General features: G+C 37.9%; 1 protein-coding gene across 1 annotated transcript; it reads right to left on the bottom strand.

Annotated features, from left to right (window-relative positions):
- Positions 1–21,416: 21,416 nt before the first annotated feature.
- On the bottom strand, positions 21,417–54,203 carry LOC149802284 (uncharacterized). Its single transcript, XM_089956713.1, has 5 exons — positions 54,137–54,203; positions 30,998–31,294; positions 29,570–29,974; positions 27,674–28,774; positions 21,417–27,455 (listed from the first exon to the last, which is right to left on the bottom strand). The coding sequence occupies exons 2-5, from the start codon at positions 31,266–31,268 to the stop codon at positions 26,941–26,943; spliced, it is 2,292 nt and encodes a 763-aa protein (XP_089812839.1). The 5' UTR covers positions 31,269–31,294; positions 54,137–54,203; the 3' UTR covers positions 21,417–26,940.
- Between the last annotated feature and the right edge of the window lie 17,886 nt (positions 54,204–72,089).

Below are 72,089 nucleotides of genomic sequence, written 5' to 3'. Positions count from 1 at the left end.
AACTTAAGTTCTTACATAACCCAATAATCTATTATCCACACAAACGTACGTGAGCGCTTACAAACAAACACACACACACACACACACACACACAAATAAAAAGAGTCAGTGTTTATATTCACACTACTCTTCATACACACATTGGCAAATCGATTACTATTTCTTTTCTAGAGTATTGGGTAGCCCTGAAAAGGGCTGTTTGTTTTTTGAACTCCAGTGACACCTGGTTAATGATGGCACCTTCCAGGCCTGGCACCACACACACATCTTCTTCCCCAGTCTCCTTTCACTCTTTTTGGGGGGAGAGCAGAGGCGGGATAAGTGGCTTCAGAACCCCAATCTTCTGTCTCTGGGATTCTGAAATTTCCTCTCTCCTTTTCTTCCTCTTCTTTGTTTCTTCTCTCCTCCTCTTCTTTGTTTCTTCCCTCCTCTTTCATCCTTCCCTCTTATATTATGTCCTCTGCAGCCAGCTCATTCACTATACGCCTGGCATATTCCAGGTGTACATGAAGTTCAAGCAGTTTAGCTAGTCTGGTGTTCATTCTGGTGGTGTTGATCAATCAACAAGGGTAGCTAGACTGCCGAACGATTTTTAATTTATACTAAAAGCGTGGACGTGAAGGAAAACATCCCCCTGAAACAAAATTGATATTACCTAGATCATGACTAAACAACGCGCGGACTTAAAAGAAACACTCACTGACTTTTTTATACTACCCATCACTATTCTAAAAAACTTCATTAAATCAATAATATACTATCCACAAGCGCAAAGCAGTCAAATCAAACCCAAATATCTACTATCCACCCACGTCAAACAGCAAAAAAAATCATCATAATCTACTATTCACACAAACGTACTTGAGCCCTTACAATCACTCACACATATAAACCAATACAATCACACCAGAAATGAGTGAGTGTTTATATTCACACTACTCTACATACACACATTGGCAAATCTATTGTTATTTCTTTTCTAGAGATTGGGGTAGCCCTGAAAAGGGCTGTTTTTTTTGCTTGCGTCAAGTTGAAGCTAGGCCATCTTTTAGTTTCTAAGAATGCGACGTCCTCTGATGACAGACTTTCTGACAATAGGTCTGCTTCTTCGGAAAGAGATGAACTCTTTGGTGTCGATACGACAATCGACAAAGCCTCTGTCAGGTTCAGGTTGCTGCTGCTGCTGCTGCTGTTGTTGCTGTTGCTGCTGTCTCTGAAGTCTGTACTTTTCTGTCCATTCTTCTTTCTCCCTGTTCACTTCTTCTCTGAAGAGCTCTTCTATCAGGTCTTCAGTGACTTTTAACATTCTCACATTCTCTATCTCTTCAGGTTTCGGTATCAGACTGTGTCTGACCCTATGCAAATTCACGTAGGCTTCGTTTAGCTTAGCTAGTTTGGAGCACATCTTCGTAGGAGGATGAGTCGACAATGGATGGTTAGACTGGAAACTACCCCGGTTCTTAAAGTCAAAGCGCGGACGTGAAGGAAAACATCCCTACACGTTTTCGAGCCGGAACGTTTAATGAGTGTCATGAGAGAGATAGAGAGAAGTCAAAGCGCATGAATCAAAATTCTTATAGCCAAACAAAAGACAAAGGCATTTTTTTTTTCAAAAACACAACTTTTTATTCCAAATCACTTAACACTAGCAAACAACTCTAACATTTTTAACACGAATCCAACAATAAAACATCAAACATTTTTTTTAAATACCAAACATTTTTTTCAATTTTCACATTATTTTGGACAGGGCTGACAACGTTGTGAATTAAATTGTGATTTCCACTGTTGGAAGTCATTAGGCCATTGATGGACACTACGTTTCCTAGCTTGAGACAAAAGATAAGCATAATGGTCACAGAACCATTGATCTACTTTCACATCGTTTCTAGATGAAGAACGAGGATCAAAATGAGTCACTAAATGTTCTAAGGAATAGCCCAGGCTGCGATGATACAGAAAATACACACAATATTGTCCACACACCAAGGAATCTGTGCCTTGTAATTTCACATTATTGAATTGGGTGGTCTGACATTTCTTCTCATAAAGTCAATGATATCGTCTTCCAGAGGAGGCAATCCATACGAATCGAAATATTCCACACATCCTTCTTGAGGAAAGTAGACGGCTACCCAGTGGGTTCCTGGGAGATGACTGTTGTCCGTGTTGATCACATAAGCTTGATGACCTTGAGGTTTACGATGAGGGAGTTCATCTTTAGCACAGGAGACAGGATTCCAAGAAGCAGTGTACGAACTGTGGTTCAAAAGGTAATGAAGTTCCCAGGTATCCATGTTTTGTGTGGGTTTGTTTTCTTCTTCTTCTTCACAGGTAATAATAAGTCATCAATTCGATCCTGACTTTTTGCTTGAAAATGTCTGACAAATAACCGTTTCTTCGCTTTGTCTCCCCACTCTGATTCAGGAGAGCTTCGATACGATGGATCTCTTGAGTGGTTAATGGTGGACAAGAATGTTCACGCAAGTCTTTATACCACTGGTGCAACACGACTTCGTCCGAGATGAGACTCCAAGCTTCGTCCAGATACTCGTCCAATTGTTCTTCTTGACTCAGCATTAGTCATTTATCGTGTTGCATTTGACTGGGATGATGGTTTTGACATCCATAGCAATTTGTCTTGATCAATTCCGTAATTTTTCGACCAAGTGTTTTGCAAAACAGGAAACTGAATGGGCTTCTTGTTCTGGCCATCTCGACTTCATCATGACAACTTCTTCGTCTTTGTCCTGGGATTCCTCTTCCACGGTCCCCTCACATTTCATGTCCAAAGTTTCTTCACTAGGTAAAGAGGGATAACAGTCTTCCATGGCTTATAATAATCTAGAATGACTTCTCTCAAACTGTTGATTTCTATGGTATTACCGAATTCGGCATACAAGAGGACGTTCACTGTCTCAGTTAGAGCTTCTGCAAACTGAAGTTCCACACGAATCTGGCCTGATTTTATAGGGTGGAAATGGCCCTCGTCGCTGCCTTGGTCTGGAGTGAAATCAAATGCCCACAAAGCATAGCCTCCTGCATAATCTTCGTACGTAATACCGTGACTGGTGTTGGTCCCTAACTGTCCAGTGGCTTCGAACAGGGACAAGTACGACCTCAAGTAATTCTTCTTGTCAAAGTCAGGTTCAAAATTTCAGGTACACAAGGTCTTGCCATCGCGACTGACTTCAATCTTGGACACTTTGTAATGTTTAAACTCAAAAGGATTTTGATCGTGGACTCCGTTGAAGGCTCTATTCTCGACCATACCAAGGATTAAACGTTTGGGTAATTGCCCTTGGAATAGATGATCTTCGATCATGGATCGATGCCCAGCAGGAATGGTGAAGGTTTTCACTTCTACGCGTCGTATGGAATCGGAATGCATCAAAGAGGAGACAGGGTGAAATTCCACCCACTGGGATTCTTGCATGGTCATCATGGTGGGTGGCATGGCAAATAGATCCAGTTCCGACTTGGAACAAGCGCAAGACTCTCGGTGCATCATTTTTTGTTCTTTCTCAATAATCGAAAACGTCTAGGTCTCTAACAGTTCTTCTTTTCTTTGCCTTTCTAGCTTTAGAAGTGTGAAGTCTGGTGAACGGGTGTTTTCTTCGTTGTCTCTTTCTGCCTTGTCCTTGTTGAATGACTCAGTAGCGTGCAGGGCATTTATAGGTGTTTCTCGTCGACCGAAAAGGTCTTTACCCGTTTGCAGTAAGACATTTATGCCTGCCCTCAAGAAGGCTTCTTCGGGGTTTTGTTTGTCGATGATGACATTTTGGAGAAATTCTTTGCCGTGTGTCAGTGCCGCATCTTTCAAGGCGTGCAATCCGCGTGTCACCATCGGTTTCAACACGGGGCCACCGAACGAAAGGCTGATTTTAACATATCTCCTAAACCGTGCCCTCGCTGTCGAGCAACCCCTCGGTACACTGGATACATCACTTACGAATCGTGAGAGAACCGTTTTGGAAAATGGAGTTTCATCGTGACTTTTCCTTTGGTGAATGGAATATTTTGTCCCAGATCTCCTTTTATAGCAATGTTGACCGTGTCCAAATACGACTTGCTGACCGGCAAATAGTGAGGATGTACAAATTCGCGAATGTGGCAGAATCCACTTTGAAAGGAATGACACGCAGTAACGGTACGGAGGTGTGTCCCACCACGTTATACTCCACCACATCGGAGTACACAAAAATCAAATTCAGTCACTGTGTAAGACAGACGAAAAGTTTCTAAGGTTGTTATAGATTTTTTGGAGTGAAGTTAAGTCGAGGACGGAGACGTGTACAGGAAAGGCCCTCCGTCTTGGCACCAGTGGTGAAACAATTGGGTACGAAATCGCAAATCATCGGGAGTCGTAGGTTTCAAATCGACGAGTAAATAGGCGTGTTGAGTGTGAGTGGCATCGTCGTACGCCTGTGTCAGCCAAGGCGTTCCTAACTGTTTGGCTAAGACTTGCACTTGCGATTTATCTCGAGGGCTTTTAAACAAGACCACGTAATGCGCATTGAGACTGATGGTGCGATGGGCTTTACTTTGTTGAAACAAATTTTGAGTGATGTAAACGACACTGGCATTACGATGATGCCTTTTGCGCGTGAACCAGTTTAATTTCTTCTTCGTCTTCTCCTAACATGTCGTCAAAAATGACCAAATGGGTTTGACCGGAGTCAGAGACGATGCCATCGTCTTCTTTAGGAATGCCTTCCACAAACACGATGGAATCGCCTTGACTTTCTCGTAAGAGGCTGTACGCCGATTTCCACTCTTTGTAACACCACACGATGCGTTGGGGTGGACGATCGATCAAATGGTGTTTATGTTCGATCAAACGTTTGACAAATTCGGTTTTGCCTGAGCCGCTAGGTCCAGCAATGAGCATGTTAAAGGGATGGCGAAGATACAAAGCCTCCCAACTGGCACGATCTAAGTGTTCGTCGATGACTTTGACAGTAGAGGAAGAGGGAGCAGAAGTAGCCATAGTGTGAGGAATGTCAACTGTGACACGAAAACGGACAAGACAAGAGTTTATATACTTTTTTTCAGGACACGTTTATTGAATGTTTTAAACAGGAATACGAAAGACAAAAATACATAAAAGCCAAAGGCTTAAGTACAACGATAAAAGACACATCGAAATTATCAACGTGGAATAGAAACAATTGTCTGTACAACATGTTTTGGGTAAGGTTCTGACCAGTTCTATAGGGGGTAAGGTCACACAAGTGTCCTCCCGAAAGGGTCTTTCAGGCATGTTCACGACAGTCCTGTCCTGGGTGACGGGTTCTTCTGGCACCGTCACTAACACAGGTTGAAAAGTGACTATTTTCCTTGAACAACTCTCGTGCATACTGGGTCACTTCTTGGGTCCAAGCCTCAAAATCCCATTCTTTTCAGGCACGGACATCTGTCCAATGGGGGAGTAAGTCACAAGCTACACACACATCGTCATACATGTCTTGGGTAGCTAAGAGTTGACGAATCTTTTTTTCCCGTAGAGGTCGAGAAGTATCCAGATGAAAACGCAAGGCTTTGAGCAAAAGGAGTCTTTCGTGACCATTTAAGGCCATTGGGGTGGTAAGTACTGATCGTAAAGAGTCCACAAGGAATCGGCTGGTAAACGAAATCCTAGACAACAAGTCACTGGGACACACACCATTTGTCGACCCAAACTGAATGGATACAGTTCTTGTAATAATTGATGGTAATGATCCACGGTTTGAATATGTTCATTGAGTTCCTCCCACGGAATCTGTTCAATTACATGTGATAAAAGTCGTGGCATGGCAGCCTGTTTTTATAGTCTCTTTGTTTCGGAAACAATACACGTACTTTCTAGCCAGACATCTTCGTTCTCCAGTGGGAAATTTAAATGTTGCATACTGTAACCGAAACGTCAGAGTTCGTTTAGAAGTTTCCTCTTCCGCTAAGTAGATTCCACGTAAAATATGTTGGTAATCCTTTAACTTGTCTTCCTCAATGCGTTGTACTAGGTGAATCTCGAAGTAACCAAGATGATCAACACGTGGATCATCGGGGCTCTGGAAGTATTGAACAAGGTCTGGCCACTGAAACAATTTCTGACGAATCAGTTCTCTTATACCATTCAGGTACCAGTGGTTAAAGAGCTGGTGACGTAACGGATGCCATTGTTCTTTACGTTTGACTTGTATTTTGACCAGCTCTCGGTAAATGCGTTCTCTCAACTCCACAGGCAAAGCACGAATGTTCTCTTGTAAAGTATCCATAAACAGGTCATACTAAATCCTCTTTTGTCTGACAGAAAAAAGGTACCGTTTGCACAGACATGGTTTTACTTCAGTGCCAAATTTAAATCGTTTAGTCACTAATTTATACATTACAATTCGTTCAGAAGTTTCCTCTTTCACTAAGTTGACATTGTGTAAAAGATGTCGGTAATTCGTGAACTCTTCCTCTGGAATTCGATGCAGTAAGTTCACATTGTAGTAGATAGAATCATCAATAGCAAACCAATCCTTTTTAAAACCAGGGGGTTGTTGATCAATGTCTGTTCAATGGAACACTTTCAACTGAATCAGTCCTTTTATAGCATTCAGGTACCAGTGATTAAACATCTGGTGACTTAACGGATGCAATTGTTCTTTACGTTTCACTTGTATTTTGACCAGCTCTCGGTAAATCCTTTCTCTCAACTCCACAGGCAAAGCGCGAATGTTCTCTTGTAAAGTATCGATAAACAGATTATGGTAAGTTACTTCAATGTCTCGGTCCCACTAAGGGTAAGTAATCACAATTCGGTGACCATCGAGCATGTTCTACGTAGGCCCAATCTTGTGGTTCCCAGTGGTGAAGTGACACACCGCAACTGAAGCACTTGACTTTATCTCCTTCGCCCAAGTAGAACAATCCGGCTCTGGCTAATTCTTCGGGGGTCGGTCCTCCCAGATACTTAGGCCATTTTCCTTTGAACGATTGAAAAAGATTTTCAAAGTTGCAGTATTCCGACATACGCACAGGAGACGAATATTCGTCTTTTACAGGTTCGTTTCGATGAGGGTTGGGTGACATGGACAGGAGTTAGCTCAGGGCTGGATGACATCCGTAGGGAGGTAAACGTGAAGGTGAACATCCACCTTTAAAACGAAACCCAGTAAAGTGTCCAAGAGGACGAGTGGCATGCTTTCGCATCTCTCAGGTTTGGCACGCACAGCATCACTTTCCATGATAGAGGTAGTGAAAACAAAGTTCCCATGATGCTTTACGGCATCGCTTAGGTCACAGCGTACAGCATCGGTCCCATCGCGAGGCTCACAATCGCATTCTACTTCAGAAGCCCTACACTTAAAGTGTGCCTGTCTGAACTTGTTTTGTGTCTCTCTGAAAGTATTCATCTTGTTCGCTTGGTCTTGGTAGTCACAAGGAACTATCGATCTTGCCTAGGGTTCCTTTTTATATACAGACCAATATTGACGTGTCCATACGGTAAGGTGAAATGATTGGAAAGTCGCACTCGCTTCTAGTACACGATTTGATAGACTTTTTCCAATGGTCGACTGACAATGTGATGAGTGGGTAAACGTACAATCTTGTTCGGTTGATAGGTGGTCACTTTAAAGTGGTCATCTTTTCCAGAGTGTAAGGTTTCTTTCAATACGCCAAAGTTCACCGCTCGACTGGTACGATAATTCAGAGTCAATCCTTTCACTTTACACTTCGCGTGCACTTCTCCTTGTTTGTCCCGGTATTCGTAGCCGTAATTTTTAGGACCGCCACTGGCGAAACTTAGAATCTTGTCGTCGGGGTGCTCCTAAACGGTCTCCTTCGATGTCAGGGTGCTATTGACTCGGGTGATCGATGTAAATGCAACTATCCGTGTCAAAGTACAGGACGCGTTCCCCTAACAGCTCTAAAACTTCGTACAATTTTAAGCGAACATGAGCTGTCACGTAAGCCGCAATGATGACATTTCCAAAGGGGTCGTCTTGTACAAAGTCCAGATCTTCTTCGTAATTGACCAAGATCAAATCTTCGCGAACGACGTCCACGTGTTTCATGAATTTAGTTTTGTCGTGAACCATCTGGAAGTAGCGAGAAGGTTCTGTCAAATATTCCGTCTTGGGTAAACAAGGGCGTTGTGCCATTTTACCCCACAAGCAATTTAACATCACTTTGGCAAACGATCGCCTGCCTTCGTTTATCTCGATGTGGTCTAAAGTGATGCCTTCTTGTTCATAGTATTTCTCTTTGAATTGTATTTGGTCTTCGGGAGTGTGACACCAGGACGGATAGCCGCTGGCTTCTTGTTTCAGTTTCAAAAAGGCATCCACGTAGTCTGCGAAAATGCCTTTCTGCGTGGGGTCACCCTTGTGGTATTGTTGTGTCTTGGGAAAGTGACAAATTTTGTACACTTCTAACAGTTGGTATCCCATGTCCAGAGCTTTGAACAATTCTACGCTGACTCACGTCCCCGTCAAGTCGCGTTCTTCCTGGGTGTGCTGACAAGGCTGATCTTGGTTGCACGTTTCGGCACAAGTACGGCACAAAGGAAACATCAGTTTGCCTTGGCAATGGTGAGGTAAGACGGGATGGTACAAGTCCGTGGGAGGCAAAACTTTACACTTGATCAAGCCTTCGTATTGTCGAATGTTTTTCAGGTCGATGTGTTCCGTCAACATTTGTGGGTGCCATGCAGGAAAGCGACACTATTTGCACACGTAGGGATACAGCGAACACACGTCCAAATATTTCATTTCTTCTCCTTTCTCTTCGTCGGCTTGGTACAGCAAACAGGTGGCATTGGTCCTTCCTCCGTACAAACTATCCCTCGGGTTCAGCGGGTTCATGAACTGGTAACTTTCCACGAGACGTTTAAACCCGGATCGGTTTTCAAACGGTGATCGTACTCGTGTTCCCACATTTCCACCACTTGGTATCCTTCCTGTTCTAACTTCAAGCGTCGCTGACAAGTGGCCTGATACAAGTCTTCCATGGTTCGTTGTAAAAACTGATTTTTAGTGCCACGGTCAGGGTAACAGACGGCGCATCCGTGAAATAAGCAACCGTTAAACTCGTACACGATCTTGGGGTTTTCTAAGTCCCAGCCATCGACCGAATACGTTCCGATGGTCTTTTCGCCCCCTCCGTTGCGAGCATGCTGAATCCATTTGTCTTCCTTGTCGCACAAGTAATGTAACCAGCGTAGGGCTTTGACCGAGCATTGACGTTTGACATAGTGGGTCGTTTGAGGACTGATGACAGCCACGGTGTTTTCAGGCATGAATCGTTGCCGGTACACTAAGGAACACGCTTTGGCAATGGTGCAAGCTTCTTTCAAAGGATCGACCCCTCCGTGTTCCATGAACAGGTCTCGAAATTTTCCACAGCAACGCCGTAAAATGTCCACGTCGGAACGACAATACTTTAGCATTTCTTCCTGAAAGTCGAAAGGGTCTGAGGCGTGAATTTGGTACCAAGCGTAGAAAGCTTCTCGTTGTTCGGTACGCATGTTGTCGGGGTCGTTGTCTTTAGCCTCAGGCAAATGGGGTAGAACGGCATGTTGATGGGCTTCCGTATTGAAAAAGTGTGGAAAATACCCTTTAGCCATTTCTGTCATTCTAAATTTTTAGGCATTCGACTCAAAGGCTTGGCCAAGTAACTCATCGAATCTTTAAACTGTACTTGTCCCACTTGCATGAAAATGATTTTGGCTCCATTCAAAGTGACTTTAGGACGTTCGGTTCCATGTTCTGTATAGTATCTAAGAAGAAACTGTCCATCGTATCCTGAGAAATTGTGGGCCATCACCGTGGCATGACGATGACAATCTCGGTAACGTTCGATGTCCTCTTGGCTCCACGTCTTGTCGATGGGGTCTAAGACCCACTGGGCAAAATCGGATAGCGTGTTCGGTCCTCGAAAGATTTTTTCACGCCCGCCAGGAATCTTACTGCAGTGAGGGCAATGACTGAAAATATGTTCTTGAATGCACTTTTCGCACGCTCGATGAGCCACGCAGAAATTAGGAATGTGAATGCCGGTCTCTTGCATGCATTCGAAATCGAAAAAGATGAAATTGTCTTTCTTCTTGTGTCCATCCTCTTTCTCTGGTGGGGGTTGGTATTTTTGCACGTAGCATTGGTGTTCCAAGTCCACAATGTGGTGACAAATGTGACATTTTTTATTTCCTCGACATACGTGTGCCTTGGCATTATTGGTAAGTATGCCTTGTCCACACGCAGGGCACAATCTCATCAGTTGACAACACATTTCTTCTGTGAACCTTGTGTTTTCAAATGTTGTTGGCAACAGGCAGGGCTGACAAACGTGCGCAGACAAGTTGAACAATGCACTGGTTCTTGTCCTTCGCTCAGACAGGGTGGAGAGGCCAAACATCCTGAGCGTTTCGATCCACAATGCTTGTGTTGCTCTCGATTGTTATAGCCATAGTCACATTTCTCACAGCAATAACCGTATCCCAGGAATGCAGTGATACTGGTAATGATATCGAAATGATCATCGTGATGATAAAGGTGAATGTATTTTCCATCCTTAAAGTCTTTCCCTCGAAACAACAGAGGTCCGCGCACTTCTTGAAGGTGCACTTTCAAGGTGTAGCGTGGAGCTAGGACATCTTGTAAGTTTTGCAGCTCAGGAATGCCCCAGGGTGTGCCTGTGGATAGGCCAGCTTGTCGTAACATGAGTTCTGCTTCACTTCCTTGTTTGGCTCGGTCCGATTTTTGAATAGTTTTCCAGGCTCTTTTCCATTCTGCCGTGTCGTTCTTGTTGGCATAGGTTCGTCCCACCACGATAGCCCTGGCTAAACACATCTGGTCTTGAGGGTTGTGAATTTGGACGAGGCTCGTTTTGGTGATGCGAAGGTCGTTCACCAATAACACCTTATTGCGTTGTCCTGTCCCTTGAGGACGTGAAACGTGGGTCATGTCCAGTGTGGCTTTTCCATCGGTGATGTCAAACTGATCATTGGATTGTTGTACGTGTTGAATCTTGTCCATGATTTTGGAAGCGGTCAATTCTGCAGGGCTGCTAAAGTCGAACCAAGCAGGGGATTTCAAACCGTCGTGTTGTATAGAAAGTCTCAAGCGATCGTTTTCTTTGGGTTGACATTGTCGCTTGAGTGTGGTGAGTAAAGAATCCCACACCCTGATGATGATCCCTTCTGCTTTCTCTAAGGGTATGTCGGACTTGAAATCTTTAAATTTCACCGTGTATTTGTAAGCCGTCGTTCTAAATTTTCTAGAGGAGCGCTTTTCTGTCTCTCGAATGAAATAGTATTTGTCAGGGTTAACTAAGGGTGGTAAACTTTGTTTAGAGGGTTTGGATTCTGGTTCACTCATGTCCTCTTCATAATCACTGGCATGAATTTGTGCGAAGACTTCAGCTCTGGTACGAGGCGATAGATCACGTTTCTGCCTCTTACTTTTTTCTTCTTTCTTCTCATATGAATTGGATCGTTTCATCTTGAATGTAAAAAGTCAAATGACTAAAGTTTAAACACCATGGGTTACTTTATAGTCATGGCAGACCAGCGTATATAAAGGGTATGTGTCTTATCTTTTCACTATTCATTTCACTCTCAAACCGAGTAGCACGATGGAAGAGACTACTCATATCGAACGTTTCATCAAAGCTTTGCGATGGGTCATTAGAAAATTTTCTTCAGACCAGCCTTCGGACTACTCTCCTTCCTTGCGAGATAAAAGTGAAGATGCTTGCTATATCTGTCAGAAGAAAGGGCATTGGTCTTCAGAGTGTCCAGACCGTCAGAAAAGAAAAAAAGGGGTTAGAAAAGACAAAAGTCAAGATACCTGTTATCATTGTCAAGAAAAAGGACATTGGTCTCCAGATTGCCCAAAAAGAAAGAAGAGGAGTCAGAAGAAGAAAGGGATTGTTTAAAGAAAGAAGAGGAAGAAGAAAAAGAGGAGAAAGAAAGTAGAGAGGTAAAGAAGAAGAAAGAGCGGAAGAAAAGAAGAAGGGAAGAAAGCGAGGAGGAAGAAGAGGAAAAGACTGTGACTGTGAAGAAATTTAGAAAATAGAGAGAGTAAATAATGAGATAGAAGAAGTCTATGAACCTTTTTTAGAGTGTTTTGTTGTGAATTGTGAATTGAATTGTAAATATTAATAAAAGAATAAATTAATTATAAAAGGTAAGTGTCTTTGGGTTTTTTATATTAAAATAAGAACCTACACTCACGCACTCATACACCGACACGTACTATAGGGGTAAATGGGTTGGGTTTTTTTGTTGAGTTATTGGCAAATGAAATTGAATCTCTTTTCGAGAGACGTGGGTGGCCCTGAAAAGGGCCCTTTTTTGGTGTAGGGGTGAGCTTAAGAAATCAACTTTAACTGTCTTAATCCTTTGCCACGGCCGAGGCCTACTTCTGATGATGATTTGGTTGAAATCACTAAGGGCGGTACGGTAGGCTTAGTCACAGGGCTGGAGTGTTTAGCTCGGGAAGGTCATATTCTCTTCGGTCGTGATAAAGAAGTCAGATACATTTGTTTCAGACTTCTTAACTCCGCTAAAATGTCCAACAGTACCGCAACGGTTTGACTTTCACCCTCTTGTTTCTTTGCTGCTTCTTCTTCTTCTTGTTTTTTTCTTACCTCTTCTTCTTGCTGCTGTTACTGTAAAAGAAAAGCTTGTTCTGCTTCCTTTTGCTGCTGTATAAATTTCTCCATTTCCTCTTTCTGTCTCTGTCGAAAATTCTCCACGTGTGGTAATGAAGGAGAAGGTGACAAAGGTTCTGGAACAAATTCTTGCGAGGTAAGAAAATCTACATAATCCCAATTCACCTCTTCTGAAAGTAAGTCAGGGTTCCCTTGTGTGGTCTCCACGGCTGGTGCACCCCAATGGATCGTTTTCTGAGTTTCCGTCATGTTGAAAAACTGTCGCATGGATTGACTGCACACAGGCGATAGCTAATCTATATAGACTACGTGACGTCACAGACTGCTCTCTTTGGATTGGATGTGGGCTTACTGAATTTTGTAACGCGTGTTTGGATTGGTCAACGAACTCAATCCGTTTCAATCCTTTCTGTCCCTATAAATAAGCGCAGTTCACTGCATTGTATCACCTGTTCTCGAAGCCTCAAGATGTGGACCGACGTTCAATCTTCAACCCTTGTGTCAACAATGATGTTTGGGACGGACATACCCATGTATGTCCGATCCAAGTGGACCGTTGTCCATAGGACCACCACCAGCCTATGGATACGTAGGATTTACGTGGAGAGGCAAGGATGCCTCAAAAGAGTGCTAGAAGTTTAAGGCAAAGAAGATGTCGCAGATGCCCTTTATGTTAAGGGCATATTAACATAAACCCAAAGGCCCTTTTCAGGGCCACTCCAATTTCTCGAAAAGAGATCTACTTTCAATTGCCAACCCCATTTTTTATTTTTATTTTTATTTAATTTTTTATTTTTTAAAAAAAAATAAATCCCATGTTAATTTCCCCTTGTCCCTAGACAGGCCCACGATTTATTTTCATTGTCCTTATACAAGCCCACAATTTATTCCCATGCTAATTTCCCATTGTCGCTCAACAGTCCCACGATTTATTCCCATGCTAATTTCCCATTGTCGCTCAACAGTACCACGATTTATTCCCATGTTAATTTCCCCTTGTCGCTCAACAGTCCCAAACTCTATTCCCATGTTAATTTCCCTTGTTGCTAGACAGTCCCACGAGTTTTCTCCATGTTAATTTTCCATTGTCGCTAGACAGTCCCAAGGGGTCTTGTAATGCTAATTCCCATTGTCGCCAGATCGTCCCACTTTACTACTCACCATGTATAGCCTATCGTGTGCTGAAAAACGGCGTTAAACCCTTCAACAACAACAACTATGTAGTCCAAGTGATTAGTTATTTAACCTGTAAACCTTTAGAATAGGATTGAGGGGGGGTCCTTAATTACTGACTTTTAGACAGGATTTATGAGGTCCTTAATCACTAACTTGAAGAGGTAAAATTGGCGACATAGTCCTTGTTTTGATAAAATACGCACTTTGATGCCTTATTGTTACATATTGTACATTGTTAGTTGATTCAACACGTGTTATGTGCATATACGTGTTCTATTATTTTTTGGATATAAACGGTATCTATATTGCTTTAAGTTACATCAAACATCAGGCAAACAAACAAAAAAACAAAAAACAAATGGCGTACCTTCTGTCACGGATAGCTATAGTATATTATATTCATTGGTTTTGTTTTATATTGATTCTTACGTCGATAAAGAACTAATACTGTTGTACAAACCTTCTTTCAAAAGTTTTATACTCACCAAATTTTCTGAATTGTCAGTTTGTTATCACCCAAAAACTAATCGGAAAATCAATATTCTTCTGTTGCGCTGGTGATATCTGTCTGAATTTGAAAATAACAAGGCATTTAACTGATGGTTTCGAATATCATTTATACGCAAATGAAGGATATTACCATGCCAACAATTGTATAGATTTTAAACTTACAATGACAAATGAGTAATGCAATACGACACTCTGTGTCCAAAATGCACTACCCACGTAGGTCATCGAGTCGATTTAGTGCCGCACTGTTAGCCAGGAACAATGCACGAATATATCACCTCCTTGGGGGTCGAGCGATTTAAACAGCTATACCGCTTACAATATAACGCGTTGAATGGTAAACTAATATAATTAGCCCACACCCCTTGAGTGAAATGAAAAATGTCAAGCATAGTTAACGAACCCTGTAAATATCGTATTTAGGCCTTTTAAACACAGATACGTTATGAAGTAAAAAATTGATAACTCATTCTGCAAGATTTGTGTTTTATTGAATCATTTTGCATTCTAACTGATTTTAAATGCATGTCTTGAACCGCATGATTTTACGACATAATGATCAATTGCTCTATTTAATTAGTGTGTGTGTGTGTGTGTGTGTGTGTGTGTGTGTTTATGTGTGTGTGTGTGATTTGGATTTTTAGCGTAGCTTTTAACAATTTTTCAGTCATATCGCTGCGATGTCTGCAGTGTGGCAGTTTATAGTGATGTCTAGCACGGGAGCATCATGCCGCAGACATGTGGCTTGATGTCACATCCAGTCACATTATGCTGACACCAGGCCGACCAGTCCTAACACTAACCTCATAATGCTGAGCTTCAAGCGAGTCAGTTGTTAGTACCATTTTGTGTCAGTCTTTGGTATGACTTGGCCGGGGATCGACCCACGACCTTCCGCATCCGAGGCGGACGCTCTAACCATTAGCCACCGGAGCGGTTTCTATTTAATTAGGGAGAAATACTAAGTATAATTGAGTTTGTAATGAATAAATGCACATAACCAATCAACAATAACTTTCATTAAATATGTTAGTTAAGATACAAAAGTAAAAAATATTACTGGATGAAAATTCTTCTGATGCTCCGAAATATTAACTAATATAGTTTCAATATAAAACTGATCATGATTTTACAAAATTGAAACGGTTCTACTACGGTATGATTATATATTTTTATGTGCAAAGAATGCATTATTCTTTATCTTATAGAATTCTTTAGACTGAGATTTTATTTTGCATATATTCCTTTTTATGGAGCATCTACATCTATTATTATTCACATTGGTTGATAACCAGTCGTCTTCAAATTTAAGTCAAATTATGACTTGGAATTGAAATGCCTCGTAAATATGAAAATGTATAAACCGTATAAACATTGCGGGTTATATTACGCACTTAAACACTTAAGTAGTAATATGCACAGTAATTAATGGAAATCGTTCGGCAATCTTTTAGAACTGGAGGGAGATTGTATATTGACATTGAGCATGTGCATGATGCTTGGTGGCTCTTGAAGCCTTACTCACAGTAATAGGTAACTGACATCCCTAAACTCCGATCAAAATTCCTTTACCTTTCTCTAAATAAAATTATTTGTCTATGTACGTGCTTGTGTATATATTCAAAAGAATGTATAATATGCAAGGTTTTCTAACTATGTTTTCATTGAGTCATTACTTAAACAAAAATAGACATGAAGATGTAATCTCTTGAAATATAACGGATAAAAGTTTTAAACATCTTTTAAATTGGAAAAAAATATTTTAAACGTTTTTTTTCTTCTTCTCAATTCTAAGTAATGTCTAACATCATTTTATTACTCTGACACTTGATTTTGCCGAGCAAATGGCAAATATATCTGAAATCTCAACTAAGACAAATAGACTTGTACTTTTCGTGTCCATTTTCTTGCGATATACTTATATTCGCTCCTTTCTTACATGCGAGTTAGATGTTGACCAGAATCACCTATCGGTTTAACCTGTCGGTGGAATATTCTTAGTGTGTGTGTAGTATGCTTGATAAATAGGTACTACAGTGCAACAACCATGCGTGCAAAGTATGATACATTTATATCGTTCAAGTACACCCTGCGTAGTGCATACAGATCGCCGTAGCTGTGTGTGTGAGTGTGAGTTTCATTTTGAACGTAGCTTTAACAATTCTCCAGTCCTATCGCTATGATGGCTGCTGTATGACAGATTATAGTGATGTGGCATGATACTTTAATACTTTAATTTTGTACACATTTTGCTATGATAATGCAGTGCACAATTTTGATGTCAGATCCAGGCTGTGGACACCATTTAACAAGTCGCTTGGTCTCCTCTAAATTATCTAAATATATTTCTCCACCGGTATTATGCATTTTCGTCAGATGATTAAGTACTGGCTTTCTTCTGGTACATATATCTACACAAATACATACACGAGTCACAATTCACAGCGGGATATACAAAATAATAAAAGTCTGTTTCACTTGAGTCGTTTAAAACAAATCTCATGTTCTACGCTAAATTGCTATTTTTATTTAAATTAACATGGCATATATCATGATTCGAACTTCCACTTGGAATACATCTTGTTTCCATTTTCTGTTTTTTCTTCTTTCTCCAGTATGTATGTGCATCCGGAAGAAAATCATAGATGCATAGACAAACTGGTACAGGTATTCAAGCTCAAATATTTGTAATATTGCTAAAGAAAATATACTGAAAACAGAGATAAAACAAAATAAAGACTTACGTACTGAGCGGAAAAAATATACATTTAAATTTACAATATTAGTAATATGGTTAAAATTTAGTCTCTTTAAAATTTAGAAAATTTCTTCAAACATTTCATCTTTATTATAACAGTGCCGTAAAGCTGTCGTTAACGTTTTGTTAATTTGTTAATTTTACAAGGCTTGTGTGTTGAAATGCCTCTTGTCCTTATTTTGCGATATACAAAGACTCTTTTATTAAATGTTTTGGATAGTGTAGTGATCTACCTATCTATCTATCTATCAGTCTATCTATCTATCTATCTATCTATCTATCTATCAAGGATGTCGTGTACTTTGTCATAAGACATCAGACTGTGATTAATATTGTTTCATATCTAGTATTACTTTTAAAGACCAATACGTTTAACAGAGTAAGTGCGACACAAACATTTCAGCGATCAGTTGGCAAGCTGTACTGTGTTTGCACTGAAATGAACATGTAGTAGGGATATCATTGTCAGTTTGTTGTAAAACGTAGGCATAAAAGGAACAGAGTGATAAACAAACTTTGAGACTATGCAAAAACGAATAATACACTATGGTGCCGAGTAGTTCTCGTTTCACCGTTTCAAACATAAGTTTACAAATATATCACTTGAATCTGGTACGTAGAACTTCCACGGATATATAGAAGTTTCACAGGATAAGTGTTTGTAGTTGATAGTTGTTTTGACGTAAAAAGTTTTAAATGTTAGAATTCTATTTTCCCCACCTTTCTTTGCATTTCTTGCTTTCTGAAAGGTTGGGTTACATACGAAGAACAACACTTGTAGTTGCAAACTCTGGCAATGATTAACTGAGTAAGCATTTATTTTCATGTTTCTTGAACCGGGTGTCAGCAAATTACATCCATTCAACGATAGATGTTCGTTTCTACATTTGTTTCTTCAGTACACATTAAGTTTTCGAATTGTTGATTACTGTTCTATTTGCTTACATATATAATTAAAGGTATATTTCCGTTAATTGTCTTAGAATCACTTGTGATACTTGTCGAAAGAGTTTATGTCCCAACTCTTCCAACTTTAATGAGTGGGGACAGAGCGGTAAATCTTGGTACCGAAGCATTGCTTAGATAATGAATGTCTTGTGCATTAAAGGATAATAAAAATAGTTTGGAAAGCAGATCGACTTTGGCACTAATTTTTAAATAATGTATATTTTTACATGATATGCGATTACTTAAGAAGTTGTATTTTTGATGTTAAGCGGATGACCGATCGACTTCTGGAATCAGGTCTGGATAAACCGTGCTAGTTTTGAGAGTTTTGGTGCTCAGATACAACGAGAGGATTAGAATGGAGTGAAAAGAGTATAAAAGATTGTGCATAATCAGTTACCAATAAGCCATGAGTATGCAATGACCCCGTATAATAGAGCTTGTTCCGAAGGGAGACTGTATTTAACAAGAGTGTATTACCTATTTAAAGACCACCTAGCTGATTATGCCACAAGACCATTGTCCTACATTGAACATATTTTAAAAAAAATGAACTCCATTCATTTCCATAGAACTTAACACAGTTTTAAATGAAGAAAAAATGTCTGACGGAACGTGGTGGTGGTGGTATTGATTAATGTTAGTGGCTAACTTTTTTTGTGTCAGTCTCAGACTGAACTCATAAAATGTAGTTTCAGAATATGATTTAAAGTGTTTCTTTCTCTCTCGCTCCCGAGAGTAGTTTGAAACAACATCTGCATAACTTTGTCATATGACATTCATCGCATGCCAATATTTGCATGTCACAAAACATTTTAAATGACCTTTGTTGACATTGTTGGAGCAAAACGTACATATCCAATATTTAACATATCAGGTCTATTAAATTAGTTATAAAAGAAAATGATCACGTTTCGAATGAAGATTGAACTAGAAAAAATAGTTTCAAAAACCCCATCATAGAATAATTTTGGAACAATGTCTGCATACCTTTGTCTTTTATTATGTATCGCGAGAAGTTTTGTTTTAAATTTGAAAACATTTTAAATGCCCTGTGTTGAAATTGTAACAGCAACAAAGTACATATCCCGTATTTTATGCCGTGCTTTACTTTTTGTATTAAAACTGTTTCAGACAAAAGAAATCACTTCGAACAGGAATACCTTTATTGTACCGATGGCATATTTCACTGAAGTAGATAGTCTCATATACAGAGAGCACTTTCGAACAATGCGCCTCTATACCGAATGCAATTATTCTTTTTTCTCAAAATAATTTGGGTGATGTTTGTTCAAAAGGTCAGGGACCAAAGAGCATTCATAAAGTATAGTCTTTAATTTTTCTTTACTACATCAATATCTCACATTTAAATGGGCTTTTGTGTGGAGGTGATTCTGCTCAGAAGAGTTGACTTACTGTCTTCAATTAGGGGATTACTATATAAAGCTTTACATTTCAACAAATGTCTGCCCATACAATTATTGTATGACCCCTAATATACCGAACATGATTCTAAGTCATTATCTCTCCGATACGGATTATTTCATTTCGGCTGAGGACAGTTTCCTACTGCCATAGGCGGCGGGAAGAAACTATCTCCTCGTGTTTCTGCAGAAACACTGCTCAAAGACACGTATCACATGCGTCGGTGCATAACACAAATTCTTTGCACAAATATCGTTGACGTACAACAGAGTCGGATGTCAGTCTATCTTTCAAAGCTTGGAAGTCATGCTCACATGCATCCATCCAGATAACTTTGTTCGAGGCCAGTTTCCTGGTAAGATCGGACAACGGTCCCACAATCGTGCTGAAATTGGGCACACAACCTCCTGCCAATCGCACAAATGACCTTACCTCGGTCTTTGTAGTAGTGCGTGCCGCGCTTCGCAGCTGCTCTTTCTCTTCCTCGTCTTACTCTAGTGAGAATGATTATGGTGCCTCAGGAACCGGCAGTCCTTCTCCGTGGGATACTGGTAGTATATCTGACGGAATGTTTAGACAATTCACGGTCCACGTTTTCTTCTTCTCACACACCTTTCCCAACTCGAGGCATCATGCAGAAGTAACAATTGCTGATATGATATGTTGGCTCTCTCCTAATCATTGGCACTACAAAAGCATAGACTTCCATCACCTGTTCAACCACTGGCCAAGATTTGTTGCACAGGTGTTGCAGCTTATGTGCTGGGCACACCTATTCTCCTGATCACCAATTTTGCAGTCAAAATGAAAGTAATAGGTCTTTTTAACCTCAGAAATTTTACTGCGCTTTTGTGATGCAAAAATCACTTCACCACAAACGTATCAAATGTTATCTGCATAGTTCACAGACTGACAAATTAGAGAACATGTCACTGTATTCTTTCTAGAGCTGATATAGGGCAATTTGTTCAGCAAAGTGATGTAAGCTTAGTTATAATTGCATCATCCACGACTTTTAGAAATTACATGAAGCAATTCATATCATGCATGACGTAATACCGGCTTCAGAATGCATTATTCATTGTTTTGCCTAAAAAAATCTAGTACTGTCCAAACCCAGTCAAAGATGTATTCATAGATCCAGTCAAGGATGTCACTGAGCCATTTCTGGTTTAAATTGAGATCCCTTTCCTTTATAGCTAACTTATCGTCAGCCGTTCCGAAGTCAAGAGTCGTATATACTGACCCAGTATCATATCTTAAAAACTAGAACCAATCAACATATTTAAGCATCACTTTCATTCTCAGTGATCCAGAATGAGTAAATTTGCATACATTTATTTCGGAAGCATTTTGGCTGTAGACCAGTCTAATATATTCGCGCACAAAGAAATATTCTCCTTGAAATATATTCATCAATAGAAAATAGAGAGACCAGTCTTCACATAATATATTTTAGCAAGCATAGACGATCATGAAATACAGTGGTAGACAGATAGAGCCACGGGGAGAGCACTTCACAGGTTCGCGTACACTTGTTAAATTGATAAGCACGCGTGTGATGTAGAGAAAAGTAATGGGGTATATAAGAGTTGCACCTTTATCATCTAGCAAAATACAAAACGCCTATTCAAATACTACTCAGGCAATCTAATTTGTCGGATCTAGAATGATCCATGTTTCATGCAGTTGTTGTATTATAATACAAATAGCTCACGAATGCCTTATTTTTTTTATTCCTCTAAAGTTATTAGTTTTGATGTCCCAACATAGAATCGACATATCATTGAAATTTGATGAGATGGTTTTTAAACATTCTTCGTGATGGAAACATATTCAATCCCCGCTGTGGGAATTAATTATTGATCAGAAATAGATGATAGTTTAATTAGTAGGGAAATAGTCTCATAGTAGAAAAGCTATCTGAATTAGCTAGAATATAACATACTACAATTCATTAATTTTTCAAAAGGTTTAATAAAGAGTGTGAATAGAAAGCAATAAATAAGCAGACGACCAAACATCATGAGCAAAAGGGGTGTTTATGTATTTCACCATCTTGTGCATTACAGTTTCTGAGCTTCATAGATAAACTTTGTCGGATTTGGCATGGGCTTCAATGAACTTGTCTGCGATCTTGTTTAGAAAAGTACTGTCAATAGAAGAATACCAATTTTCGGATTCATGATGCGCACTGTAATTAAATAACACGTAATTTCTTTATAAAATCGTGTTTCCTGTAATTTATGGTTAAAAGCAATCATGCTCAGCTTGTTCCAGGGCGCCGGCCGAACGGCAAGTTTTAACCGGATGTGATTGATGTAAATGTCAGAGATAAAACCAGGTAGCAGGCAAGAAGTGGCCCACTGGACTGTATATTGCACATACCAGGTTTCCCTAGATATATAGCTGGACATTAAAAAAACAGGCAGTAAAGGGGTACGTTTTATAGATAATCATAATGTTGATTTGAATAATTATTGAACTTTTAGGTTTGAGGAAAACCAGGGAAAATGTAGTAGGCAGGTGTTCAGGCCTCTACAGTGCACACTTGACATTCAAGAATATTTCGCTAGTGTTAAATGGGGTGTATATTTGCAACGGTTGTCACTCTATCCACAGTGATAGAAACTTTCCCTGAATAATGTATAAGGATTCGAACATATTGGAGAACTAACAGGAAATGAACTCTGTGGTCAATATTCAGAGGACAATTAAGCGGCGGCAAAATGACCAACAGCCAAACCCTAACCTGATCATTAGATATCGTAGACCTCAAAGTTATTGGCAATATATCGCAAACAATTAAATCCAAATTTTGAAAAAAACTACGCGTAGTAAACTCCATTACCCAGAACATATTCCTATATAGCTGCATAATGTTCGATTTTTAACTTCGATTGGCATTCTTAATGTATTGTTCTGAATGTATTATGTTTTTATTTGTCTTCAAAGGGCTGACTATATGTGTTCCTATTTGGAAATATGCCTGAATATTATTGAGTTTAATTCTTGAAGTACATTTGTATGCGTGGCCGTCACCGCCCAAATTTACACGAATGAAATGACATATACAATGCAATAATCTAAACTACAATGTGAACTAATATATTTGTATTTGAAATGACATAGTATGAAACAAAATGATTCGGAGAAACAAAACGAAACGAAGAATTCTAGCTCAAATGTTAGTGATATCATAATAAAATATGTACACCTTATACGTTGATACGATCTTGTTCTAAAAACGCACTCAGTCGTGTAATTCTCGATTGTAAACACTCTTGGCATATTGTATAAACACAATAGCTAGTCTAATATGGACAGGGGTTAATTGAAATAAGTAAACGTAATCCGGCTTGTAATAAACTATGCTGATCTAGGCCCTGACCAGAGCAGGTTATTATTCAAAAGAAGAATTCGTATTATAAAATTTGAACTCAAATTTGAATTCAAAGTAAGGTAAACATTGCTACGCTACGTCCAATTGCAACATCTTTCCGCCATTTATGTCAGGTCGAGAAATAACCTTGGAAGTATTGTATCACAAAACATAAATTACATAAATATGACGATACGTCCCGGGTGGTGATGCTTCAAATATAATGCGACGGCTTCGTATCTTGTCGCAAAATTGGGTCATGTACTCAATACTAGTTTAGAATATAGTTCTCAATGGCGGCGAAATACATTCGACGTTTTTTTCTCGAACCATCATAAAATGCTGCAGTTGTTCTGATTGCCTACACCCCTGGTTAGAGTTTCCATGGCACACTATATACAGAACAATTATGAAAGTAACAAGCCTTACCACAACCCATATTAAGTCAGGGGACAATGGAATAACTGTAAGTTGTGTAAAGAATTTACTTCTATCATAAAATCATTTAGAACATGTTCAGAGAGTAGACCAGCTTTATTTGTATGAGCTTGAAAGGTCATGCTGTTAAGACGCTTTCTGTCCAGTTTGATCTAAATTCTATTTTGAAAAGGCAGGTAGACACAGATTAGCCTGGGTCAAGTGACTGATATCTTAGCAAGGCACAGTCGATGCCCAGGGGTCTAGATCTGTGCAACCCACGAGACCTGAAAGAGAAAGTAACACACACGGCAGAATGGCGACCTTAGAAAAAGTCATTCAAGTGTTACAACGCCGAGACCATTTTGCCTAACCTTAAGTATTTCTTAAATGCATCTGATCTCCAGCGGCCTAATTCCCGTATTTGATTGTCACTGAAACCTTGTCTGCAACTATGGGACTTGATATGATTGGAGTTAAAGCCACAAAAGCAAAAGGCTGTTCTAAGTTATGTACTAACTTCTACTCTGGTTGCCCATACTCGTTCATAAAAACTGTCCTGGAATATTACCACTGAGGGTTAGGTATGCTTGTAAATAGGTTATAGGACATGTTGCAGGATTTTGTTGGGCAGCAACATGCAAAATATTTTGTTGTCCCGAGCCGTGTTTGAAGTGTCAAAAAATGATTGTAAGACGCTTGTGGAAAAACGTGACTTGATATAATTATATAAAATTATCATTTTGATGTGCAGTTGTTTGCATTGTAATCTCTCCTATTCTGAGAAAGGTATGGAAAGCCAATGTAAACACGGCCGAACATATGGTACGCCTGAAAAGGCCTGAGATGTATGCATCATAGAAGCTGTAAGCTTATCCAGCGCAATTTTATCAATTGGCAAACGAACATCATGGAATTTACTTTTGTAAATGCTTTGAATGAGTATTTTAATAAGGAAAGTGAAGAAGGGTCTCCGACGCCACGTTTGTGCACATATCCAACTGCAGAAAAAAAGTGAATATTGAAGATGCTGAATATTTCTTGTTGATTAATTACGCTATGAAAAGGGCCAAATTGATTAATGAAACTGGTAGAGAACTCGGTCAAGCGTCTGATGTGACCTGCTTATATAGCGTCCAAGCCCGCTTATATGTGGTTTGAATAGGCTTTATGCAACAAGATAAATACAACACAATAACTCAATACTGACTGAATGCCGTGATAAATAGAGCATACTAAACACATCTGAATTGCCTATTTTAGGGTTAATAAATGCGTTTCCTTAAAACAGACTGCCCCTAATGATTTAAATGGGTTTTCTAATTTAATAATATATTTGTATAAACTTATTAGTACTATTTATGATATTTGACTATGCCCACCCTCCCACTATTTAAAACATTTGTATTCCCAATAGACCTTAATAGCAAATAAAAAACGAAACCAAAGAAAAAGTCCATTTCACATTCAAACTGCAAGCTGTTTTGCCCAGTGACAAGTTTGCTTTAGTCGTTGTCCAACAATGCTTGATCCCGTTAAGCTATTTTAGCCATTCCGTAACCAAATGGAAGTGTTTTTCCTTCTTTTGACTTTATAAAATTGTAATCATCACTGGTTAAATCGAGCTCAGATACTTTAATATGGCAATTTCTTTGAGCTGTAGTAAGCACTTCATTTCAAGCAAGTTATAATATATATATATATATATATATATATATATATATATATATATATATATATATATATATATATATATATATATATATATATATATATATATATATATCCTTTCAATATTTTGGAACCAAACAGCTCAGACTTAAAACTACAAGGTGATTTAAGGCAACAGTAAAATTATAGCATGGTTAAAGAATACCGTTTCGTAGAAGTAGATTCAGGGCTGAGCAATCACATAGCCCGAAGTCCCGGACTAGTCATTTTTGAAGTCGGACATATAACATTTTCCAAGACCCTAGTTCGGGACAAGTACTTTTTAAAAAAGTCGGGCTAGTCCTTATTTTCGTGCTTTAATCACTATATCCACCTTTATTTGACCAATCATGCCTCCGGGCGTAATGAATACTTAATTAAATCCCTCTTCGTGTATACATTTGCATCCTGTTACCACTTGACTGCATATTGGGCTAAGCGACCAACTTATCGGCAAATCAAAACACATCAAAAAGAAGAAAGCTAGTATGATCAATTAGCAGTGTTGTAAGCGGTTTTGTTGCAATGAAATTTACAGTAATGATTCTATAATTTATAATTAATTATAAAGACGATTAACTTCCACGTGCGATATGGGTTTGAAGCGAAACAATTACGCTAATTAATGATATGTTTCAGTTCGTATTTAAAAGAGAAAATTGATGTCATGATGACTTTAGAAGTCTTTGTCAAGCAAACTGATAGTTTCTCCGTGGATAAATGAGTTTGCTAAATTATTTTCACAAGGAAGGTAATAAAGCTTTAAAGCACATAGAGCTTCTAAAGATTAGGCGCTATACAAAGTCCACATTATTATTATTATTATTAACGGCGATTCGGAGAAAGTAAATTTGTTTGAAAATGGAGGGATAAAACGTAAGACGGATACTGGGTGTGCGGTAGCTATTTCTGAAGATTTAGTTCATTGAACTTAAACAAGACTTCTTTAAGGAATTCCTTAAACCAAAAGAGTTTACAAATGCTAATGAACACTTGTGCAAATGTACCAGAGCTTGATGACTTTAACCCAGAGACAGCTATCAACTGCTGGCTTAATGCTGGTGCAGGTGGCAGAAATATACATGGACATATTTTCAAATCCATCAGCTAAAACATATATACATGAACCTGGAGAAGCCAAAAGTATAACAACCAATGTTTTTGAAAAATTAAATTCTTTCAAGAAATAATTATGTTGTATACTAGTTCGTTTTATTTCTTCCATGGATTAAGTACATACGTCTCAACAAATCTCGGCAAGTGATTACCATTTTATGACCAGTGAAAAGTAAGGTGGGACTAGTGAAGAGTAAGGTGGGACTAGTGAAGAGAAAGGTGCGACTAGTGAATTTTCAGAAACCACTTGTCCGGGACTAGTGATTATTAAAGAAATTTGCTCAGCCCTGAGATGGTACGGATGGAACGGTAAATGCAACTAAATACACAAGAATGTGATTTGACACTGGGTGTCAACAAGGACGAAACAAGAAGAACAAATTTTCAAGTATGGCAGAGACAAAGATCATCCGAAGAGAACAAGACAAATCTGTTGAAAACATAAATATTAGGTTATATAATTTATGATCTCTGCGGAAACTAAAGTTACATTAGTCTTAACATAGTAGAGATGAACTAAATAAAGCTTTTGGAAATATGTTGTGTATGTACAAAATCATAGTAACTATGATAATCTGGTTGCAAATTAGTTTAAACCATTACAATAAGAACATTAACAAACTGTGTAACTGTCATCCATCCAAGAGTATTTAAACGAGATGATGTGGATGGTAAGATATAGTCGACATTAAAAACAACTTGTCCGTTCTTTCTGTAGGCTATATAATCGCTGCACTCGAGATGAATTAAGTAGTTCTTCCAACACATTATCGTAGCAAATAGCATGTTTATTTTTGTATATTTTGTGCTAGAATTTTTTCAACCGGTTCCTAGACTACATTAATAAACACTGTCGTTATTCGATACAGGAATCATATTCACCAGTTTCCATCAATTCTTGAGGAAAGGCCTTTAAACTCCCATTTTCTAGCCCAAGAGCTCTTAGGACCCTATCTATTGGTGTCACCACACACCTGTAATCTGAGAGACATCCTATTGCCAAACCAATGCATGTAAGATGGTTTACTCCGTCTACCATGAAAACTCCTGCGCCGGAGTCTCCTAGCTCAAAGAAAACCTCTCTAACGGGATCAACATGTATCAAATCTTTCATTATGACGGATGTGCCAGGTACGCTTGTCAATGACGGCAGAGTAAGTTGTGCATCTTCTCTCTTCAAAGATGCCGTCCCTATGTCTGACGTTTGAGTGTCTGACGTTTGAGTCTTCACCCAAGTTGTTGCGGTTGATAGGGTACCCTTTCTGAGACCGGTTGAAGCCCCACACTTTATTATTTTCTTAACATGGTCTGCATGTTGAAGATTGGCGTTGAAGGATCCATCCTCATAAACAGGAGGGTCACTGCCAAAACCTGCAAAATAGATGCGTGATTTAATCTGTGATAATTCATAAATTTATTTTACATTATATTATACTAACAAAGATTTTCGTTGGAAGTTACAAATAAATATTTCGCATGGAACAATCAAATTGTAGATTATAATACATGTAAATACGATCATGAATTTTGATATTATTTAAATTGACTCAGCAACTTTTGAAATTGTCTGAAAACGCAGCAAATATTACCTTCATCAGAGAGCTGTTTTGGTTCTATCCAAGCAAATTCTTCCTTGGAGGGAGTTCTTTTATTTATTCTAATAAGGGCAGCATCAACAGCTCCAAATTTTTCCTTCGACACAGGATCCTCCCAGTCTCCACTGAACTGTATATCTTCGATGAACCCACACACTCTATCTTTCTCATTATCTTTGTTAGACATATAGTCTATATTTGATGGTTGCACTACTTCAAGCTTTTTAAGCTGTGAGACATCAGTATGGGTAGATAAATCGCCAAGAACATGAGCGCAAGTTAGAAAGCCAATGCTGTCATCGTCGATGCGTACAAAAGGCCCAAGTGTTCCCTTCAGTGGACAATTTGATGGGCCAATACTACAACCCATTCTGAGAACCTCGCTTACTGCGTCTCCTTTTTGAGGTAAACTTCGTTGTGGATCTGGCTTGAAAGCATAGAAATAGAAATAACCCTCTCGGATATCCACATCAATGTTTTGGTCACCTACGTCAAGGGAACGAGGGAATTGGCTCTCTCCGAATGGAATTATGCCTTTCACTCTACAGTACAAAACGATGCATATTTTCGGAGATAATTTGCGTCCATGGTCGGATGCAATTATAGCACTTGAACTTATCGCCTCTAAATTACTGTGTTTGGAGAAGAGTTCATCACCATGTTTCTTGATTGCATTATTGATGAGAGTTGTATCTTCTTCAGAGAGTTTTGCTCTCCTGTTTTCAGGAGATGTCTGAGCGATCACGGATTCCCTATCAATTCTATCGAACTCTCTGTACTTCACGTCAAATCCGAGAAAACTGGGAAATTTTGGGACCAAAGATCCTGAATGAAGGCATACCAATACCGTTTTACCAGAGGTTGTTTCAGTACCAGCCCAAGTTGATATGATGCTTTGTCCGTATTCGTCTGACAGCTTTTTTAATACTGTGTTAAGCAAAATTCTTTGTTTCTCCTTATTCAACTGCAGATCTGAACTAAATAGCTCTTTTGCAAAATCTGTCATTGGCTCTGCTGCTAGTATATTCTTTTGCATGTCTGATATTCTTTGTTCTGTAATATCATTTGACAGGTCCATTACTTTCTGGGTGAAGTCTTTGCCAATATTATGATATGGAAGAAAAAAAATTCGATTACGTTTGTGAGCGAAAAGTACAGTGTTCACATAGAAATGTATCAAGTCTTCGATTTACGCAGGCGTGGTCATTTTTTATGGCAGAAACGTACTATATGTTTGATGAATAAATAATTAATATTGTGATGAAATTCAATTAAATTATACATTGTAAACAAGCTGTAGCTTTCCAGTCTTGGGTAATGCATTATCTCAAGCAATCTTAATTGCTTTCTCTGAAAATGAACCAGCCTTACGTTACGATGTTTGAAAAGATACGATAGTATTTTTATGACAATGCTGTTACCTTGCTAAAGGACGCTTCTAAAAATATAAGCATTCCAAATAAGAATGCCATTAGAGTAACATGAATAAAGCCAATCCTTATTTTGTTTCTTTCTCCCTTACTTGCTTGTATTCAACATTATAAACATTCAAATTGTTTCGGTCTTATAATTTAATTTTGTTATATAATATTACTATTATTAAACGTTACTCAGCTGAATGGTTTCTCGATGCGAAACTCTTTCTCTGATATTTAATAATAATGCTTCTACTTGCATTTTCTAGTTTCGAAGAAACGTTTCAGCTCTCATTTGTTCGTAGAAAGTGTCCCTGCCCCCGCGAAGTCTGCGAAAGTAAAGAGTACTCAATAAAAAAGTAGGTTTACAGAACATGAGTAAAACAGTTAATATATTTGTTCTCATCCAAGATTTTAGCACTTGGGAAGAAAAAATGTTCCTATGGATCGTCAGCAAAAGCTACAAAAGGCTCACCTAGACATGTTGCTCCTAAGTCTCTCTCTGAAAACGCATCCTCACTGGGGTGACTTGATTGTTTCGCAGTTATTGGCCATGTTTGTTTTGGACATGTTTGTCCTTGCTTTATTTCTGTTAGATTCTGTAGTTTTTCTAGGATGCGCTGAAGTTGTCCATTCCGCATGGCCTCATTAAATTTTTGTTCGAAATCAGGGGGAATCTTTCTGAATTCAAAGACTATTGACCCTCTCTTGACATTCTCCACTTCAACTCCCAATAGCTTCTCTATGTCTGTAATGACGCCTTGGCCTATTATATCGCAAGCAGCCTCCATACAGTTGTCTTTATTCGCTTCTGAAGATGTGCCAGGGGAATCTTTTTGGTTTTTAAACTGAATGGTCATTTCAATTGTGTCCTGTTCACCTAAACAGGAGGAAGGAGAACAACATTAGTTTATTATAAACCATTTTTAAGGAGAATATAAAAATCTTTTAGCCGGTGAGTCAGCTTGGAAATTAAATAATAGATTTCTCTGAAATAATAACACGTCTAGCAGGGTATTCATTCATATTTGGGAGAAAATGTATATACCAATCTAATATGTAAGCATAATGGCCGTAATATGCAGAACGCATCCCAATGTTTTCTTTTGCTCCTCATTTCTTCTTTTATTTCAGACTGTAAATAACAAAATCAAGTTAAAAATTAAAATGAATCTGTTTTATCTGGACTGACTTTTGGAATTCTGTCATGCATATAGAGCGAAATTGGTTGTAATGGCATGATTGACGCCTCTCCATGTATGGCTGCTAAACGCCATTACGCGTATTCCATCCCACGTTTTGTCACATACGATTTTCAGAAACAGTGCGACATTTAATTCCATGATTTATAGATAAATCGGACTTTTAGTCCCATATTTCATCTACACTTGTCCATAGAAGTTTATCTTTAATTCTATCATGACTATGAATTTTAACATTGGAATATTTTTAAATCATATAAATTTATGTTGGTAGCATTATCAGACATATGGAATGTATTCTGTTTCCAGACTTAACATTGGCAACTGTACAGTTTTTTGATATACGTATAAGTTATTTGTCTGCACGTAGATGAGAAATAAATGAGAATTTTAAACAGCATATATGAATATATATGTAGTGAGAACAACTTTAAACAGTGTTGCAAAAGACAAACATAAAATAAAATCAATCCTCTAGAATTAATATTTGTATTCTTATAAAATATATTGCAGCAAAGAGATGCACATATATTAGTCGTGTATAAAGCTAACGATGATTTTTAATATCTGTGTCTCAGATTATATTTACACAGTATATCATTAGACAGTTAAATAGTGTTTCGTCTGCATGTTAAGGAACACAGGTTTAAATAAACTAAAAACAATGCAATTTACTTCAATCTTCGATAAATCTCCCTTACCTCTTGAAAATGTTATGGCAGCCATGTCATTTTCTGTGCTCAGGTTGGAAATATCTAGTAGCCTTGTATTCTCAGAAATGGAACTTAATGGGTTCCCTTCCACGGCCGATACTCTTTTCCACAACAAAGTCTTGGGTTGTGATACAAATGATGTTTTTGATCCACCACACTCTATTTGTCCATCGGTGTTATATGCAGATCCTTGCATCGGCTTATTCAATTGCATCTCACCAGCATTATCCGTTCCGCTTCTATTCTGATCTTCATCCATACTGGCGTATCTTCTTTTGGTGAAGGCTGTGTAACATACAAATATAAGCTTATATATCAGTAATTAGTATTTCATGATTTTGTGCAATGATATTATTTAAATACATTTTTAACCAAAAGACTTCAGCTACTTTTATCTCACGATTACACTTAATTATCCCGGTTCACATTTCTAAAACATTTGTACACAGTTACAGTCAATCTTCAATCATATTGCAAGGTCTGATGCCTCATCTTTAAAGGTTTACAAGGCATTGTGCAGAATGATATAACTGATATTTTTTGATAATTGTTCCCGAAAATGTGTATTAAGGGACCTATTTCACATGTACTGAGAATTATTGCATGAATTGTTTCAGTCAAGGGAAATTGTATCATTCATTTTGAAACTAAATTATATTAAGTAAGTATGGGCGAATCATATCGAATCGACTGTTTTGTACGGATATCCAAGCTGGATGGAACATCTTGTCACGGAATGTAATATATATATATATATATATATATATATATATATATATATATATATATATATATATATATATATATATATATATATATTACATCTTATTTTAATTGTATTGTTCTTTTGGGACGCACGCAGCCCAGAACATATAAAACTGCATATATGTTAGATGGTAACGGAGAGTATTTTCTGTCAAAAATGAAAGGTGTTTTCGGCTGTGACGCATGTTTTTGAGGACCTCAAATGTGAAAAATTTGTGATTTGATTTAGTAGACGGCTATTTCATAACAAAATTAAGAGTTAATTGCATACTATTTCATTGGATCATGCGTACATTATTGCAATGCATGAGCAAGATTTGTATTGTTCTGAATATTCTCAGAGTTACTCATGGAGAAGTTACTTTATAATATACACAAAATTTATAATTCCTTAGGTTTCGTGATGCAGAACTTTATGATTTCTCTGTTATTTCAGAGTGTTTAATTATGTCAGTTATTTTCAAGCACGGACTCAACGTAGGAAAGCATATATCGTAGCTTAATTTTGTTCATTTCATTAATCTTTCTGAAATCCACGTCCTTACATAAAGAACTGTGCTATAAATCCCTTTGAGTGCATATGTGTAAGTAACATAAGATAGTAATTTTTTTGTTTTTTTAAACATTCATATTGTTCTGCTAGTTATATCATTTTAGTTGTATATGTTATGTCTTTACATATGTGTATAGTTCCTTGCACAGATCAAATTTGCTTTAAGTAATTTACTTTAGTGTTGTGGTAATGGATACGATGTATATAAAATAACTTTTGACATTTTCTGCACTTTTTTTAGAGTTAGACTTTTCAGCCAGATATATTTTGGCATTAATTTGAAAGCATATGTGGTCGCAAGTTTAGTTTTAATAATTAATGTTTATGATTTGCTTTTAATTGTGACCCAAATAGTGATCTATACTGAAAAGTTCAGACATCCACACATGGGAAATAAAAACAACATACTTCAAAAAGATCTTCTTTAATCTACGCTTTGTAGCTGTACAGTTGACATACATAACGCTAAACTGTATGAAATCTAGGTAGCGAGACAATAATAGGAAGAATAATTGTTTTGTTTACTTAAGGAGATATGCGAGTAAGAATGGATTCTATGTGGAACACAACAAAATATAAATAATAGTTGTGTTTTGTTTTGATATATAACATAGGTATTCCAACGTCACAGTAGTTTTGTGTATTTCAACTTATGCAAAATTGATGACATACATAAATTCATATATATATATATATATATATATATATATATATATATATATATATATATATATATATATATATATATATATATATATATATAGATAGATAGATAGATAGATAGATAGATAGATAGATAGAAATACTGATATGTATGTGAAGAGACAGGGAAATGCTCGAAAAATACGTCCTACATTCAGATACATCCTATTCCTTCTATGACATTATTCACAGGTTCAGGATTAAAATGTTACAAAAGAAGCAAAGCAAATAATAATAATAATAAATAATAATACAGTGTAGCCTGATTATAACATGTTAGATATATACAACTTTGTGATATGGTTGTGTACTATTGCAAGTTTTCTGGCTAAGATAAATATAGTTCTTTCGTTTCACCTGGCCTTAAAGCCAGACTAATCATGTAGCATTGCCAAACCAAACTTCAAATGTAGAGAATATGAAGGAAGAACCTTTCATATGAATGGCTGCGCATGTTCCATCTCTAGACATGGATACAATATTTCCCATTCATGTTCGAAAAGAGTTGGTAATTGGGTTCAATGATGTGCAGAGGCTGTTATATTACTTTATTACATTATATTCAGAAAAATATTTCAATATCATATTTATTCAAAATAAGCCTGTATAGTGGCAACTTTAACTGTTATTTAAACCAGGCGAGCAGTATCAGAATCTCTTAGACCTCGTTAAAAAATATATCGTTGACGTGGGCAACAAAACATATTATCTAGAATTATACCATATACATCATGTGTATCTCTGTAGATTATGTATCAGTTAATAGTGCATTGCTACACAATAAGTGATTGTATATTACTGCATAACTCTGAAGAGCATAATGCACACGTGTACAACGTCTTCTCTATGGAACAGTTTTTGAGTTACTTAACAAATAAGACTACTTTATATAATTAGGTAAAACCACCTGTAGGCAAGGGAGAATTATAATTTTAGATTAAACTATCGAAGATCAAAGTGTTTGCGAATTACTCAGTGTATGGGTGTGGGGGGAAGTGTGGGTGTTTACAACTTGTGGCTGACTTGTTCGTACCAAGATCAAGCAGTCATACGTTTGTACAGGAAAGAAACGATCTCGTTATTTTTGTATAATTGATTCAGTTATAACATTATGCAATATTCAGAGGCATGACAACAAACCCGACGAATTATTATTTAACCAAAATAAACCTGAAACGTGTCAATTTTTAAAATCAGTTTTGACATTCTTGGCATGAGTTTACATTATTAACTGTTATGGTGCTCATCGCACGTGCTACATATGTATTCAGGAAGCATTATTTCATAACTGTCGGAAGAGTAGAACGATTCAATGGGGACGTAAAAGGAAATGTTGTGGTTCCAATACCCTTTTTTGATTTTGTTGAGTGGTTTGTTAATGCCACTGTCATCTCATGAAACGAACAAGTGTTATCTAAGGGAAATTGTTATCAATACACTACAGTAATTTTTTTCGACTTCTCAGGACATCACACAGTATATTGCATAACAAAGAACATATTTACACGCGTGACCATAAATACAACCAAAGTCATATATACAAAACTATTAATCTGCAGTTTAAAGATTACACGTATTATTTTGCTATGTCTTTGAGTAGATTGTCCAAATAGTTCAGACTGATACAAATAGCTAAAGGTTATTTTCAATAATTGTTTAATAAAGAAGCAAATCAACTAAATAGTGACTCAGAAACTCTGAAATAACCAATGATATTCCTTCTTATGTGTCCATATTAATTAGAGAATATATTGAAATTAAATATTTTATTCAGATTTCATGATAGCTTAGCTTACGAGTCAAAATCAATTTTCCATGGTAAATAGTGAAATTGTGTTATTTAGATGTTAAAAGACGCTTTAATTTTTTTCCAGTCATATTGCTGAAATTTCTGCATTGTGGCCGTGTATGGTGATATCTAGCACTGAGGCAGACATGTACCATCATGTACCACCCAGTCACATTATCCTGACACCAGGCCGACCAGTCCTAACACGAACCTCTTAATGATAAACCCCAAGCGAGGCAGTTGCTAGAACATTTTTATAAGTCTTTGGTATCACTCGGCCGCTTGAACCACTAGGCCACCAGAGCGGTAAATGGTAAATAATGCTAATAATGGTGTTTATTGCGATTGTCATTTGTGAATATAAATTTTATTTATATATGGTCATCGTTGCATTCCTCCGATAAAATATTTAAGGAAATTAGTTAATTTTGTTTTACGTATATTGCATATATTAACAGACTAAACCGTTACTCGTTCGTTCTTGTATTTTTCTCAATTCTCCGTATAACGCGCTTTGGATATAAGAAACATATTCCTACAGCACCATCTGTGACAATTATCAAATGATATATGCGTTGCAGATTTCCAAGGCAATATCGGGATTAGTTTCTCTCTTAAATAGATCTTTCGACTTTTTCAACTTTTCTGAATGGCTTTTTAATTCATTTTGAACGTTGTCGGGCTAACTCCGAATTCCAGGGATTTTCTGTCCTTAGCGAAAAACCGTTCTCAGTTTAACTTTCACTTTCTTCCATTTGTATTACATAGGAATGACAATTAACCTAAAGTGTTTTTCAAGTGATTTCACGTTACCTTCAATTTATGTTCCGGCCATCTTCATCGAAACATTGGCAAAATTTAAAACCAGTGGATAAAAATTAGTTTGTAATTAAAATAGCTCTTTTTGAACCATATGATTTGATCTAATTATATTCATTTGTTTAAAGATCTTGTCGGATAAAATGTTATGATCCATGCTGAAGGATAATAGAAAAGGTTAACTGCATTGCACAAATGTATTTTTAAATCTGGCGTCCAAGATTTAAAATGTTACATATAATATTATAATTCGTAATATCGCAAGGGGAATTTGTAACCGTGGTCTCAGACAAGGCACAAACCTTCTATCTCTATGACTGTGATTTGGCTGCACACGTCCATGAATATACAGTTTGTGCTGCACTGATACAAACACAGGATCGCTCTTCATTGTAACCGGGAACAGGTGCGTAAAAGCGAACTTAAACCTTCCGCGTCAGCCTGCGTGGGCTATAGTCACAGATGCGCACGTGTGCGAAAGCGCATCGGTGGAGAAAATTGGTGGGATTTAGAACGGGGTTTTCCATCAAAAAAGCCGAGATAATTTCGTTATAAGAATTTCCTCCGGAGCAGTCGCTTCATGCAATATGAGAGAAAATTTATCCACAGGCCACGCGAGCTGAAATTACACGTCCGGTTGCTGAGGACTAAAATGTCACCTTATCTCAACTACTACTACTGAACAGGATCTTGAGTATCGTCCTCAAATAATCAAAGTTCCAGAGTTGTGATCCTCAAGTTTAATGGGTCACCACTACAAGCGTATACAACGTAGGCAGAGACAAAGTGAAGCGTCTCTCGAATATGTGTCCATATTACCGCATGTGGGTGAAAAGGCATTGCTCATCAAAATCAAGGTGGACATACTTTACAATGTGGAATTCATCATGACTCGTTATTTGTTGAAAATGAGGCACTGTATTATTTATAACCTCACAGCCGTTGTTTTGTAGTCATGCCCTTGTGTTCTTGAACCTTAAAGACACTGAGAATTAATGATAAGGTCAACAAAGGTTATACAAAGATTGTCCATAAGCTTGAGACATTCTCCAAAACAGGGTCAACATAAATGCTTTCCAGATGCTTGGAATTTCACCTTGATATTTCCCCGCACAAGCCTTTCCATGGTCCAAGTTATATTCCAACATCAGCGTGGATTTCAGTGGTCAGAGAAGAAAAGATGGAGACAAAGTTTTTAAATAAGCGATCTCATCCTCGCCGCAAATCACGCATACCAACCTCGAAGATATTGACAGTACCTAGGCGAACTTAAGTTTAGTAAAACTGAATTTACAATGATGGTTACTGAAATCGGTACATTTGAACGATTCAACCCGGATGTCACTCTTAAAGTGTTTGTTCGGAACAAAGACCCGCAGCCCATTAGACTATACACCGAGACAATAGAAGCTTCAACGTCTTTATGTTTCAAACCTTATTTATTATTCTTTGTAAAATTTATGGCACAGTGGTGCGGTATCATTATGTGCAAATTTACTCCAAATGGTGTATTGGCACAGCAAGCACAGGGGAGAAATGTTACCATGCATGCATATATTCAGTACATAGCAGTTCCTTGAACACCATGCCTTTTACTGTGAGTGTGTTAATTTCGGAAAGCCGCTGAGTGCGATAATTCCAGATCAAGGCAAGAGTCCTTCCAAATTCCCCACGGTATATCAGAAAATATTATGTACGACTTTCCATGCCTGAATGTTTCAGTGGACACCATCATGCGGTTCACTGAAATATAACGCATGTTGCTGAACAAGCGCCGTGTGAGGTTGCTACACTATTGTGACATGTGATAAGGAAAATGAGCATCCAACGTTGAACCTTGGCAAAGACTCATAAGAGATATACATAATGTCGTGTCAGGTCAGAACAATATGGATATGACACAACAGCTCTCCTCCCACGCAGACATTATCATGATGATCCCTTCAATACCGACGGTTCTGAAACCTCCAAACTTTGGAATTGGTGCCATTGTACAAGAAGCACTGTCGTGCTTCATAACCTTCGGAGGGATTGTAGTGTTATCCTTAATCTAATTACCTTTACATAATCACTTGACGAACAACGTAATCAGATTTTACAAACTAGACTAGAACTGATATAAAAACAACAATCGTCTGTGTTATACGTTCACTAGGGTTTAAGTTTTATGAGAAAAATACTTTCAAGGCAGCTTATTTCCTCCGTACAACTGTACTGATATCTTGTAATTAATAAATATCATTGATTTCCTTCTGAAGTAATTCGTCAAAAGCAGATAACATTGTATGGTTGCAGCGGTAAAAACACAATACTGAATTAGAGTTGAAAATATCTTCATTTCCATTTCCAAATAAGGACAAATTTCACCTTTTGAAACCTGGTATTTTGGAAACGTGGTCGCGAGGCATTTAACGTTTTCGTCAAGTATCTGGACTAAGTGAAAAAGAGAAAGAAATCCAAGTGATTACCTTGATTGAGGTTGATCACATTTTGTATTCGTTCAGCCAGAGAGAGGAAGGTCAATAGAGGGGAAATCCCGTGCGAGATAGATTCCTGTGATATTTAATTGCAAAGAGGATTGTTTGAAAGGGCAAACTTTAATCAAAGAAAACAAAACAACGGGGAAACAAGGACAGTTTTCTGACACTTATTTATGCGTTAGCAGTTAGTTGTAATTTCTGGCCACTAGGTAATGAAATGATCGGAAATCGAATTTTAATCGGACTGCGATATGATACAAATCTCACTCAGAAGGCTTCCGTTATTCAGGCTAGAAAAAAGTGAGGCTGTTAAAAATAAACCCAATAAATTCTACTAGGAACGTGAGAAAGAGTGACTGTAATTGACGCCAACTCGTCTTCGCTGCAATATGGGAAGCAAACACATAAAATCCCAAACGTTCACCAGAAAAGACTGTATGAGATGTGGAAACAAAGTTAATCATCCTGAGGACCAATGTTCAGCAAAAGAAGTAGAATACTGTGAGTGGAAAAAGAGGAGATTGTGCAACTGCTGTCGAAATAAGCAGTTCGCACAATTGAATCGTGATCGGAAACTGAATTTCTAGGGACTATTGTCACGTGTTTAGGCTCTCATAAACAGTAACAAGAAAAAGGTGAACACAACAAGCCTTGTAAAATTTAACCAAAAAATGTTTCCCTAGAAAAACAAGGTAAAGATGACGAAAAGAACTTACGGTTTTAAGAATCAAATCCAAAAATAACCCAAAAATAATCCAATAATTAAAAATTAGGAGTCCTAGTAATAAAACGTTCTAATGAATTTGAGATCGAGTCCCGACGAAAATCCACAATGATGGGCGATGACGTATACTGTAGCCAGTATAGCATTGATGTGTCAACAATTCTTTGTTGCACCACAGAAAATAATATTCCGGTGTTTGAATTCCGAATAAAAGTTCAATAAATCTCTTTGTTGAGGAATTGTGTATGAGCACTTAAATATTTCCAGGGAAAAGAATTCGTCTCCTAGAATACAAAATAATTTGAAGAAAGCTCAAAATTTAGCTCCAACTGGTCACAACATAAAAAACACCACCTTGACATCGAAGTGTTTAAAGCCCAACTAAAATTATATCTCAATATAGTACTATTATATCAAACAACTGCGCAATTCTGGTAAAACCAGAATTTCGAAATAGAGGCTATCCACATGTGTAAAATCAGGTACACCCAGTACAGCCCCGATTCCACCCTATAAATCCACACTAAGAATAAAAAAAAAAGAATAAAAATGAAGTTGCTTGCTCCAACACTGCTGATTCTGAATCAAGGTCAGGAACTAGGTCAGCTGTTAGATACAAAGTTCTATTATTAGGTGTTTAGGAAAAAACAATCAGGACAAGCTAATTTCTGTAAATGTCAAATTCTAGTCAAATAAATTCCATTAGTATAACATGTAATGGAATTAAAAATTTAAAACTAACAATCAAATAATTAAATCAAATCAAATATAAATTAAATCAAATATACAAAACATAATCAGCACCGAGAACGGGTCAACTGTGGATAACGCCGTGTTCGGCAAAACAATGGAGAACCTGCGGAACCTTGTAGTCGTATATACACTGGCATGAAACACGGGTCTACACTTTTCTCAGAAAGAGTGTAAAGCGTTATACAACTCGGTGGTTATAAATGTGCGAGTGTGTGAGTTTGATTTGTAACGTAGTTTCAACATTTTTCAGTCATATCGATATAATGTATACAGTGTGGTAGTTGATAGTGATGTCTAGCACTGGGGCATCATGCCACACACATGTATCATTTTGTCCCGCCCAGTCACATTATCCTGACACCAGGCCGAATAGCCCAAACACTATCCTCTTAATGCTGACCATCCCATCTATACCTTGTTTTACCACTATGCCGCCTGAGCAGTTTAGTGGTTAGAAACTAAATAACAGAAAAAGACAAACTAACAAGATTGGTAAAATTGACAAATATATTTACAAAGATCACAAAGTGAAACTTTAAGAGAAACTTACATTATTGTGAATTTAGTCCCAAATCCCAAATAATCCTAAATGTTCTATCATAGAGTTCAAAAGAATAGAGTGTTGTGAATGAATTCGTGTATTGAATGTGCTGATTTGGCAAAAGACCTAAATATGTTGATGTACCAATAGGTTTCATATATCACAATCTCTGAATGTTTTGAATGTATTATCCAATAATCCCAAACAGCATATCAGTCTAAAATACAAATGAGGACATGATAATCCCAATCAATAACTTAAATAAATGATTCCTCTCAAATTAAATCTGATCACACCAGTACATGATTATGTAGACTGAAATTCGATGACACGTGTCACCGTCATCAGTTACAGATGCGAGGTTGTGGCTCTTTCCAGTAATAGGTTGTTGCTGGAGGGAACGGGTGGTTTAGTTAGAATGAATGATGCGCCTGTGGAAAACTCGTACTGGTTTTTTAAAACTCGCAATTCAACAGTATTCTTAAAACTAATGTCAAGGATTTAATTCATTCTGAACAGCCGCACGATAATGATGCCATGGCATTTGCAGATGACATGTTCGGCCGGCTGAATGGATACTAACATCGATATATATTTGCCGCTTGTGGACCAATATTTGCGAGAGAATAGTGGTACCTGAACCCTGTATGCGCTCATATTTACTGGACGTGAGGGCAAGACGTAAATCGAATATTGGGACAACTCTGATGTCAATACAAGCTCGAAGCCAGCCTTGAATCGTTGTGCTGGCACAAACAAACAGATGACAGACTACAAAACCAGGTGAATAAACTCAGAAAGATTGTTTCTTAGAGCAGATTCTCCTAATCGAATTGGAGAACCAACGGCGACTCTACGCACAGGTACTGAACAAAAACCCCAGTGATCCAAATCAAGTAGCTAATTTCATTCAATAAGAAGCCAGTAAATAGGTTATCAGAGTATATCGATCTGTTTATGAGCTCATGGCATTGCAGGACCTATTCTCGTTTGCACAGTCAATGTATACGTTCATGGGCGTGTGCAGCGAGGTTGAGGTTGAAGGGGATAGGAGGGACAGTAACTCACCAGTGACATTTATTTTGTGGGAAAAACAAAATAAATAGCTAATATTTCTCAATGATTGTGATTAAATATTCAGATCGTTATTGTTAATTGTAAACGGCTTGAATCAAAGATACATGTTGATTCTGACCTTGGAAGCAGCCAAAATGGAAATCTCTCATTAAGTGGACAGAGTATTTCCAGAAAATGTTCACTGCCACCTAGGCCAAATAGAGGGGTGTAAAATTGTATCAATATTATCAGTATGTATTCTTACCTTAATATGTCAAGATGGCAGGAGTTTTGTCAAATTTCTTAACTTAAGGTCATGTTTCAACTTTTTCAGCTGTTATAGCGTACTAATTAAATATATGTATATATTTGTGTACTTAGTGTTTCGGAGTTGTGTTGTTCTTTAAATGTATGCGAGACATGTACACCTCCCATAGTTACTCTACAGTGTGTTGAATGTGAAATACGAGTAGTCAGCTAGAAAGAAGAACTGGATACACATAACAGTAAACATGGGGGATCAGGGCCAGTAGAATAGCTTGAAAACAGTTTAGATGGTAACTATTTTGAATTGCATCAAACAGTGTCGTATACTATGTTTTCTAGAATTATCACCTAGAAAAACGGGCTTGTGCTGCACAGTCAGCATCATAGCTTGAACCTCATCTAGATGTTCATTCTGATCAAAGTGTACAAAAGATTGGCGTTGGTGGACAAATGTATCTTCCTCACGAGTTGTGTTGCATGTTACGTGTCTATTAAACACCAAGCAGTTAAACTTTCTTCATCTTCAAATACATTTTCCACTGTTAGTATTTAATGTATACCTTAACTTAAAATATACTATCATTTTGTAATCTCCATATATCAATAAAATCATTGAATTAGTGTCTGAGAAGAAATTTTTCTGATAAATTGCATGGAGCAATTATATAAATATCGTCAGTTTCAGTGGCTATGTATCAATGTATTTATTTAACGTTTCCCTTCATAAGCTTATCAGCGTCCCACATATCAGTATACCAATGTTCCTAATGTTAGCTGATTAAATTTTGATCGCTTCTGATTAGGTAAACTGTTGTGATTACCCTGCCTCTACACAGTCACACAACTTTTATGCTGCGTTTAGCGTTCACAGAATAATAATGGACGGTTAGGAAATATTTATTTTGTATTAGACAAAACGTACTTCAAAAGCACATTATTTACATGAATGTGTGGTCTCCTTCAGGCAAGAAGAGTTAGCCAGCGATAAATGTGTATATGTTGGCTCAGGGCCAGTCTCAAAATATATCTCAAAGAATATTTCAAAAACTGGTTTCATGTTAACGATTTTGAATTCCATCATCCTGTATAGTAAACAGTGTGTTGCAAAAATATTTCCAAGGTGAGCATCACATGGTGTTAAAACTTACCTTTGGACATGAATTTGGCGTTAGGGTGCATTATCGTCTTTTGCTCTGAGCTGCCACTTACTTCTCTGGTTAAGTGAATAATATTCTCATGTTTCGTTTTAATAAAGCTATCCAAACAATATGGACCTTTCTGACCATACTTGGTACTTTATTTGTTATAAATTTCTATATGAGTCAGGTGAATGGAGCATTACGTTTGTGCATCAAACTGTCCATTTCACTCCAAGCAGAACCAGTATTCTTGTTGTGTTCAGTTTTAATTTGGTTGGATTGATTTACTTATTCAAATTATCATTTACTAAAATTACAGAATGTTCAATAATATTATTAAACTAAATCATTAATATGGAATTATAGTGATATCAGACAAGGCCAATTTGGATTATATTATTGTGGTACTTCAAAAGGCTGACAACACATCGCCACATTTCAGGCCATTGGCATATTTGAACCATTGAGACTAGGGCCAATCGACCGATTCATTATCGGAATATCTTTTTTGCAACACTACAGGAATTCAATTTTAACTCTATACGTTTTAGCTTGAAATAGACATTTGGGACTGTTTTAGATTTTTGCACAATACTGTAAGTTCGTTTTAAATTTTCACTTTGTTTTCTAGGGAAATAAATTATTTGAATACGTTTACATAACCTGTTGGTTTTACGTTGTTCTGTTACTTAGTTTAAGACCATTGAGTCGTAAAAATACAATTGATTTTCGTGTATGTTGAGCACTTTTTCAGAGATTCCCCAAATATTCCTGATCATTACAAGAGCATGATTCTATTTATGCATGATCAAACCCAAAGAAGACATTAATTTTGCTGTTTTCAAAGTACACTTTAGGACAGCTCTTTTCAACAAACAGGTCTCAGACAAGTTAAAAACGCACGATCACCTCTTTCTTGCTAAACTCAAGAGGTCCATCTACTGAGAGAACCAATGAAATACCTGCATGAGCATGGTTTGAAGTCCATTGGTTTCCTCTTTTTCCAAGGATATCAACGCAACAACAACTGTCATTATGAAAAGAAAGGTTCTTAAACGCCCCGATTCTGTATTAGTTTCCTCTATTATCACCTAACTACCACGCATCACAAAAATCAATTTTCACACTAGAAATTTGCTAAGCACTCGGACTCAGAAATATTTTCACAACGCCGGCTACTCAAAATCAAGAAATAATCCCCAAATCAAACAAATGTATACACAGAGGCATAAACACAAATGTCTCAAACGATGGGTTATTACAATAGAATTCGGGTATGTTCGAGGACTTTGTACCCTATACTGATTGTAGTAGAGTATCTGTTATGCCTTTTATGATTTTATTATACAGTTTTTAATATCTTTTGTGATGCTGGGTTTCATGAAATGTCATGATCACCGCCTTAATGTTTGTCTCAAACGTTAGAAAACAGATAGCTCATGTTTTTCATATAATTTTGATTATCATTTAGTAAAATGTTTACAACATAGAGGTTTTTAATTTTCATACAAACCTGAGCACGTGATCAAAAGGGTTTTAGTAAAATCAGACAATCGTCGAACTTTTTCTGTGTAAAACTCTTGACAAATAGTAGCCCAGGTATTTTAATGAAAGTAGGAAGACCATTTGCCTGGGCTTGTTCACAAAATATGTGACGATGAGTCAACCAGAAATGTGAAGACCAGTAGCCCGTTTTTAATGATTAAACTATCTCTGTATATTTGTTTCATTTTGTGTTCAACATTGTAGAATAACCTAATCAAGTATCAAGGCACTTGTTTATTCTCGTCTCTATGAATAGTTTGAGCTTCGCATTATCTAGTAATAATGTTCTGCTATAAGCCCTCTTTGAATGAACTACCAATACCACAAAAGACTGCTTGTAGCAAAGAATGATATGGCCTTGATATCATGTAACTATTACATTATTGCATTCAATAAATGACTATTCATGAATATTTATCATGTTTTTGAATGTTTTGTTACCAACTTTAAATCATTATTTAAAACTGTTTAAATAGCAATTTTAAGTGACATCACATGACTACTCATGTCTGTAGCAATTGCACCTGTCATCATAATCATACTCATTTCTGAAACAATGTAGAAATTAGTCATTGATTAGGTGACAAAAGAAATCTAAGTGTAGATTCTGTTTCCAAAATCAACTGCAGGCTTGCCAACACCAAAACATTCACGTCTGAATAAAAGTATGAGTAAGAATCCTTACAATTAAGCTCACAATCAAGACAGTATGTTGGTTAATGTTGTTACGCACTTCATAACATTTTCAAATTGCACAGTTTGTAGCATTACATGTTCAATCTAAATCTGTCATTTTTACTAACATTATTGCAGAATATCAGAACTTCTTTCCATCGATACAGCCATTAATCGCACTGGCTCTGAATGGATTATTCAAAGCATCAAAATTTAAGGATAATTTAATAATAGTATCAATACTTCCAATACTACCGCTGCTGCTACTACTACAACTGATACTAATTCTACCACTTCTACTACTACTACTACTAATAATAATAATAATAAATATAGCTTGCTTGGGTTTGGGTTTTTGACGTAATTTTAATAATTTTAGTTATATCGCTACTATGTCTGCAGTGTGGCAGTTTATAGTGATATCTAGCAGTGAGGCATCATGCGCAGACATGTGGCATCATGTACCACCTAGTCATATTATCCTGAAACCAGACCGATCCCTCATAACACTAGCCTCTTAATGCTGGGCACCAAGTGAGGCAGCTGCTAGTACCATTTTTATAAGTCTTTGGTACGACTCGGCAAGGATTCATAGACACGAAATCCAGCATCTGAGGCGGACGCTCTAACCATTTTGGCCACAGGAGCGGTCAATAATAAACAGAACATTTAGGTTATTTCAAGCAGATGTAAGAAAATATTGCACTCATGAAGTCGAAGCATTTTATATTGTCGCTAGTGTCTCCCTATGCTGTATGGAACATTACCAAGTTTAAAGAAATTGCAATGTCTATTCTGCGTTACCTACTTTTCCCATAGTTTTCAAGATCTAAATATTACCGTGTTAATTAATATTTCAACGGATTATTGTTTGATTGACTTTTGTGCATGATGCTTAAAATTTGTTGTTGAAAAATCACATGTGTTGATAGTTTAGATAATGTAGGAAAATCATATCTTGTAGATAATTTATGAAAGTCTATTGTAGTTTCATGGATGTGTCTGCTTGTAAGCTCTACGAAGGCCAAGACCGCTTATCATTTCCCTTTGTTATCTGTCAGGGGTAAACTACATTTTATGTTTGATGGTCAGAAAATCCTCTAAAATGGTCATTTTGAATTTTAAAAGCTGGCAAACCTTATAGCACACAAACTATGAAACTATAGGGTTATTGTAAATTGATACACCCCTAATGTAATACTTGATGATGTCTTCACGGTAGTGTTATATTTGTGAAGCATATGTATGTTAAAATTGTAACATCAACAAACATATCCAGAAAACAAAGAATTATTGTTAAGAGATGTGACCACTAATGTGTATAATGCAATAGTGTTAAAATGTAATGAGGTGCACTTCAGACTCATATAATGGTACTAAATCGAATGCCGTTAATCTAAGCTATTTTGTACCAGAGTCAGTTGTTTTATGATAATCAACATAGTATAACAGTGACTATTATGTAAACCTCTTGATAAAATTTAGATCTGGTTATACAATTCACGGTTTTAATTATATATAATAAGTGGAGCAAGTAATACAGTGGGTGAATATGAAATATATTATAAACGAGTGTGCCGTGCAATATTTACTTAATAATGAAAGGCAGCGTATATTATGTAACAAGTAATACAGTGGGTGAATATGAAATATATTATAAACGAGTGTGCCGTGCAATATTTACTTAATAATGAAAGGCAGCGTATATTATGTAACATCTTATTCTATTCGTAACTGAACAAACTAGGGAAACATTTATGTCAATGTGATGTGAGCCTTTTTACAGATTTGACACATGAAGACAGGCTCAATAATGACGATATAATATGTTGCTTTGGATACGGATTGTGTTATATGTTTCACGCCCAGAGCCTAGCGCTAATTAATTGATAAGACGGTTTACCCTCAAAGTGGACATGCATACCCTCAAAGTGGATACAGTCATGCCCCAGAAATGGACATGGCAATAACGTCATACCCTGAAATTTTAGCTCATGCCCTTAAAATCAACAAGGGAAACTAAGAGTCAAAAGGGTTTTGATACTACTAATGACTGCTATATACCAGTGGTAAGATGTTACATATATAGATGCTAGTAACAAAAAAGGGAGAATTTGAGAATATAGGAATGAAATTATCATATGTACATATATTGAACGGAACAGTATTGATTTTCACTTGATATTTGTTTTATCGAACAAAATAATAAGTGACATTACTAAAATGTTTATATTGAATGGAATGTGGAAGGGAATAAGTTCATTACAAAGTGAATAGCGGATATGTATATGTGCGTGATACATGTATGTCGAATATATGTAATGTATGTGTTATCATGGGAAGTATTGGTTATCACATGCTTTTCGTATGAAACCTTTCCCATGGCTGTCGGCGTGATCGTCGCGGAGATGTGTAGCAACCATAATTGGCAAATACAAATTGTTTTTTGGCTAACTGGACAGTCGGTGTCTTTCCATGTATGCCTCAACTCTTTGCTGGATAATATATTCTCCAATTCCTAAAATTAATTTTCTTCGACGCTGAGTCCTCCTGATATTCAGGTGCTCAAGCAGTTACTTAGCTTAGGTAAAGTTAATTTTTTCATCTCCATGTCACGTTTCTATTCTTTCTCGAGGGGTGTGTGAGAGCGCCCTGTCCCATAGCTGTCGATGGTATCGTCGCAGAGAGATTTAACAACCACATTTTGTATATAAAAAACTAGGTTTGGTTAGCTAATAGGACAGCCACTTTCTTGTCATCTTTCATTCAGCGCTTCTGTTGGATGGCCCATGCTCCGTTTACTTGATCGTCATGAAGTAAATTCTCTCTCTCTCTTTCTTGAGTTATAACCCGTTTTTGCGTTAGTGCTGTCCATGATTGTGTCATATTCTTTTTCCGGGGGGGGGGGGCTGGTGTCCTCTCCCAAAGCTGTCCGCGTCATCGTCGCGGAAAGGTGTACAAACCACATTTTGTAAAGCGAGAAATCTGTGGTTGGTTAACTGGACAGCCACTGTTTTGACCTCATTGATCTGCTGCGCCAAGATGGTCAGTTGTAAAATGTGGACACTTTTTATATATTGGTGAGAAGTTCTTTGAAACAAATGACAAAATAGAACTTCCAGGGATACATGAAAAGTTTGTTAGAAAACAATGTCTAATCCAACATTATGTGTGTGTGTGTGTGTGTGTGTGTGTGTATTTGGTGTAAATCGAGGACATTCATGAGATTGCACACCAACGTACCGAGGACACACCTCCAACCGATGACGTCCTCGGTTATGTCCTCGGTTGAAAAAAAAAGTTAAATCGTGCTTCTACCAACTAATTTGGCCTGAAGAATTCCTTAAAACGGGACGCTATAACCAAAAACGCATACTCCATATTTATTACAGTATGATCTCCAAAGCGGTGGGTTAGTCCGAAGCGTGTTATGTCATACTAAAGTCTAATTCAGGACAATCAGTCAATCAATAAATTGATCAGTCAGACAATAACAACAACAATATATATATATATATATATATATATATATATATATATATATATATATATATATATATATATATATATTCAAAAAATAATGTAATTGTTCTAAAGAACAGCTGTAGGCTAAACCCTTATGGAGGATACAGTTACTTAATATTAGTATGTGATTTGGATTTGAGTTCAACGTATCTTTAACAATCTTTCAGTCATATCGCTACAATGTATGCAGTGTGGGAGTTTATAGTGATGTCGAGCACTGGGGCATCACGCCGCAGACATGTAGCATGATGTCCAACCCAGTCATATTATTCTGACACCAGGCCGATCAGTCCTAACATCAGTCTCTTAATGCTTAGTACCATTTGGATGTCTTTGTTATGACTCGGCCTGGGTTTAAACCCGCAACCTCCCGCATTCGAGGTGGATGTTCTAACTACTAGGCCATATGAGCGGTCGTATTGATTGTTAAGACTGGACTAGATGTGCAAACATGTCCTCGTTGATAATAATGTACCAATGTCCACGGTCTCCGTGATTTTGTCAAATAGTCCTTAGTTTATAGTGATAGTTCAGACTGGATGTGTAAACGTCGTGGTCCATGACGTACAAATGTTCACAGTCTCCGTGATTTTGTTAGTAGTGAGACCTCTTGTTTCTACTAATCATTTAAACTAGCTGTGTAAATATGTTCTCTTTGTCCAGAATTTATGAATGTTCTCATTCTTCATGTTTTATCAATAATAAATAATTAGTTTGTATTGATATTTTTTTCTGTCTGTGTAAATCACTGTTTTCTTTCTTTAAAGAATAGTACAGAGGATCAGTGTAAAAGCGTTCTTTAAATTCTTTGGTCAAAGTTAACAAAACATCTTCATACATTTTAACTATTGTGAAAGAATTAAATCAAATTCAGTCATAATACCAACAAGGAAAATCAGTTTCGGATTTCATGAACTATATGATGGTTTAAGATTTAGCAGAATAGGTTCATGTAATATGTAAATTGTTCTTGATATTATCCGTTTATGCACACTTACAATATAATAATAAATGTTTTGATACATGAGTATATAACAATCCCAGTACTGTGCTTCCGTCTAAACACATCTATTAACAGTATGGAATCGCCAGCCTGCCACATTGTTGTATGAAGTGACAATTAACGACTGGTGCCTTAATTAGAGACGGGATAACCATAATATGATCGGCATTTTATTCTCGAAACGGATAAAGATATTTCTGAGATGAATAAAACGAACCACAATTACGTCTGCGTGCACCAACCCTCTTATTCTGAACAGTTCATGTTCGTTTACATTTCGCAAGATAACGGGAGTCATAGCTGGCCATGACGTCACATTGTCTACGGTTTCCATGTTGTGGTCAATAGTTATGTGTGTCCTTAGATTGCATGGATAATACAGAATATTTCTGTAAACGTGTGCGTCCTCGCTTGCATTGCTAAATTTAATATTCCTTAGAATTGATAATACAGTTCCCTCCTTGATACTTCACCATTTGCTGTTGATTTACTGCCTCAAGCTGTATTTCTTTTCGATCTAAGATCGCCAGCACAAATGTTCTCGGTACACTGTTTCTTACCCGAGTCCTCGATATCCACCAAATACAAGAATGTGTGTGTGTGTGTGTATCTGTCTGTCTGTTTGTGACTTAGATTTGTAACGTATCTTTAACAATTCTTCACTCATATTGCCACGATATCTACATTGTGGCAGTTCATACTGATGTCCAGCACTGGGACTTCGTGCCGAGGCATGTAGTATCATCTACCATCTGAAACCAGGCCGACCAGTACTAAAAGTAACCTCTTAATGCTGAACGCCAAGTCAGGAAGCTGCTAGTAACATCTTTATAAGTCTTTAATATGACTCGAACGGGTTCGAACCCGTGATCTTTCGATACCGAAGGTGACTCCCTAACTATTTAGGGCACCGGAGAGGTCCACACATACATACATACATACATACATACATACATACATACATACATACATAATACATCCCTATTTACGTCCGTCCGTACGTACGTACGAACGCGCATGCGAGCGTGCGTACATACATACATACATACATACACTTAGGACTTGTCGCTAAATGTAGTTGATACGTACAGTGTTTAAGGAATACTGTGTTTTACATCTGTTTTGCACGAATTAAAATTTATGTTAAAGTGTGCCAACATGAATGATAGAATATGGATCATTTAAAAAAAATTCAGACTTTAGGGGCACATTGCATTTCTAAAACTAAAAAAAACATGTTTTTCTTACACGTATAACTTCCAAAATTTGTAAATCGATGTATCTTGCAACACTCGCCACGATGACGAGATTATATATATATATATATATATATATATATATATATATATATATATATATATATATATATATATATATATACATTTGTAAACCAATGTATCTTGCAACACCGCCCACGATGACGAGATTATATATATATATATATATATATATATATATATATATATATATATATATATATATTAATATCAGTTATTGGTAATCCAGATCTAGAAGCGTCCCCTCCAGAAACATTACAGTGTGGTGAGTAGACATCATCAAGAGTACATGTATAAGAATGTGAAAGAAACTGTCACGTCATGCTCTCAGGACCTCACATGTCGAAGACTCTCAGAGGAGTGAGAAACTCATGCTATTCTGAAGTATACGTTTAATGAAACTATGCTATTACAATGAAATAGCCATAATTTTAATGTAATTATTTGATTACCGTTTCGAAAACGAAATCCGTTTCACGGAAAAATGTTTTAAGTCCAATATTCCATCTAAACCACAGTTTAAAATTCTATATGTCGATAATAAAAGCTCCATCATAAATAATGCATCCAGTTAACTAAAATTACAATAACTCATAACTAAATATAATTTCACTGTCTGAAAAATGTTTCAATGAAACATTGCCGATGGCTCTATTTATGCAACCAGTCCAACTATTTATGCAACCAGTTCAACTATTACGTTACATTTTATTCAACCGTGCCTTAACCCCATGACACTTCACTCTGAAAGAGGTGTGTACTCCCTCACAAGCCCGTAGATGAAACATTCCATACACTATGGAGCTAAACGTTTATATTATTAAGGTGTAAAAGTAATATTATTTTAGAAAATGCAAGAGAGGAAATACCGAAATTTTATCTTTTAAGGCTAGTTTTCCCATAAACCGTCTCATATATATGTATGTGTCTAGAACTAGATCGAATATGTATATATATATATATATAGAGAGAGAGACAGACAGACAGACAGACAGAGAGACAGACAGACAGACAGAAGGAGCGGGAAGGACAGAGCACTGCAGATTTTTAAATTCAAATTATCCTCTGCTACAGTTCTTATAACACAAAATTATTTCTCTTATTAAACTAAGCTTCACCTTGCGGTTAAAAACTACAGATCTTTCATAATATTCTATTATACCGCCAATTCCTTTTGTTGAAATATAACACATGATTTAAAAGGTAATTTAACATTCAATATATTCTGATGACACTTTACATGTAGGTATATAAAGACTGGACTGAATCTTATAAATAGGGTTAACATTAGAGGAGATATTCACAAGGAAGTTATGTGTGCAATTTCGATCTATAAATGGAGTCGAGTGCGGTATCCAAAACATACAAGTGTATCATACTTCATTCTTTTTATTTACTAGGACTCAGAACAGATTTCTACGTCGATTAGGAATATCTATTTTAAAACATTACTAAAAATGTTGTCAATATTTAACAGTAGGTAGAGGTATTAAAATAATTTGTTTTGTATATCGACAGGTCGCCTGATACGTTCCTGAGCACAACGTTACAAACGAACGAGCCTTTTCTTTAATAAGTATTTTTGTTAAAGCCATAAGATGAAGAAACCAATCATAATCAGCACGAAATAATTCAGAAGGAGGTTAGTTATCAAGTTTCACACTATGAATTGCAAACAACAATACAATCATGACAGTCATTGGAACATGGTTAAAACATTAGGAAATTATTAACAAGAGTGAATACATCTACGGATCTAAACGTCACTGATAATAAAGTAAACCCGATTTCAGCCCTTAAAATCGTAATAATTCTGACCCAAACTAATCATAAGATTTTAATCAAAACATTTGTTTTGTCGAGGGATAACAATTTCATCTCTCTTTTCAATCAGCCTTATACTTACTCTTCTAAGCTGCAATACACGTATCTTTGCTTGCAACGAACTAAATGAGACGACGAGTATTTAAATATAGTACAAATAATTATATTACCCCTTTGTTTCCTAGAGGTTTCCGAAGGAAGAAAGAATAACATTTATGTTCTACAGAAGGCAGCGTTAAAGCCTAAACAGAAAAACGTTTTTATTTTAGTTGGGTAGGTTATATATATATATATATATATATATATATATATATATATATATATATATATATATATATATAGAGAGAGAGAGAGAGAGAGAGAGAGAGAGAGAGAGAGAGAGAGAGGGGTATCGAGAGTGAGGGGGAGAGATGGGAGGGGGACACAATATCTAGAGCCCTGCGCATTTAGTTGTAAGTTCCAGTCTATTCAAATTATCAGCAGCCTGAGTTCCTATCAAGAAAAAGTTGTTCGCTTATGAAACTAACATTCACCGTATTGTTCAAAACAGCCTACCGTTTGAAATGCTATGCACTTCAATACAATGAGTTGAAATATACGATAAGATTTAAAACGTAATCTGAGATTCAAAATATTTACACGAAGGCGTACAGATAATAGACTAACGTTTTTGCATGATAGGCTTATCGATGTAGGATATGTACATATGGAATTTCACTGTTCGAATGTCTTCGTTAAATGGTGTTTAAAAGTCTACCTATTGTCATTGACGTTCTTTCCTAGGGCGCATATCATATGTTTACACTCGTCTACTAATATACGTCCTCAGTTGGAAAAAAAATGGTTAAATCGTGCTTCCACCAAATATGTTAGCCTCCGGTGCTTGTTCGCGATTTTGGAATGTATCTTTCTTCCAAAGCTGACGATACACACGCCCGAAACCATGTCCTCGATTGCCCGGTGGAAAACTTACAGAGAGATTTCCGCTGTCAAATTACAAGTTACAATAACGTAATCACTCCCTTCAGATCCAAGCATCAAATACCAACTACATAGCTAAACTATTGCGTATAGCAGTCCCTGGTATTTTTTATATTAATAATTCATGCATATGAGACAATAGTGTTGGGAAACTCACGATACATTCATACCATACACGTCCAATACAGGCAAATGAATCTACGACATGTACAAACGAAGTACATCAAAATGCTATTGGACATACGCATGAATTCATTGTAAAGCTGTACCGAAATTGCCTAATTATCCGACCCATCTGTAAAAATGTATTATAAATTTAGCCCCATCCACTAACTCTATACATATATGTACTCTCATATAATTATGTACTTCACTTCTGGAATTACTGAATTATATAGCTGTTTAGGTGGTTTCAATTCATTTAAAATAGATAAGCTGTTGTTGTTGCTGCTGATTTTAGTATATCAGTATTCTTTGTGTTGAGTTTAATGTAAAACACTATACAGATTGCAACAGAAATAATGTTGTATGCAGGATCGAGTTATTCAGCCAAAGTGACTTGAAAAATACAGTGTCTCCGTGAAATACGCAATATGGTTAACACAAACATTCGTTCTTATTTTCAACATTACATCTGCACATGTCCGAGAGAGAGAGAGAGAGAGAAGATTCGGACGCGTTCGTTGTGATCAAAAATAATAATACGAACCTTTACAATCGATTTCCTACCATATTCCTTTGGAGACCCTGTGGTTTCTTATCTGCTCGCTCTGAACATATACAGATATATGTCTGCAGAGATACAATTATTTCCTTGTATAGACATACCTTTAATATACACATACGTACCTAGGTAAAGTTCTGAATCAATGGTTTTGGACTAACCCAATGTACAGAAAGCTACGCATTTAACTTATCCACTAAATATTTAAATATAGAATGTGTGTTTGTTTTGGATTTTTAACGTAGCTTTAACAATTTTGCAGTCATATAGCTACGATATCTGCAGTGTGGCAGTTTATAGTGATGTCTAGCACTGGGGCATCATGCCGCAGACATGTATCATTATGTCCCACCCAGCCACATTATCCTGACACCAGGCCAACCAGTCCTAACACTAACCTCTTAATGCTGAGCGCCTAGCGAGGCATCTATTAGTACCATTTTTATGTCTTTGGTATGACTCGGTCCTGGTAAAAACCCACGATCTCCCGCATCCGAGGCGGACACTCTCACAACTAGGCCACCGGAGCGGTCATATCCAGAATGAAAAACCTGAAAAACTGCACTTAATACAGATTGTCAGGACAACGTTTCTAAATATGAAGCTCATGATCAGTGTTTTGAAATAAAACAACCCTGATTTGCCGTATAAATAGTACAACCAACAACTCCGTTGGGGAATGTAACCCGTGATACTTGATCAACACAGCGATCCGGGTTTTCTTTACATCCTTCGTCATTGCCTGTCAAAATTGTTGCCATTGCTATTCATGTTTGAAACTTAGATCCTTGTATTTGACGCAAAAAATATCCTAAGCGCCCCGTTAAAATACAGCACTGAAGAAATACAATTTTGTACTTTTATATACCACCTCTGCTTTAGGAAGCAGAACAGCCCACTATATTTTAAAGCTATACTTTATTCCATTCACAAAGTATATCCTATCAGTAGCAGAGTCAGCTCATAAAGAACTAGACTCAAATGTAAATGGAAATTGAAACAAAGAAATGCATTTACATTCATGGATAAAATAATGTTGCTAGGCACGAAGCGAAATTTCAAGAATGCTTTTAACTTCAGGTACGACGAGTTTTCTTTCTAGATGCTATTTCGAAAAGCTTGACTTTAACATTCAATATACCAAATTAGACAAATAAATATCACACAGCTATCAAACTACCACCGCTGCCGCAAGACAAAATATTTCTTGTTAAACTCATGGGGTCCATCAGCTGAGTGAACTAATCAAATACCTGCGTGCACTTGGGTTGACGTTCATTGTTTTCCCCTTTCTACAAGGATCTCAGCACAACAACATCAGTTATTATGAAAGGAACGGTTCGTGAACGCTCAAATACTATAATTGTTTCCACTCTAGTCATCCAATGATCACGCATCACGAAAGTCAATTTTCACAATCGAAATTTCCTAATTACTCAGACTCAGAAATGTCTTCACAACACTGACTGCTCATAATCAAGAAATAATCCTTAAATCAAATAAATCTATACACATAGATATAAATACAAACGTCTCATACGATGGGCTATTACATAGGTATGGGGTATGCTGGAGGAATTTGCATCCTATGGTGGCTGTAATATATATTTGTATTGCCTTTTTTAGATTTTATTAAATCAAATAATATATTTTGTGGTGGTGGGTTTCATGAAATGTTATGATCATCGCCTTAATGCTTCATTCGAAATTTTGATAACAAGTGGCTTGAGTTTGTCATATAATTTTGATTGTCACTTGTCCAGATTGTACTTAACTACCACTACCACATTTTACTGCCTGAGGGTCAGAAACCACCTAAAATTGTAATCCTGAATTCTAAAGCTAGTAAAACATATATTTAAGACAGAGAAAGCTGACACTACAGTGTTATTGTAAATTGATACCCAGTGATTTAATACTGTATGATGTCTTCACATTTGTGATATTTTTTTTTAAAAATGTAACATCAACAAACATATACAAAAAACAACAATTTTAGTTTAGCCACTAATGTGTATCATGCAATAGGGTTAAATGTAAGGCGGGTGCAATTTAGATGTATATAACGGTACTAAATAGAATGCCGTTAAACTAAAATATTTTGCACGAGAGTGTCAGATATTTTATTATAATCATAATCCTACACCAGTGAGTAAAATACACGCTTCTTGTTAAATTTAGATCTGGCTATATGATTCACGGTATTAATTATATTGCAAAATTGGATCGAGCTTGAAGTAGGTCATCATGACATAGAGTATATACGAGTCTGCAGTACAATATTTCCGTAACCGGATTGAAACCGAATGGATGCCTGGATTGAATGATGACGCAACACAATGTGAGGGTATGAATGTTTACGAAAGAAACAAAAGATGAATAAATAAATGTTCACTAATTGACTCGCACACCCATCCACTACATATAATACACTACTACTACTATACAGAGCATATTACAGATACCCGTATGTGTAACAAGAATATGAGCATGGTTCTCACATTCATAATGTGCACAATGGAAATAATACGATTTATGGAGTCATATGAGGCAAATGAACATACAAGAGAACGATTCACGGAATCGTATAATGCAAAATAAAATAAGTATGGTTCATACAATCATATAATACCAATGAAACATAAGTGGTTCTCACAACCATATGATAACAATAGCAACATATGTATTGTTCACACAACCATATGAAACAATGAAAAATATGTACAATTCACACAACCGTATGGCAATGAAAAATAAAGCATGGTTCTAATAACCACATGTTACAAAGTAAATTAAGTACGGTTCAAATAACCACGTTTTACAAAGCAAATTAAATATGATTCACCTCCACGTATCTTTGTAAACATTACACAACGTAATGGTTCTTATCAAGGAGATGAGAATTAACGTCACAATTCCTCGTCCTTCTCCAGAATTATACGTCCATATTCAACAATTCCCACCAAGAAACAGATATAGTCCCTTGAAATGGCTTCGCTGTCAGACTACGGATAATAGCCTCACCATCCTGGTTCTTCTAGCTGATCTATCCATCTATCCACAGATACAGACTGACAGCTGTAAATAAATCAATCTGGTCATAACAAGCACTAAACAAAATACAGAGCAGAAATCCATATATATATATATATATATATATATATATATATATATATATATATATATATATATATATATATATATATATATAATGTTTTATTTCAAATAAAGCCCTTGCGATAAATTTAACCTACCGATTATTTTTCTAGTGTATTAAACCCGCAGAATAAAATATAAAGGCAGTAAATTGAAGAAAGGCATTTACACTACAAAAATACCTTTACAAACTAGATTTGTATAAAATTTAACACTTAACCCTGTGGATGTAGTTCGAAGAATGAGTGTTGAGCTATCTGACAAGATCCAAGCGATCACTTTATCGCATACAACAATAAGCATCTTGTAAATACAAAGAAAAACAAATGCGCACGACAAGGAGTAAAGTATCCGTTCACACCGTGCTGTACTAGTATCTCGCCGCGAGCGTTGTACGACGAGATGCAAGTATTGTTCAGTCATACAAAATAAAACACAAAAAAAATTAACCACCCTATAAACATATCAAAGGCTGCATATCATGAGCTGAGACGCATCAGCTTCGTTCGCAAATATATTTTAGTTGATGCCACTAAAACACTTGTGTGTTCATTAGTACTTTCAAAACTGGACTATTGTAACTGAATTCTGCCTGGTTCATCTCAAAATCTGCTCCAGAGACTTCAAAAAGTTCAAAACACAGCTGCTCGGATCATACTTAGAGTACCACGATCAGAGCACACCTCCCCGCTGTTCTGTACCCTACAGTGGCTATCCATTCGATCCAGAATCAAACACAAAATTTGTTCTCTGTGCTACATTTCACTGACGTGCTCCAGTCCAACATACCTATCCGACCTCACCCATGTGTACACACCAGCAAGATGCTTACGCCCCTCTTCTGACAATCGTATACTTATTATTTCCACTATGAAAACAAAGTCATATGAGCAAGGTTCTTTTGCATACCTGGGCCCAGCAACGTGGAATGAATTGCCCACTGAGCTTAGACACAAAGACAGAGTGATCCCATTCAAGAGTGCTTTTTCGACTGCAAGAACAAACTTAAAGACCTAATAATGTTTCCTACTTGAATATTTTCAGCATGTTTTTTATGTTTTCTAATTTCACAGTGTTTGTTTTTTGTAATCATATCATTATATGTTTTTTATGCTATAGGTGTTGTCTAATTTTGTAAAGTGCTTAGAGCTTCTATACAATGTCCACATTATTATTATTATTATTATTATTATTATTATTATTATTATTATTATTTAATAAATTTGCTTCCTGTTTTGTAGTTATAGCAAAACAGAAGCATAACTGTGATTTTTCATTACATTTGTTCAAGTTTGGTTTGCTACTGAGTACAATCTGTTTTACAAGACAGCGGTCCATGTGAAAGAGAATACGATGTCATAAGTAAAAAAATACAAAGTCCAAATACTAGGACTCAGTTATCATATTTTTAACAAATGAAGTTTCGTTCATATTTTTAAGATAGTTGACGTACATTTATACCGTTGAATCATTCATTGCGATGTTCCATTTCATTTAATATGGGTATATTTAAATTATGAAACGTTACAAATGCTACGTAACTTGCAAATAAAATAAAGAGCACAAAACAAAAATTAAATGAACCACCCTAGGTAACGCTATATGCGTCTACAATGTTAATTAGCCAAATTGTTCTTAAGGCATACTAAATTATTTTCTTCCCTTATTCCTTGACAATTTCCATAATAATGAAAGGTATTATATGTTATTTGAGCGCTTATTTTATCCGTAACTGAACAAACTATGGGGAAAGCTTATGTCAAGCTTTTTTTCAGACTTGATATATGAAGACAGACTCAATAATGACAATATATATATATATATATATATATATATATATATATATATATATATATATATATATATATATATATATATATATATTCTTGCTGTACACACTCCTAAGCACATATACATCGATCAAAGTTTATATCTTTCTATTTATCTATTGATAGACGCATGGTTATATGGATAGAGATAATAGAGATAGACAGAAAGACAAAGTCACCTAAATAAAAAGAAAACTTTTATTTTGTTTAGGCTTTTATGCTGCTTTCGGTATACCATGCCTGTAATTCTTTCTTCTTTGGGAAATCTCTAGGAAACAAAGGGGAAATACAATTATTTATACTATATTTAAATATTCGTCGCGTCATTTGGTTTTGTTGAGAATAAATCTGAGTATAGAGTTTTGAATTCATATGGGTATGCAAGCGAAGAGTATTACAGATTAGAAGAGTAAGTCTAAGGCTGATTGAAAAAAAGATAAGAAAGGGTTATCCCTCGATAAAACAAAAGTTTTGAGCAAAACCCGATGATTAATTTGGGTCAGAATTATTATGATTTTAAGGGCTGCAATCGATTTTAATTTATTAGCAGTGAAGTTCGGATCCGTAGATGTATTCACTCTTGTTAAACATTTCGTTATATATTTAACATGTTCTAATTCCTCTCACGATTGTATTGGCTTTTACAATTTATGTTTGATTCATATCAATGTCGTACATTTCTTGCAGATGGTATGAAACTAGTTAGCTAACTTCCTTCTGAATTATATCGTGCTGCTTATGATTTGTTCCTTCATATCCTGGCTTTAGCAAATATACTTGATCAAGAAAAGGCTCATGAACATAACACGCGAGTAGTGAATGGGGCCACCGTAGTGACAAAGGGACTGCAATGTTAAAAATGGGTATATCCACTATGGGAATTTAACATGGGGAAATTTAACAGTGATAGGTCTGTGGAGCGACAAAGGGAATTGAACATGGAGAATTTGAACATGGGTGGGACTATAGAGGGACAATGGATATGTCTTGTATAGCGTCAATGGGAATTGAACATGGGAATATATCGTGGGTCTTTATAGCGTCAAGGGAAATTGAACATTGGAATATATCGTTGACTTGTATAGGGTCAAGGGGAAATGAACATGGGAATATATCGTGGGTCTGTATAGCGTCAAGTGAAAAATGAATAGTGGAGATGAAGATAACACAGACAAGACACGGATACCACATGAAGAAAAATAGTTTTGAGGTAAGAAAGTCATATCTTTTCGAGACATAGGAGGGGCCCTGAATAGTGTCTTTGGGTTCTTCTTGTTCTGCTTCCTCTACTTTCTCCATTTTTTCCACCAGTTCCTGACTTTTCCTAATACTCCTTTCTTCTTCTCCTCCTTTTCAGACTCTGCCATCCAGTCAGGATGACCCATCGCTCTGAATTTCTGTTGGTTCTATGAGTATTTATATGTAAAGCACGGACGTGAAGGAAAACATCCCTATTGTTTCTCTTCTCATATTATCTACTATCCACACACGGGAGAAGCTAAAACCATAACCACAATCTACTATCACACACGCGAAGAAGCCAAATCAAACCCTAACTCTACTATTCCCACACGCCAAGAATCAGAAACAAACCCATCATTTACTATCCACCCACGCAAAGAAGCTAAACAAACTCTTTCTTTACTATCCACAAACCCCATTATATACTATCCACACATGAGAAGAAGCCAAATCAAACCCCAAAATCTACCATCCACACACGCCAAGAAGCATAAACAAACCCATCTTTTACGATTCTCACACGCGGAGATGTCAAATCAAACCCAAAATGTACCATCTACACACGCTGAGAAGCTAAAAACATAACCACGATATACCATCCACACACGAAGAGTAGCCAAATCAAACCCTAATTATACTATCCATGCACGTTGAGAAGCAAAAACATAACCACTATCTATTATCCACACACACGCAGAGATGCCAAATCAAACCCCCAAATCTACCATCCACACACGCCAAGCAGAAGAAAAATACCCACCATTTACTATCCACACACACAGAGATGCAAAATCAAATCCCATAATATACCATAAACACATGCCAAGAAGCAGAAACAAACCCATCATTTACCATTCACACACGCGGAGATGCCAAATCAAACCCCAAAATATACCATCCACACACGAGGAATAGCCTAATCAAACAATAACTATACTCTCCATACACGCTGAGAAGCAAAAACATAACCACCATTTACTATTCACACGCGGAGAAGCTAAATCAAACCCCCAAATCTACCATCCACACACGCCAAGAAGAAGAAACAAACCCACCATTTACTATCCACACACGCGGAGATGCCAAATCAAACCCCTAGATCTACCATCCACACATGCCAAGAAGCAGAAACAAACCCATCATTTACCAAATCAAACCCCAAAATCTACCACCCCACGAGATCAGTAGCCTAATCAAACCCTAACTATACTATCCATACACGCTGAGAAGCAAAAACATAACCACCATTTACTATCCACACATGGGAGAAGCATAATCTACTATCCACACACACGGAAAAGATAATAATCAAACCACAAATATACTATCCACATACGGAAAGGGGCAATAACATAACCATAATCTACTATTCACATACGCGAAGAAGTAAAAATCAAACCCAAATCCTATTATCCACACACGGGAAGATTTAAACAATCTTACACTCTACTATCTACACAAACGTACGTGAGCGCTTACAAACCCCAATAATCTACTATCCACACAAACGTACGTGAGAGCTTACAAACACAAATACACACACTCACACAGTCAGATCAGGAAAGAAGTAAGTGTTTATAATCACACTACTTCACATTCACACATTGGCAAATTGAATAGAGTCTTGGTTAAAAAGAGTTGTTTTTATCTGGAACTCCAGAGGTACCTGGTTAATGACGGCACCTTCCGGGTCTGGCACCACAGACACAACGTCTACTCCAGTCATTCTCCCAGTTCAATCTTGTGGCTGGGAGTGCAGAGGCTTGATGGTTTTCCTCAGCACCCGAATCTTCAGTTTCTGGGATTCTGAAGATTTCCTTCTCCCTTGTTTGCCTTCTGTGCCTTACCCGGGGATGTCGTTCGTGTCGTGGCTCCCGCTCTCTCTCCAATTCCTCCTCCCAGTTCTCCATTTGGAGGACAGCAGCTGTTGGTACCGGCTGTGGTTGTTGTGGCTGTGGTGTAGCTACTGGCTGTGGTGCAGCCATAGCCTGTGGAGGTTCCCTCACCATGAGATTCACCTCACAACTTGGTCTCATCATGACGTGAGACCTGATTTCGCTCTTCTTTTCCTCCTATTCTTTCTGTCTTTTCTCTTCCTCCGCCTGCTCGACCCTGGCTTCTTCAACAAGAGCCTATGCTGCCAGTTCGTCCAGGTGTCGCCTTGCATACTCCAGATGCATCTGAAGTTCCCTTAGTTTTGATACTCATTTTGTACTGTTGACAGGTTCCAATTTATACTTGAAGCACGGACGTGAAGGAAAACATCCCCTAAGACCCAAATCTTACATTACCTAGCTGATGACCAAAAAACGCGCGGACCTAAAAGAAACACTCACTCACTTTGTTACTAACAAGCACTATTTTAAAAAAAGTTTCACAAGTGACGGAAACGAAGGACTTAGAGTCACACTTTCTAACCAAGATAAAGAAATCATGTGCTTATAGACGCACTTCTATTTTTTTTCTAATTGACTAACCTAGCATAGGCAATGAAATGATTATTTCTTTTCGAGAGTATGGGGTAGCCCTGAAAATGGCTATTTTTTGTGAACGAAGTGATGGCAATCTTTTAGGATCTAAGAGTGCAACCTCGTCTGGTGGCAGACTTTCTCACTGGATAAGGTCTGCTTCTCCAGAAAGAGAAGGAAAACTCTTTGGTGTCGACACGACAGTCGACAAAGCCTCTGTCAGGTTCTTGTTGCTGTTGTTGTTGCTGCTACTTTCTCTCTGTTCTCTCTGCTGTTTCTGAAGTCTATACTTCTCCGTCCATTCTTCTTTTTCCCTGTTTATATCCTCTCTGAAGAGAGCTACTATCAGGTCTTCAGTAACTTGTAACATTCTGACATTCTCTGTCTCTTCAGGCTTCGGTATCAGACTTTGCCTGATACGATGCAAATTGAGGTAGGCTTCGTTTAGCTTAGCTAATCTTGAGCACATCTTCACAGGAGGATGAGTCAACCTTGGATGGTCAGATTGGAGATTACCCCGTTTTTATGGTCAAAGTGCGGATGCGAAGGAAAACATCCCTACAAGGTTTCGAGTCGGAAAATTCAAATAGTGTGATGTGAGGGATAGAGAGAAGTAGAGCATGATTCATGATTTCCATAGCAAAACAAATGACAAACACATTTATTTCAAAACACAACATTTTTTTATTCCAATAACCTATCACTAACAATTCACAAATTATTGAACAATAACCATTCAATTTAACTAACAAACTTTTTTTCAGTAAAACTCTATTGTGGACAAGGTTGACAACATGGTAAATGAAATTGAGATTTCCACTCTTGGAAGTCATTGGGTCATGGATGTACACTACGTTTCTTAGCTCAAAGACTAAAGATAACCATAATGAGCTATGTAAAGAGGGATAACAGTCTTCCATGGATTCTAATAGTCTAAAATGACTTCTCTCAAAATGTTGATTTCTAGGGTATTATCGAATTCAGCATACAGGAGGATGTTCACCGTCTGGGGTAGAGGTTCTGCAAACTGAAGTTCCACACGCAGTTGACCAGATTTGGTAGGGTAGAAATGTCACTCGTCGCTGCCCTGGTCTGGAGTGAAATCAAAAGCCCACAAAGCATAGCCTCCTGCATAATCGTCGTACGAAATGCCGTGAATAGTGTTGGCTCCTAACTGTCTGGTGGCTTCGTACAGGGACAAGTACGATATCAAGTAATTCCTGTCACCAAACTTAGGCTCTAAAGGTCGGGTACACAAGGCCTTGCCATCACGACTGACTTCGATTTTGCAGACTTTGTAGTGCTTAAACTGGAATGGATTTTAATCGTGCACTCCGTTGAGTGCTGCATTGCTCACGATGCCAACGATTAAACGTTTGGGTAACTGTCCTTGAAACAGATGATCAGCAGGAATGGTGAACGTTATCACTTCCACACGTCGTATCGGATACTTGGCGTTCGTTCTGCTCAAAGTGTGACTGATGTAGTTTCCCACTTTAGGTAACACTTCCACACGACGTACGTACAGTCTGGCTTCTTGAATGATGGTTTTGTACTCGGCAGCATGGGCCATCAAATGGAATGCGGTACTGCTACGATTCAGTCTCAGGCGGATATCAACACCTTTCAGCAAAATACTTCTCTTGCAACCACATGTCCAAATGCAAACGATCCATCAGTTCTAAACTTCGTCCCTGCAGGATTTTCTTACGACGGTCGTTAAATTCTACATTGTGAGGATCGTCATCTGCTGTCAGGGCTGTGTCGTTATACGTGCTCTCCCCTGCCGTGCCAGCTTTCCATACCACGCAAGCATCCAGATGGGTATTCTTGGCTTCTTTTCCGTACGTCAAGAGATTTTCCAGGTGCGCTCGGTAAGGGTAAGTATCCATGCTACTGCTGACCAATTTGTTATTAAAACACAAATCCACTTCACTGAACAAGGAATGCATGAAATTGTTCACTGGAGCTACTCTAGCATTGGCTCCTGGAGCAGTGTCGTCCGTTTTGATCACTTTGATTTTCAGGTACAAGTAAGTGCTATTCAGATCAATGTAATCTTCGGGCTGTCCTTTGATTTCAAACTCGATGTGAGCTAATAATCAAAAACGTCTAAGTCTCAAACAGTTCTTATTTTCTTTGTTTTTCTAGTTTGTGAAAGTGTGAAGACTGGTGAAGGGTGTTTTGTTCGTCGTCTCTTTCTGCCTTGTCCTTGTTGATTCGTCAGGGAAGCAGGAATGTCTGACTCACTAGCGTTCGGGGTATTTATAGGAGTTTCTCCTCGGCCCAAAAGGTCTTTACCCGTTTGCAGCAAGACATTTTTGCCTGCCCTTAAGAATGCTTCTTTCGGGTTTTATTGGTCAATGATGACATTTTGGAGAAATTCTTTACCGTGTGTCAGTGTCGCATCTTTCAAGGCATGCAATCCACGTATCACCATCGGTTTCAACACCGGCGTCACCGAACGAAAGGCTGAATTTAACATATCGCTTAAACCATGTCCTCGCTGTCGAGCAACGCCTCTGTACACTGGATACATGACTTACAATTCGTTAGAGAATCGTTTTCGAAAATGGAGTTTCACCTTGACTTTCACTTTGGAGAATGGAATATTTTGTCCCAGATCTCCTTTTATAGCAATGTTGACAGTGTCAAAATACGACTTACTGACGGGCAAAGAGTGAGGATGTACGTGATAGGTGTTTGCACCTTCCTGGTCATTGACCTTGGTACTATCCACTTTGAAAGGAATAACACGCAGTAACGGCACGGAGGTGTGTCCCACCACGTTGTACTCAAAGATCAAATTTAGTATTTCCTTCAGTTCTACCGGGTTTCCAAAAGCCCTGTAAAAATTCATATTACACTTGATCTCGGGGCTCAAATTGTTTGCGACCATCTGTGCATGCCCACCCAAAATTTCAAACAAACTAGCATTACATCTGATAGACAATGTGTCCGTATCCTGAAATTTGATCATGAGGCGATGAGCTACTTTATGGTACTCAATCTTCACACTTCTTTTGGCTATGTTCAGGGCTTTACCAAAGGCTAAGTCGAACCTGTCCGCAATAGTGTCCACCAAATGTTCACCACTAAAATAAAACCCTGAAGGAATTTTCAGGGTGTAGATACTGAAGACTGGATTGCTGGCTGGTCTTGTGTCCCCTAAAAACCCGATTTTATTGATTTCTTCTTGCACTTGGGTATTCAGGATTACCACCTGGAAAGTGTTTTGCTTCTCGGTGATGTTTCTGATTTGTGTCGGGTGAGTGATTTCCACCAAAGCCACTTCCCAATGGGCTTCGTGATATGATTGGATGGCCTGAGGTAATTTGGCCGTGTAACAGCACAAAGTGTTGTGGGAAAACACCTCCATGGAACTGTCACTGGGTAAGATTAAGTAAAATTTGTTGTTATTGTTCATAATTCTAGAGTTCTGTGGCTGTCCGAGGGGTTACTGGAAGTCAGAGGCGTGTCTCCGCCCAAAATGGGGTTGACATTGTTGTTGGAGAGGTGTCTGGCACTGGACACAAGATTTCTATTGTTCCCGTTCGAGGAGAATTTCAGGGAGGGATTGGGAAGCAGGTAACCGATGCAACTGCTCACTAAAATGGTCCACAATTGTTTGTCTCCGTGTTGCAAACTCAAATTAGCAATAATGGCTGCACAGATGACACAATACACCACAAAGATTTGGCAGAAAAAGACGATTTGCGTTTTAGGCACACGTTCTGCACACCACACCCACAGGGTCTGTTTCAGTAAATCTTGCAGAGAAGAACTGGGTGAAGAAGTGGTCGCTGCAGTGGTCACAGTAGCTGAGTCTGTGTGAAAGGTTATGATGGTCACTTCTTTTTATAGTCGATGACTAGTGAAGCGTCGATCCAAGAATCAAAACTGGGTGGATATCCTTTCCAACGTACTTTGACTTCTTTGACACATCGTTGACACACTTTACGGGTTCTCCGTTCGAGAATGCTTTTGATGTAGTACACGTCATCTTCTTTTTGGGTGACACATTGTAACTCGGGCAAATAAAACGTTCCTTTGAGCACATCTCCGTTCATGTATTCCAATTTATAGACAGCAGGATGACGGTCATGCCCTCGTCCCGTGACACGAAACAATTCGGTGGTCCAGTTAGGTTAGTAACCTTTGTCGAAAGTGCGTTTGGTTTTGCCAATGTGCACCCAATCTCCTACGGCCAACACTTCACTTTTCTTGGGGACAGCCACCGTCGGGGACGTACCAAACAGGCGATCAGACACCAGCACTTCGTTGTCGGGAGTCACTTCTTGTGGGGCACGTCCAATGCTTCTATGGTAAGATTGGCTGTACGCTTGCACCAGGTGCGGTAAGATGTCGATGTACTTCAGAGTGTGGTGATGCGTAAAATATTTCCACATGCGTTCTTTCAAAGTGCGTTAAAAACGTTCCACGATGCTGGCTATGGTTTCAGGATTCCTAGTGGTAAAAAAAAATGAATGTCAAGTTTCTTTAATTCTTTTTGGAAAGCTTGGTTCAGAAATTCGGTACTTTTGTCCATTTGCCATCGAAAAGGGTGACGACGACTTTGTTTCAACACCCGTTGCAGGGCTTGCACTAACTCGTTGCTCAATTTGGAAGTAAATGGCAGGACCCAGGCAAATTTGGAAAAGACGTCGATGACACAAACCAAATATTTGTAGCCACGATTGTAGCTGGACAAATGAGAGACATCGGCTAAATCGGCTTGACATTGATGATCGATGCCTTCCACTTGGGTGCGACTTCTGGAAAACTTGCGTCGAATGGGTTTGTGCAAAGTGTAGGCAGTGTATTCTTGTAACCATCGTTGCACTTGATGTAAACGGAGGCTTTTGAGTCGAGTTTTGGCAGCACGATACAATTTCTGAACTCCTCCGTAACCTGCAGGATGGGATGGATCGTAGTAAATGCTGGCTAACACCTTCTACATTTTCTTGTGTGTTAATAAGTCACCCACTCTTCGCTGATGCTACTTTGGACGGGGCGAAAGGGTGGTTTGGAAACGGGTTTACGTGTCCGATGGGCCACGGGAGCAGAAGTCGAAGCTAGTAGGGGAGGTGGTAATGGAATAGCTTTGGTTTTATATTCTTGCTTCACTTCTGGTTTCGCTTCTTTCTTTTTAATTTCTGTCGAAGGAGGAGTGGACATCATCTTTTTAACCCAAGCTTTCATTTCTTCTCCTTGGGGTGTGTGGGGTGGGTCAACAAGGACGCTGAAATCTTACTAGAAATGGAAGCTGCTGACGGTGTTTGAATGACTTCTCGTATCTCTTCTTCCTCAGACTTTCCTGGGGTGGTGGCTCTCATGACCACTGGGGATGGTGGTGGTGGTGGTGGTGGTGGTGGTGGTGTGGGGAATGGACTTTTCATCATGGTCTTGAAATCTTTCAGAGTGGGAAAAGCTGTTTCGTCTAAAGCTTTCTGGTGAAAGAGTTGCAGTCGTTGCAAGAGTTGACCGTACCTTTGCGCTTTTTCTGTTTCGGACAAATCGTGGCGATCCATCAATGACTGCAATTCGTGTTGTAACTGGTACGTCTCGCTCAAATTAGGATTGGGAGGCAAATGCGGGGTCCGATGTTCTTGCCAACGATGGTATCCCATCCATCGTTTGTAAGGCACTAAAGCTAGTTTTCTTCCATTGGATGTCAAGGGTCACGTCTGAGATCTTGGGCCTCCAGATGTCCTCTTTATCTTGCTCCCACCTGTCCTCCCAACATGGTTCCCAAGACTCATTTCAGCAAAGGGACTAACATCTTTTTTTGACGAATGGGGATTTTCTTTTGAACCATTTGGCGAAGAACGTGACGATGTTTGCCTAAGCATTGTTTCGGATGTTGCGACAAAGGGATCGTGCCTTTCAAGACGTTCAAACAACATTCGCACACGGTATCGATGACATCTTTGGAGGCCTTTTGAATGAGTTTTTTTCGCAGGGGTGGAGTAGCTTTGGACAGGACAGACAACATGTCCCCATGTCTGACTAATGGAGGAGGCAGTCCTTTCCTTTTCTTTCCTTGGTGTTTAAATGAGGGATGTTTTCTGGAGGGTGACATTTTTGAGTCTTCAGGAGCACCAAAAACACTGATACCCCTACTTTGTCTTCGTATCAACTTGAGGACAGGCATCACACGTCGTGGAGGGGTTCGCAACGGACTAAATCGAGTCAGTTCTTGCTTGGACAAATCCAGTAAACTCTGTAACATGCCCGATCTCTCTTGGACTTTGATTTTGGGAGCAGGTACTTTGTAAGCAGCTGTCACTGCCACTAAAGAGGAGGTTCCAGCCACTGGAGAAGTTTTTGGACACACGGGCTTCCATGGGGTCATCAACGGAGAAGTGGATGAACCTGAGGCTACCGAAGATGCGGTCACCGTCGTTGCAGGTCGTGGTTTGCGACTGTAAGGTTGCGTTCTAGCTGAAGTGCCTCTCTTGCGACTAGAAGCTGTTTTATGTGGACTTTTCTTTTTCGGAGAACGTCTCTGATTCTTTTTCTGGGGGCTTTTCCTTTTTCGGGGTGGTGACATGGTCTTGACACCGTTGCTTTTTTTCTTCTTGGGGCTTCGTTTAACTTTTTTCTTGAGGAAAACTTTGGGAGCATTAGAATCCCATCTTAAGAGGGAGCGAATGATGACAACTCCTTGAGGACCGCTCTCTCCAGGTTTCAAAATTATATTCTTTGAGTGTCGATGCGGGGATCGGCCAGTTGGGTCAAGGCTACTTTGTTTCCATAAAAAAAGCGTTTGGTTTGATGAGGAATCTGAATGATGCCTTGCAATAATTGACGTGCTGTCACCGTAAATCATCCTAAGACTTCTCTGAGACTGGCTTCTAAGACACGAGCACGTATTTGTGGATTTTTTTCGCAACTGATGCCATACAAGGCACGAATCAATTTGACGGGAAGATGAGACTGAAGGGACGTCATGTTGACACTGTATGAGACAGACGAAAAGTGTCTGAGGTTTTTATAGATTTTTTGGGGTCAAGTCGAGGACGGAGACGTGTACAGGACAGGCCCTCCGTCTTGACACCAGTGGTGAAACAAATAGGCGCGAAATCGCAAATAATCGGGGGTAGTGGGTTTCAAATCGACGAGTAAATATTATTGATGAGTTTGAGTGGTATCGTCGTACGCCTGAGTGAGTCAATGCGTTCCTAACTGTTTGGCTAAGACTTGCACTTGCGATTTATCTCGAGGGCTTTTAAACAAGACGACGTAATGAGCATTGAGACTGATGGTACGATGGGCTTTAGTTTGTTGAAACAAATTTTGAGTGATGTAAATGAAACTGGCATTACGATGATGTCCTTTGCGCGTAAACCAAACTTTAATTTCTTCTTCGTCTTCCCCTAACATGTCGTCGAAAATGACCAGATGGGTTTGACGGGGGACAGACACGATTCCGTCGTCTTCGTTAGGAATGCCTTCCACAAACACGATGGAATTGCCTTGACTTTCTCGCAAGAGACCGTACGCCGATTGCCACTTTTTGCAACACCACACGATGCGTTGAGGCGGACGATCGATCAAATGATGTTTATGTTCGATCAAACGTTTGACAAATTCGGTTTTGCCTGAACCGCTCGGTCCAGCAATGAGCATGTTAAAGGTATGACGAAGATACAAAGCCTCCCAACTGGCACGATCTAAGTGTTCGTCGATGACATTGAAAGCGGAGGAAGAGGGAGCAGAGACAGCAGAGTTAGCCATAGTACCAGGAATGTCACTTGTGACACGAAGACCAATAAGACAAGAGTTTATATACATTTTCGGGACACGTTTACTGATGTTTCAAAAATAAACACGAAAGATTAAAATACATCAAATAGTTTTGTACAACAATGAAATGCACATGAAAATGATCAAAATGGAATAGAAACAAGTCTCTGTACAACATGTGTTGGGTCACTAAGATGTCCTAGGGATAATGTGAAATGTTCTGACAGACTCTACATGGGGTCATGTCACACAATGGTCCTCACGAACTGGCCTTTCAGAAATGCCCACGACAGTCCTGTCCTAAAGGGAATGGTTGTCCTCGTTGACGGGTTCTTCTGACACTTGACCATTTACTATTGGTCTTGTATATGGTCCCATTTTATCTGCTGACCAATATCGACTTGACCGTACGACAAAGTGAAGTGATTGGGAAGTAGCACTCGCTTCTGGTACACGATTTGATACACTTTTTCCAAGGGTCGACCGACGACTTGGTGAGTGGGTAAACGTACAATCATGTTTGGTTGATGGGTGGTCACTTTAAATTTTCATCCTCTCCAGACTGCAAGGCTTCTTTCAATACCCCAAAAGTTCACCACTCGACTGGTACGATAATTCAGAGTCAGTCCTTTCGCTTTACACTCCGTGAACATTTCTCCTTGTTTGTCCCGGTATTCGTAGCCGTAATTGTTAGGACCGCCACTAGCGAAACATAGAATCTTCTCGTCGGGATGTTCGTCTGTCCAGGCTACTAAACGGTCTCCTTCGATGTCAGGGTGACGTTCACCCGGACGATGGATCTAAATGCAACTGTCCGTGTCAAAGTACAGGACGCGATCCCCTAACAGTTCTAAAGCTTCGTACAATTTTAAGCGAGCATGGACCGTCACGTAAGCCGCAATGATGACATTTCCAAATGAGTCGGCTTGTACAAATTCCAGATCTTCTTCGTAATTGACTAGGATCAAATCCTCACGAACAACATCCACGTGTTTTATGAATTTGGTTTTGTCGTGAATCATCTGGAAGTAGCGGGAAGGTTCTGTCAAATACTCCTTCTTGGGTAAACACGGTCGTTGTGCCATTTTACCCCACAAGCAATTTAACATCACTTTGGCAAACTATCGCCTGTCTTCGTTTTTCTCGATGTGGTCTAAAGGGATGCCTTCTTGTGCCCAGTATTTCCCTTTGAATGTATTTTCGCCTTCGAGAGTGTGACACCAGGAAGGATAGCAATTGGCCTCTTGCTTCAGTTTTAAAAAGGCATCCACGTATTCTGCGAAATTGTCTTTCTGAGTGGGGCCACCCTTGTGGTACTGTTGTGTCTTGGGAAAGTGTCAAATTTCGTACACTTCTAATAGTTGATATCCCATGTCCAGAGCTTTGAACAATTCCACGCTAACTCACGTCCCCGTCAAGGCGCGTTCTTCCTGGGTGTGCTGACAAGGCTGATCTTGGTTGCACTTTTCGGCACAAGGAAAACATCAGCTTGCC

Source organism: Sinohyriopsis cumingii, chromosome 4, assembly GCF_028554795.1.
Source record: "Sinohyriopsis cumingii isolate HCF-2022 chromosome 4, ASM2855479v2, whole genome shotgun sequence".
NCBI lineage: Eukaryota > Metazoa > Mollusca > Bivalvia > Unionida > Unionidae > Sinohyriopsis > Sinohyriopsis cumingii.
This window is presented reverse-complemented; position numbering and strand designations above follow the sequence as displayed.

Bases quoted from the DNA above. Each gene is read 5' to 3' on its own strand.
- LOC149802284 (XM_089956713.1), bottom strand. From the start codon at position 31,268: ATGGATGAAGATCAGAATAGAAGCGGAACGGATAATGCTGGTGAGATG. The intron at 29,975-30,997 runs GTAAGGGAGATT...CCTCCTGTTTAG, and splicing joins TGCCATAACATTTTCAAGAG to GTGAACAGGACACAATTGAA. The intron at 28,775-29,569 runs GTGAGCCTTTTG...ATATTGGCAAAG, and splicing joins CTTAGGAGCAACATGTCTAG to ACTTCACCCAGAAAGTAATG.